The sequence below is a fragment of the Hyperolius riggenbachi genome, chromosome 10, assembly GCF_040937935.1.
Source record: "Hyperolius riggenbachi isolate aHypRig1 chromosome 10, aHypRig1.pri, whole genome shotgun sequence".
Lineage (NCBI taxonomy): Eukaryota > Metazoa > Chordata > Amphibia > Anura > Hyperoliidae > Hyperolius > Hyperolius riggenbachi.
Genome location: NC_090655.1, coordinates 129201193 through 129273281, shown reverse-complemented (window position 1 = coordinate 129273281; position 72089 = coordinate 129201193).

The window sequence follows — 72089 nt, the reverse complement described above, 5'->3', positions numbered from 1 at the left end:
TATACTAGCTATACAGGGGGCAAATATACTAGCTATACAGGGGGCAAATATACTAGCTATACTGGGGGAAACTATACTAGCTATACTGGGGGGCAACTATACTAGCTATACTGGGGGCAGCTATACTAGCTATACTGGGGGCAGCTATACTGGGGGCAGCTATACTAGCTATACTGGGGGCAGCTATACTAGCTATACTGGGGGCAACTAAACTAGCTATACTGGGGGCAGCTATACTGGGGGCAGCTATACTGGGGGCAGCTATACTAGCTATACTGGGGGCAGCTATATTAGCTATACTGGGGGCAGCTATACTAGCTATACTGGTGGCAGCTATACAATGGGCAAATATACTAGCTATACTGGGGGCAACTAAACTAGCTATACTGGGGGGCAACTATACTAGTTATACTGGGGGGCAACTATACTAGCTATACTGGGGGGCAGCTATACTAGCTATACTGGGGGCAGCTATACTGGGGGCAGCTATACTAGCTATACTGGGGGCAGCTATACTGGGGGCAACTAAACTAGCTATACTGGGGGCAGCTATACTAGCTATACTGGGGGCAGCTATACTAGCTATACTGGGGGCAGCTATACTGGGGGCAGCTATACTAGCTATACTGGGGGCAAATATACTAGCTACACTGGGGGCAAAGATACTAGCTATACAGGGGGCAAATATACTAGCTATACAGGGGGCAAATATACTAGCTATACAGGGGGCAACTAAACTAGCTATACTGGGGGCAACTAAACTAGCTATACTGGGGGGCAGCTATACTAGCTATACTGGGGGGCAGCTATACTAGCTATACGGGGGGGCAGCTATACTAGCTATACTGGGGGGCAGCTATACTAGCTAAACTAGGGGCAGCTATACTAGCTATACTGGGGGCAGCTATACTAGCTATACTGGGGGCAGCTATACTGGGGGCAGCTATACTAGCTATACTGGGGGCAGCTATACTAGCTATACTGGGGCAGCTATACTAGCTATACTGGGGGCAGCTATACTAGCTATACTGGGGGCAGCTATACTAGCTATACTGGGGGCAGCTATACTGAGGGCAACTAAACTAGCTATACTGGGGGCAACTATACTAGCTATACTGGGGGCAGCTATACTAGCTATACTGGGGGCAGCTATACTAGCTATACTGGGGGCAGCTATACTAGCTATACTGGGGCAAATGTACTAGCTACACTGGGGGCAAATATACTAGCTACACTGGGGGCAACTAAACTAGCTATACTGGGGGCAACTAAACTAGCTATACTGGGGGCAACTAAACTAGCTATACTGGGGGCAACTAAACTAGCTATACTGGGGGCAACTATACTAGCTCCACTGGGGGCAGCTATACTGGGGGAAACTGTACTAGCTCCACCGGGGGCCGCTATACTGGGGGAAACTGTACTAGCTCCACTGGGGGCAGCTATACTGGGGGAAACTGTACTAGCTAATACTTTAAAATACAGTTAGCTCCGCCCTCATCTGGTCATGACCACGCCCATTTTTTCTGCGAAGCACGCCGCAGGTTGTGGCCACGCCCATTTTTTTAGGGGGGTGTTGTCTTTTAATACCCAGCACCGGGTGCCAAATGCCCTAGGTACGCCACTGCTTTAGTCCAACGCCTCATCTTAGCCCTTCCGGATCCACCCTCTACCAACGCCTCGACCGGCAGGTAGCCGACTACCTGGCCTTAAGTGAGGATGTAAACACTATGAGCAGCGATGGACCCCTGGACTACTGGGTGCGCAGGCTTTACCTGTGGCCAGAGTTGTCCCAATTTGCCATCCAACTTCTGTCTTGCCCTGCCTCAAGCGTCCTGTCAGGACCTTCAGCGCAGCTGTAGGCATTGTCACTGAGAAGAGAAGTCGCCTAGGTCAAAAAAGTGTTCAGTACCTCACCTTTATCAAAATCCCAGAGGGCTACTACCCGCCCGAAGACTAAGTCGGTCCCCACACAGCATCTCTGCCTGCAGGCCGCTTGACTGCCTTCTCCACCACCACCAACAGGGTCCAGGACTCCAGGCGGATTCCTGAATTTTATGCTAGCAGCGGCCGCTAAAAAAAATAAAATAAATTTTTTCTGGTGTGTGTACATGCCTGCCTAATTTTTCTGGCTCTATTGCAGCAGCAACAACAAAACAAAAGGCATGTACATTTGTCAAGTCACCTTCGTGATCGTTACCTTGCCGCAGTGAAGGGGCTTGCGTATCACAATGAAGCAATGACCGCCGGGTATATGAGTGTCTTGGGGGGGGGGGGGGGAGGGGCACACCCTACACCCTACACCCTACACCCTACACTCTACACCCCAGATAATAAGGTCGTTGCTTCATTGTGGACTGACCAAATTCGATTATCTGGACAGTCACTGTTGTTCTGTCATTGAGCTACCTCAGCCCGGAGACCATATGGGCTTGAAAACTGCTATCGCCTGCACTCTCGCCATAGCGCGCACCAGTCCAGCACGGCCGTCACTACACAAACAGCTGTTTGCCGTGCGTTACACAGTGAGTTTAGCCTGTCAGTGTGAAGCAGTACACGAATTACACTACCTGATTGATGTATACACATGCAATATGTTTTAAAGCACTTTAGGCCTCCAATTTAGCATGCAATGTGATTTCTGCTCTTAAAACGCTGCTGTGCGTAAAATCCGGATTTCCCCCGAGACGTTTGGCATGTATCCCACTCCGCCATGCCCCCCTCCAGGTGTTAGACCCCTTGAAACATTTTTCCCATCACTTTTGAAGCCAGCATAAATGTTTGTAATTTTCAAAGTTCACCTCCCCATTGAAGTCTATTGCGGTTTACGAAGCTCACGCGAATCTGATCTTTTGCGGAAGTTCCCGTTCGAGGTTCGCAAACCTAAAATCGGAGGTTCGAGCCATCTCCACTGCTTGTCAGTCCAACCTCCACTGCTTGTCAGAAAAGAGAAGCAGCTGCTTCTGCACGTCCTCCTTTCAATTCATGCACAACAGCCAAGCATTGTGTTAAACAGCTGCTGCACACCCTCTGTACCACACTGCATAGAACTTTTCAACCATCAGCACTAATGTTTGTATTTAAAAACAAAATGCTCTCACTGATTGGCATTAAAATCACAGCAAAATTGCAGCGATCACGATCTTTTTAAAAATGAAATCGCAGAAAAATCGCGATCACTGCAATTTTGCCGCAATTTTAGCTTGTTTTTAATGCCAATCAGTGGGAGCATTGTTTTTAAATGCAAACGCAGTGCTGATGATCGAAAAGCACTCTGCAGTGTAGCACATTTAGGGCCTTTTTCCATTGCTACGCATGATCGCAAGTACAATCACGCTGCATTGCGATTGGGCAAGCAGTAGTAGGAGTGGAGTGTGATCACAACAAGAATTGTGCAAACCGGCCATTGTGTCTGGGTAAAAAATTATACACGTTCTAATCATCAGCAAAAAACTGCTGCGATCAACTTTTTGAAGCGGATCGCAGCTAGTGGAAAAGGGTCCTTCAAAAAGCGGATGGCAGTTGTTTTGCCAAACGCAAAAGCACCGCAATTTGCATGTAAATTGCAGTACTAATTTTCCACTTGTGCATGTCATTTTCACAGAATGTAATCACCGGCTTAAATGATTCTTGCTGCAATCGTGCTCTGTTCTCAATGGCAATGGCGCAAACTTGCCAAGTGGAGACTGATGCTTGCACGATCGCAACGCAGTGTGGTTGCACTTGCAATTGCTCTTAGTTGTGGAAAAAGGGTCTATAGTAATTGAACTGCTTGCCTTGCCTAGAGTGTGCATCCTGTATGGCCATCTTATGATTACGGTAAACACACAATAATTGTATCAATGAAATTGTTGCTCTAGATAGTAGAATTCTACTCCCAGTGGTTTGTCACTTCTTTAACGTCTATTTTCCCATGACTGTCGCACTGTTTCTAAAAAGAGGAAGGTTGTATTGTACTTTCACCCAAGGAAGTCTCACCAAACTATCAGGGAGAAGGCTGTCGGGGGGGGGGGGGGAGGGGGATGGGGGCACCTAACACTACTGTATATTGGTGGGTGTGTGTGTGGGGGGGTATAATTGTTGGAGCGGGGGCCCCAACCAAAACTTTTCTATGGGGCCCTATGATTTCTAGCTACGCCCCTGGTAACGCCCATGCATTATTTCAACGTGGGCTGCAATTTAGCACCAATGTGGGGTCCACTGTGATGAGATATTGGGCCTTTAATGTACATCATGAAGTAGCTGCACGTAATGCCACTACCCACAAGGCTGTGCATCCAAGGTTACATTTTAATTATGCTTAGGACTAGTCGGTGAGTGGGAGGGATTTCACCTTTTCAGCTGGATTTCCATTGGCTGCAGGACTTTTTCCCCTCCAAGAACTGAGTTTTCTCTAACAAACCTGCTATCACTTCACACTGGTAGTGAGTTCATTTCCACCTTACAGTTCCTCTTAAAGTGTATCAGAGACGGAAAAGAAAAAAGTTGTATACATACCTGCAGCCACTGCAGAGAGGGCACACTTTCTTGCGCAGACTGGCCGTGACTGACAGAACTCACGGAACCCAGTAGCGGAGGAGGAGAAAACTGAGTACTGTGGTGTGGGAGCGGTCTTTGGGCATGGGGCCGGAGGCAGCCCCAGGTATATATAAAACTTTTTTTTTTTATGTCTCTGGTTTCCTTTAAAGTTTCAGTCTGCACATTTTTATGCTGGAAGTTGTAGTTCCATAGAAAAGTTAAGATATTTACTAGTTTTAAAAGCCACAGCAATGGTGCATCGTCCCATTCTTACCAGAAGTTTACAAAAATACAGAATATGCAATCAACTTATCTGTAACTATTTCATAATGGTAGCTTTGGAATAGTGAAATATTTGCTAATTTTTTTCATAACTGCAGGGGAAATGAAAGATCACAGAAAGACTATGTAACGACCTCACAGCTCATGACTGCTGAAGACTGAGTGAAATTTAGGACTAGGTCTAAATCTTTATATTAACACAGAGAGCATTTTGGGTCTTTTGGTCTAACAGGAAGGGTGGAGGAGGGCATTGAGAAGAAGGAGGTGATAGGAAGTGTTTTTTTGTTTTCCTTTGTATGGCTCATTTATAGCAGATGTCTGATAATTTATAGTACACTGCGCAGACCGGCCAAATGTCACGGTTTCTCTGTGGCACTAACGATTTGTAGCCTCTATCACGGCATCATGGGGCACTGGTCCAATGTCCCGACCTCTTCACAGAGTCTTTGCAGAGAACACTAAAATACGTGCATCACATCACACTCGGCAGCTTTGCCTCACACTGAACTTCATCAGCAGCACAACAACATAAAACTCCAAGCTCAGCAGGAATGTCTTTCAAGTTGAGAGAGAGTGAGACAGGGACCCCACACCCTGGCTATCTGGTTACAGAGCATCTGAGTAGTGAGGTGTATATCTTATCTTTCAATATGCTTGTGAAGTGCTAGAAATCCTGTATGTATCAATCATATTGGTTGCATTCCTCTGTGCTATTGCTTTTATTAATAACCCATATTGTGACACAAGATACTTAAGGATAGCTGTGTGATTTTTTTGCATTTACAGTCCTGGGACTAGGGTTATGCACTGGTAGGCACTGTGTTAACATTTCTGATAAGTTTTTTGCCAGAAATAAAGACTTTAATATTTTGCACATTTCAATCTATATTTTCTTATTTAGTATATTCATAACTCTTCATGTAGAGCTGTGCACTCTAATTTATATCCTTTAATACACATGTGTGCTATGATTATTCTTTAAATAACTTCCCTACCATCACTCCATGCACCAGTCTCTGCACAGGATAGAAGGATAGATAGGGGAGGGGCGTGGTTTTGAAAAATTGGGGCGTGATTAAAAGCATGGCAGAGGCGTGTCTTAGTGTCCCTTTTTCCTGTCTTCAAAAGTTGGGAGGTCAGCACTACGTATAGTACGCTAGTGAGCCAATATTGCATCACAAAATACTGGATTGATGGTTTTGAAACTTACTGCAATGATTTATACTGTGAAACTGTGTTCTGTTTTCTATAGCACCGTGTACATGGGTAATCACTGCCCATCATTGTCACAGGGTGAGCTGAAAGAAGACTCACCCTGCTGCCGCACAAATTCCGGGTGGTGTTAATTACTATTCCCCCTCTGAGTCGTAGCAACTTGCAGGTAGAAGAAATTTAGGGTTCTGCGATTACTGCCACCCGCATTACACTGCTGCGAGGCCATAACATTATGTCTATGGCAGCGCCCAGGTCAGGTGCAGCACAGGAAGCGCATGCAATGAAATGACCTGCTTTGGTAACACCATTTATCTTGAATAATTTGGAGAACTTTGTTTATTTTTGATTTGCACTGTTCTGTTTGAATGTATGGAAGACACAACCATGTGTCAGTGGAATTAATCAGTAATTTTTAATGGGACTTATTATTTTAAAAAAGTATGATTTTAAAACACCACAATACTGTATATTGCTTTAAATGTTAATGCCAGGCAAATGTTTCTTGGTCCTTTTTCCTTTTACATTTTGGCATGCTTTACCAAACGGATGTGATCACACTGCCCTTGCAAGGTATTCTGAGTAAATATGCTACAATATTTGTCATTAGCTGTCAACCTGAAAGGCAGAGAAGACACAACTCTCACAGCCTTGGCTATATCCTACGGGAACCACAAACGTAACCACTGAAATCTATAAGGATAGGGTAATGTGCATTGCAGAGGCATCACTCAGCAGTACACCTTTATAACGACATTTCTGGGTTTACCCAGCATCATTGTCTCACACCTTTAAATAATATACAGTACATTGGGTAATTTATAACGAACATGGTACAGGAGCTGTCAACCGCCCTGCAGAGGTGAGAACTTCATTCGTTTACACACTATGTAGAATATCCAAGAGGCACACAGTGATGTATGAATAAATACAAGAAAATGTAGCAGGTAGAAAAAAATCCCTTTTTTCCTCTAGTTTCAGATATTTTGGAAAAATGACAAGCCTCTGAAGTTTTTATGTCTTTCTTTGGTCTTTATTTAATTAACTTTTCTTTTGAGGTGTTAGCAGTACTTTTCATTACTCTGCGGTTTCTCCCAACAGATAGCCACTTTTCATTACTCTGCAAATGAAAAAGTACAAAAATGTTAAAGAGAAAGTAATGGCAAAGTTGTTTTTATATTTTCCTTGCTTGCAGTGGACTTTAAAGTGCTCCTGAAGCGAAAACACAGTGACCCCATGGGGTACTTACCTCAGGGGTGCAAAGCCTTTGGATCCTAAAGAGGTTACCCTCATCCTCCTCAGGCCCCTGGAAAAGAGAATTTAGATGGCTTGTACCAGTGGCAGCCAGCAGTGGGTCCCTGTGCAAAATTGCAATTGTGGGCCCCTACTAGTGTTGGGCGAACAGTGTTCGCCACTGTTCGGGTTCTGCAGAACATCACCCTGTTCGGGTGATGTTCGAGTTCGGCCGAACACCTGATGGTGTTCGGCCCTTTTAGTTCGGGTTCGCCCGAACTACTCAATGCCCGCCGAACAGGGCCGAACAGGGCCCCTGTTCGGCCGAACAGGGCCCTGTTCGCCCGAATATGGCCCCCCTATGGGGTCGCAGGCATAAGGGGGGAGCATGCCCCGATCGCGGAGGGGGTCGGAAATTCCCCCCACCCCCTCTGCTAGCGCTCCCCCCCTCTGCCCGCTTCCCCATAAAAAAAGTTTTCTGAAAGTTAATAGTACCGGTGGCTGGCTGCAGTGGCTGGCAGGCAGTGGTGTGAGTGAGGAGGAGGAGTCCGACTAGGACGCGTTGAGGCCGGGCAGCGGGCGGTTCAGCGGTAGTACCCTTGTGGTACTTCACCTTTCTCTGACCTCACGTCCTCTACGTGATGACGCATACGAGGGCACCCAAAAATGGGTGTGGCTACAGGCAAAAATGGGCGTGGCAATGACCGGATGAGGGCGGAGCTAACTGTAATTTAAAGCGAACCCGGGGTGAGGGTTTATTTCCTTTTAAACAATACTAGTTGCCTGGTGGCCCTGCTGATCTATTCGGCTGCAGTAATAAACTGAATTACACCAGCAACAAGCATGCAGCTAATCTTCTCAGTTCTGACAATATTGTCAGAAACCCCTGATCTGCTGCATGCTTGTTCAGGGTCTATGGTTGAAAGAATAAGAGAGAGAGGACCAGCACGGCAGCCAGGCAACTGGTATTGCTTAAAAGGAGAGAAATATGGCAGCCTCAATATTATTCTCACCTCAGGTTCCCTTGAAAAGTGCAACGCAAAGACTGTGGGCCCAAGTTTTGGTGACCCTTTCCCCAGAAAATTCACATAATTGTGCAAGTTTTATCAAGAAAATACACATAACGTCGGCAGATATGCCCAGAAAATACGTGCAATCATGTCGGCAGATATGCCCAGAAAATACGTGCAATCATGTCGGCAGATATGCCCAGAAAATACGTGCAATCATGTCGGCAGATATGCCCAGAAAATATGTGCAATCATGTCGGCAGATATGCCCAGAAAATACGTGCAATCATGTCGGCAGATATGGCCAGAAAATATCTGCAATCATGTCGGCAGATTTGCCCTGAAAATACATGCAATCATGTGGCAGACCTGCCCAGAACATACACCTGATAATATAAATTAAAAAAAAGTGTACTCACCTACAGCAGCAGACCTCCTGTCCCAGCCTCCATCCGGCGCGCAGCTCCCATGGGTGGTTGGGTGGATAGGTAGCCTGGTGGGTGGGTGGGTGGGTAGGTAGCCTGGTTTTAGGTAGCCTGGTGGGTGGGTGGGTAGGTAGCCTGGTGGATGGGTAGGTAGGTAGCCTGGTGAGTGGGTAGGTAGCCGGGTGGGTGGCTGGGTAGCTGGGTGGGTAGGTAGCCTGGTGGGTGGGTGGGTAGGTAGCCTGGTGGGTGGGTAGCCGGGTAGGTAGGTAGCCTGGTGGGTGGGTAGGTAGGTAGCCAGGTAGCCTGGTGGGTGGGTAGCCTGGTGGGTAGGTAGCCAGGTGGGTAGGTAGCCTGGTGGGTGGGTTGGTAACTAGCCCGGTAGGTAGGTAGGTAGCCATTAGGTAGGTAGGTAGGCAGCCTGGTGGGTGGGTAGCCGGGTGGGTAGGTAGCCTGGTGGGTGGGTTGGTAACTAGCCCGGTAGGTAGGTAGCTTGGTGGGTGGGTAGGTAGGCAGCCTGGTGGGTGGGTAGCCGGGTGGGTAGGTAGGCTGGTGTGTGGGTGAGTAGGTAGCCGGGTGGGTGGCTGGGTAGCCAGGTGGGTGGCTGGGTAGCCGGGTGGGTAGGTAGCCTGGTGGGTAGGTAGGTAGCCAGGCGGGTAGGTAGGTGGGTGGGTAGGTAGCCAGGTTGTTAGGTAGCCTGGTGGGTGGGTGGGTTGGTAACTAGCCCGGTAGGTAGGTAGGTAGGTAGCTGGGTGGGTGGGTTGTTAGGTAGGTAGCCGGGTGGGTAGGTGGGTAGGTAGCCTGGTGGGTAGGTGGGTAGGAAGCCTGGTGGGTGGTTAGGTAGCCTGGTGGGTAGGTGGTTAGATAGCCGGGTGGGTAGGTAGCCGGGTGGGTAGGTAGGTAGCCGGGTGGGTGGGTAGCTATCTGGGTGGGGGGCCCGACTCCTATCCTCCCTCCCTCACCTCGGGGGCCCCCCTCCCGGTATGCGCGGCGGGAGAGTGGCAAATACAGGAAGTCTCCGGGGCTCCAGGCAGGCGCTAGAGGCTCAGCGGCCGCTTGGTCTCCGATGTCTCCAACTCTATATACTGCTCGCTACTAAACCAGGAAGTAGCAAGCAGTATATAGAGTTGGAGACATCGGAGACCAAGCGGCCGCTGAGCCTCTAGCGCCTGCCTGGAGCCTCGGAGACTTCCTGTATTTGCCACTCTCCGGCCGCGCATACCGGGAGGGGGGCCCTCCGAGGTGAGGGAGGGAGGATAGGAGTCGGGGCCCACCAGTGAAAACAAATAAATAAATTTAAAAAAATCAGCAATATTTAATGGGCCCCTGAAGCAACGGAACTTGTCCGCCACTGGCTTGTACAGGTGCACTAGCACTGTTCTGAAAAGCTTTCTTCAGAAAAAGCCAAGCCAGATCAGGTCCGTGCTACTGGGCAGGTGTGAGGCGGCTGCATCTGTGCAGTAGAATGGGCCTGATTGTGCTTGGCTATTTCCACTGGAGCCTGTGCTAACGTGCATGTGCAGGGAGCAGGGGCGTAGCAATAACCATAGCAGCTGCTATGGGGCCCTGGAGCATAGGGGGCACCAGGTGGTACTTAATGTATTCCCCATTAACTTTCTTGTGTTTCTCCACCCTCTGACTTTGTCTCAGTGCCTATGAACTATGTACAGCGTTTATTGCATGGGAATGTAAATTGCCCAATTAAAGGACAACTGAAGTGAGAAGAATATAGAGGCTGCCAAATTTATTTCATGTTAAACAATACCCGTTTCCTGGCAGCCCTGCTGATCTATTTAGCTGCAATAGTGTCTGAATCACACCGGAAACAAGCATGCAGCTCATCCTGTCGGATCTGACAATAATGTCAAACACCTCATCTGCTGCATGCTTGTTCAGGGTCTATGGCTAAAGTATTAGAAGCAGAGGATCAGCAGGGCTGCCAGGCAACTGGTATTGCTTAAAAGGAAATAAATATGGCAGCTTCCATATCCCTCTCGCTTCAGTTGTCCTTTAACTCATATCCATAGGGTAGGGGCAGGTGGCATTGTTTAACAGCGCTTACATCTGAAGCCCCCATGAAAGTAGGCTTCCCCCTCTTTTTTTTTTTTTTTTTTTTTTTATTTATTGATAAGGTATGAAAATATCTCTCAGGAGAAATCTCAGGAGAAAAGTAAATTGGGTATATGTCTTTGTCCTCTACCTGTCCCTGTGGCAAGTGGCATCAAGACTCTTTGGGTAGTTTTTACTATTATAATAGCCATATGAAAAACAAAAGTTTGCCTTCTTACTTTTTGGTCCTATGTAGCCCCTTACACACTCCTAGGAGTTCTGGTTCACCCTGAGCTTGCTGGGTAGTTAATAACCATATGAGACTCTAACCCATTCCCAATCTTTCTAAAAAAAAAAAAAAAAAGTTCTGGCTGGATTTAACATTGAAAGGATTTTGCTAATATTTGAATTGTTGTTTTAACCCCTTCCTGCATTATGAATTTTTTATAAATGTCCTATTTGTGCACCTTCAGTGCTAATAGGATGTTTATATACTGTAAGTCAAGCTATTCCACTGTTCCCCTCAGCCCATGGCATGAAGTGGTTAATGTAACTTTCACCTTACAATACATTGCCTATAATGTCTTGAGGCAGTAGAAAATTTAAAGAAGCCTAACCAAAAATGAAAATCATTTCTAAACCCAAAGAAATCAGCCCAATGCAATGGTGTAGCAATGGGGGTTGCAGAGATTGCGACCAGACCAGGGGGCTCGTGGCCCAGCAGGGCCCCATAGGGACCTCACTCAATTGCAGTATTAGCTCTTTATTTGTCCTGTGTTTGTAATAGTCACTTCTATAGATGCTTTGAATAATAGTAATCATTAACAAACTGTTTCTCTTCCCTTCCTTGCACCTCTGACATGTAAGTGTCTTTGGCAGGTGTTGGTACAGCGTATCAATTGTTATGTATAGAGTGCTTGGAGGGGGGGGGGGGGGGGGGTGGTAATGTAAACTTGCACTGGGGCCCAGAGGTCCTTAGCTACACCACTGGCCCAATGAACAGGCTGCATGACATGTCCAAAAGCAGATCATCAAAAGCATTGTAATGTCTTTAAAGTTTTTTTCTTTAAATGCTTTCATTTTCAAAAACTCAATTTTCAAAAGAAGAATTCACAGAACAAATTAATCAGTATAAGGTACCTAAGGGTTCAGTGAGTAACACAGAAGGGCACAGGAAACAGTATTAGTCCAGGCATATGACAAATTGGTTATGGAAAAGCACGTTTTATCAAGGTCTAATCTAAAGCAATGATTAATACACCATGACCATTGTAGTATCATACACTGTAGCTATCAGGAATTGTTGCAAAGCTCAATCCATAAAATTACCATATAACAACGATTTACACAGAAGAAAGGGAAGACTTGAAAACAAGCAAAAGCAAATCTATATTATTGCATCTATTATAATCGGGAGCAGGAAATAATGGCGCACAGCTCCTCCAGAACATTATGGTGCCGTCAATTTAATGTAAAACGCTAATTAGCATTCTGAGATAGTAACAGTGTTATAGCGCAGCAGTAAAGTACTGAACTTTGGTTATTTTTTTGTGCAGGTGCAGGTTCGAATCCAGTCAATGCTCTTATTTTTATTCTTTTCATTTATTGATGCATGCACTGCTATCTGAGAATTAATAAAAGATAAGTTTAAAAAATACTTTTTACGAAAGTCAAAGTTTTGTGTTTTTAATATCCTAGCTACATATATGCAAAGGAAGTGGGAACGCACAATAAAGATGAGAGTTTGCAGCCAGTAATTCCTTGTCTCCTTTTTTACCTTGCATAAGTTATTCAGCTGGGATATTAAAAACACAAAATCTTTACTTCATAAAAAAAGTATATTTAAACTAATCTTTTATCATTGCACAAATAGCAGCGGAATCTCTATCAATTAAATAAAACAAAACAAAAAAAAAGTAACGTTCACAAATTCGAACCTGCAAAAATGTCTTCAAGGACCACTGAGCTACAGCTCCTCCTTACAAATCTGGCTTAACAATACTAAGGCCTCTTTCACACCAAGACGTTGCGTTTTAGGGGACATTAAGGTCGCATAACGTGCCCCTAACGCAACGCATGGTGGTGTTGAAGTTGGACGTCAGATTGAGCTGCGTTATGAGGCTCTTGGTGCTATCCTGGGAAGTCCGGATCTTTTCAATGATTCGGATGATTCAAATCGGATCATTGAAAAGATCCGGATCTTTGAACTGAATCTTTGAATCATTGTACTAGGGAAGCAGGAAGCAGGGGTGCAGCAGAGTGAGAGGTGCAGGAGAATGAGGGTTCTAATGGGGAAGGGAGAGATGCAGCAGGAAGATTGTGCTTGTGCACAGAAGCTGCAGTTCCTGTTTCTTCCAGACATCCACTGTGAACCGAATCCTTCATTGTGATGATTCGGATGATTCGACTCACAAAAAAAGATCCGGATCAAAGATCGGAATCGTTCATGATCTGGACAACACTACAGTGCAGTGAATATTAATTAACCATGTGGCTAGGAACAATAGCGGACTCTCCCCTTACTGAGAATGTGCAAACAGTCTAACGCGGCTAAAACCGCCTATAACGCACAGCATGCTGCACTTTCTTTGAACGTGCAGCGTTACACTGTAATGCAACGTGGGCACTGTGAACAGCCCATTCATTTTTCATTACTGTGAGTTGTGCTGCCTTACAGCCTGCTCTAACCTGCGCCTGTAACGTCCCACTCTGAAAGCAGCCTTATACATCCTTCTATACCACTATGTCACAAAGCACCATCTACTGGTTTGAAATTTGACTGCAAATACCACAGGGCAGCCTGAGTTATTAAAACGGAAAATTACGTTTTAAAGTCTAAAATGCTAAATAGTGTTTTAAGGGCGTTCCGAATCGTGCGCCAATTTTTCCAGGCGCCGCTTTTGACTGTATGCATTATAATCATACCTCTCCCCATAAGCTAGTAGATATTTGGGAAAGAAATGAGAGAGGGAGAAGAAAGAGATCAGAAAAAGAGGAGAAAATGAAAGGACTATCGGATGGAGAGAAGAACACTGATCATTGACTCACAGGGGGTAACGTTTGTAAACATCAGAATCTTTGAACTCATACCAACTTGCCCAGATAAATAGGAACAGGTCCACTTCATCATTGGAAAGGAGAATGATTTCAAAGCGACACACTTTCAAGAAAAATAAACCAAAACAATAATTCGTAATTTCTTCAGATTACTGTTAAAAATGGTCACATCCTAATATGTTTTATACACCCTGATTATTTTGTAGTACTTTATTTTTTCTTTGCATTATGCTTTCTGATTTGTGTTGTGGTTTTTGATCTACTCACTATAAAGTGGATAAAGAAAAGGATTTGCTCCTGTACCTTTGGTCATCCTGTCAAGAATAGACAAAAGCCAGTCTAAGCCAGTTCAATACTTTAAACTATAAACATGGATCATCTAAGAGTCTCTGACTTCTTGGTGCCAGTATTACTGTATAATACTGCATAGAGAATTCTCTCTGAATAAAAAAAACCTCAAGAGACATCCCACAGGCATGAAACTAGCACTCAAATATGAGAGATTTAACAAGCATGGATATATTTGCTAGCACAGCGCCCAGATCCCGGTCACAGTGTCTGCTTCTGTTGCAGTGTCATAGAGTATCTTGGCTGGTCTCCAAAGCCAAGCTGTTTTTCAGTATCTTCTGTAGAAATCCCTGGTAAAATGAATGTCTGCTGTTCTGTAGTCATTTCCAGGGATCTTAGGAAAGACACTTGAAGTAAAAGACCCTGGATGAGAGCTATACGTGCTGCACCACATGCAGTACTAACAGACTGACAAAAAAATCACAGCATCCCCTGATATTTTGTTGCACTATGAAGAAATTTGAAATGAAGCTAAACTTTTCCAGTAAAGTTCACCAGTGGAAGGAAGAGTGACAAAAGTAAAACCTAAGAAAAAGTTTGGTATGGCCCCAAAGCTTCTGACAAACTTCTACTCCGCCACAATCGAATTTGTCCTATGCTCGTCCATCCTGGTGTGGTACTCCAGCTCCTCCGCCAGCGACAGGCTCAAACTGCAGAGGGTCATTAGATCAGCGGAGAAGATCATCGGGAGATCCCTTCCCACTCTAGACCTCCTCTACAGACCTAGGCTGAACTCCAGAGCTTTAAACCTTCTGAACTCTCTCCATGGAAATGCCCATCCCCACCCCAAATATCATGCCCGCACTGAGGCACTCTGCACATAGACGATGCTCCAGCTTAAGTGTATTTTTTTGGTTATTTTGCTGGGTTTTTGTGTGGTACTTATGCCACATTGTCTCCCTCTGTATAAATGCTATATAATGTTCTGTTCCTACTGCATGTCCTGTCCTGTAACTGTAACTATTTCATGTATCAGTACCCCTGTACTTGCCAAACCCAATTCCGGGCACGACCCAGTCATGCTTGGCGAAAATAAAGATTCTGATTCTGGGGAAGAAGAAGAGAAGGGGCGCTCTGAGATTCTTGCCAAAATAACATGGAACACCCATGTTAGGGAGGTCTCACCTGGTTTCAATGTGGCTGTCAATGAGTGCCCAGCCAGATAGCGCCTATGTCCCTCTTATTGCGGCCGGGGACCGAGCTCTCCGAACTCTCAGTGCAGATCTCGTAGATGCAGCCGGCAGCAGGCAGGATGTCATTAGCGTCTTACATTGCCATCATGGATACCAAGACGCCCGCTCGTCACAAGCAGAACTGATGCACGAGTGGTGCCTGGACGTCACAACCATGTCGGGGGGGGGGGGGGGTCAAAAAGGGAGAGGCTGCTGCGGTAGACAGCGGTAATGGAGGCACAATGGGAATTAAAAATTTATCAAAAAAGGAGACCTGTCTTATTTACACATTTTTATTTGCAATGTAAAAATAGTAGCAGAATTCTATGATTGACCTACCTATGATGACCCAGACTACAGAGAGGGTAAGGGGAATGGGGCAATCATTTCTGGCTAAGGGTTGCATACACATTGATAGCTCGATTTTATCGGAGGTAGCTACAAGAGGATTTTAGCAAATCCCAGATCTGCAACCCAGGTTAAATTCCCCCCCCCCACACACACACACCTTCTAAGTGAGTATTTTCTCTCCAGCTGGGAGATACAGAACCACAAACACTCAAGTTGATGGAACCAGCATCTGAAGTCTTCATTTACAAATGAACCTTATATATACTGATGATGGGGAAAAAACAGATCGAACTGGAGTGGAATTGTGAGTTATTTTTGACAATAGGACAGACAGAAAAGACAATAGGGTATGGTTACTGTAAACACTAGTAGAGGTAGAATTGGTTACATGTGTTAGTTTTCAATACAACAGGTTCTTAACGACCGTGCATGAAAAGGTCTTCAGATCTCTGTTAAATTGGCTTTTATGGTTATACACCAAGTGGTTATGCAAATACAGGTTTGTATCCTGTCTCTCAGGAATGCCTTGAATCAATTTATTTTTTCTTGTAAATTGTTAATTTTAATTTATCTGTAAAGCACCATCTGCAGGAATGTGCTGCTGACTAGTCATTGTAAGCAGGGCTGGATTTCTGGCAAGGCCACATAGGCCATGGCCTAGGGCACCAGAAATTTAGGGGCAGCTCAGTGAGGGGCAGTAAAGCTGTTCTATGCAGCCATCCCTATCTTTAAAGACAGCTTTAACCTTTGAACTCTCTGTCCTGTACTTGTGTCATCCATGCAACACCTGTAAGCTCTATCCTGCAGGTACACATCAGCCTAACTCTCATGGTGACACAATGGATCCATCATTAACGAGATGGCAAACATAACAGTTCTTAAGGAAAACATAATTTATAATCTATATGCAAATTACTAAAATAGTTATTGTCTGTGACATCCAATGATGGACAGTAAGGAGAATTCTCATTGGGGCACGCAAAGATAACCATACAGACGGTATAGTTGGCCTTGGGCGGTAAAAAGTACAAATCCGGCCCTGATTGTAAGACATTTTGATGTGCTGTATATCTTTTAATATCAGGGTAATTCAAGCAGCACATTAATAAAACCTTTCACACATGCACAAATAAGGTTGCCTGCAGGGTAAGGACTTGATCCCTCATTTACCAATTTGAGGTCAAGTGCCACACGGACGTGTCCTTGACCAATAGGCTAGTACTGTGTTCTGTTGCTATGTAGAGAGGAGGAGTGATGACAGATGACATGGCAAATTTTGGTGATAGAATTGAGGAGATCAGTGGGTGCATCCTAAACCAGGCTGCATCTGAATGACTACCTGCTTAGGTGTACAGAGCCTTTTATAGGCAGATTACACCCTTGCATTCAAAACAGACAGCTTTACACTAATGGAGGATGTTACTTTCCAAAGCAAGTTGCACGCAATATTTTCCATACTAGACCCTTCCACCACAGTGAGGTCATTCTACTGTAGGGATGGTCGGAAATGCCAATTTCCAATTCAGCAGAAATTCCGATTTCCGCCATAGGATTTCCGATCGGTTTCCGATTTCCGAGTTCAGATTTCCGAGTAGTTTTTTTTGGGGTCATTTTTTGCTTTCTCTGACTGGCCAAATACTTCCAAATTGACTCTGCATTCTCTAAATGGTCCAACGTTTCCAAGTTCTGTGATTGGGCTAAAATTACAGAGTTCGGAATTCCAATTTCCGAGTAGTGTCTTTTTGTCATTTTTTGCATTCTCTGATTGGCCAAATACTTCTGAGTTGTTTCTGCATTCTCTGATAGGTCCATTGATTTCCAGTTCTGTAATTGGGCTAAAATTACCAAAGTGCAGTAATGCAGTATTTCTGCAGTAGTGCAGTATTTCTGCAGAAATCCGATATCCGAGTTCCAATTTCCGATTTCCGATCGGAAATATAACTTAGATTTTTGTAGACAGGAGAGATGGCAGTGCATCCTAAACCAGGCCACATCTGAATGACTACCAGCTTAGGTGTGTAGAGCCTATTATAGGCAGACTGCCTATAGATGCATTGAGGCAGCAGTAAACATGCTAGATTCTTAGTAGAGGTGGCATGTTGATGCTGTCTCTTCCAAACTTAGACTGGGTGTGTATGTGCCTTAAAGCGGTATAAAACCCTGGCATAATATTCAATAAATGTAACGATCGGTGGGCGCAGAGAGTATCTGATTACCGGTGATCTGCAGTATCACCGAAAATACAGATATATACCAGATTATAAGTGAACTGCAGTCTCACCGATAATCCGATATACAACTAACCTCTGATCACCCGAGTAGAGTGTAGTGTTTGGTGTAACTGTAACACTAAGAGGACAAGGCCTCAATGCAGTAAGGAGTACTGCACAGATTCCTTGCGCAGACCTGAGCTCTCCAAGACGGGAGGAGTCAGACTGACAGTAGGAAGGGATATCTGAAAGTGACCCTCAGGAGGAAGGATCGCTAACAGAGCGAGGAACCGCCTCTAACGGTAAGGTCGGTTCTCGAGGTCGGACAAGCCAGGTCGTACACACACGGACAGATAAAGTACAGGATCAGGAGGCAAAGGCAGAGTCAAAGTACAGGCAGGGTTCAGCAACGGGGTATCAGAAATATCGGGGTACAAAATCAGGAGGCAGAAGCAGAGTCAAGGAACGAGCCGGGGTTCGGCAACAGAGTATCAGAAATATTGAGGTACTAGATCAGAGTTCAGGAGGATAGTCAAGGCAGGCAGGAAGTCATAACAGATAATCACAATCAAACTAGTACTTTAGCTATCAACATAATCTATCTTAGTGTAGGATTACAGCTCCAGCTGGTCCCGGCACACTAACGGATCTGACTACGGATCTGGGTGCTCCCACATATGTGATCGCACGCCAGACAAAGAGCAAGTGAACAACCAGCAGTATATATACTCTAGGACCTTTCCAGGACCTCCCTAATTGCTGGTCCAATGAGAGCAGTGGAATTTGTCAGCTGACCCAGCTGGTCAGCCGACACCCTTCTAACTGCTATTTAAACTCTGCCTCTGTGCTCGCGCGCGTGTAAGTCTGAATCTTGGTGGACTATCAGTCCCAGCCACACCAGTACTGTTTTGCAATGTATTTAATGCGGGGGTCGCCTCTGATGTGGATTCCGCCGTTACCAATGCGGATTCCGCCGCACTGCCCATGCGGCATGCGGCGTTTTTTCCGCGTTGTGACGCCATGCTGGACGCGGAAACAGCCGCCTCACCTCGAGAGACGGCGGCTTTTCCGCGTTTCCTTACAGTACCCCCCCCCCCCCGAGGAGTGGACTCCGGACAACTCCCACCAGGTTTCTCGGGGTGTAAGGCATGAAACTCCCTTTTTAATTCGTCTGCATGCATGCGCGTCCCCGGTACCCATTGCCTCTCCTCAATGCCGTACCCTTTCCAGTGCACGAGGTATTGTACCGAGTTTTGTACAGAGCGTGAATCTAGAATCTTCTCCACCTCATATTCGTGTTGGGCATCTACCAAGACAGGAGGAGGAGGAGTGGGACCCACCTGGACTGCTGGCTTAAGAAGGGACACGTGGAAAGACCTCACCCCCCGCATGCTAGAGGGAAGATCAACGGTGTAAGTAACATCATTGACTTTCCTGACAACCGGGAATGGACCCACAAACCTGGGACCAAGCTTATTCGAAGGTTGTCTTAGGGTCAAGTGACGTGTGGACACCCAGACCAAGTCTCCTGGTCGGAACTTCCACTCCAGCGACCGTCTTTTGTCAGCTTGACCCTTCTGACTCAAAAAGGCCTTCTCCAGGTTACTTCTAACCGTCCCCCAAAGGTCCTTCAATGACTTTTGCCAGGCCTCCAGGGCTGGGAAAGGAGTGGAGGCTATAGGTAATGGGGAAAATTTGGGTGATCTCCCCGTCACCACCTGAAAAGGAGAGAATCCGGAGGACGAGTTTTTTAAATTATTCTGGGCAAATTCTGCGAAGGGCAGAAATCTGACCCAATCGTCCTGCGCCTCTGCCACATAACACCTTAAAAATTGCTCTAAAGACTGATTTATTCTCTCAGTCTGGCCGTTGGTCTGTGGGTGATAGCCCGATGAAAAAGACAGCTTTATGCCCATGAGGTGGCAAAAAGCTTTCCAAAACCGTGAGACAAATTGGACTCCCCTGTCTGAAACTATGTCTTCGGGAATGCCATGTAAACGGAAGACATGAGTGATAAACAACTCGGCCAATTCCTGAGCCGAGGGGAGTCCTTTCAAAGGCACAAAGTGGGCCATCTTACTAAAGCGGTCGACTATCACCCAAATGACCGCCATACCTTCAGACCTGGGAAGCTCGCCCACAAAATCCATGGACAGGTGGGTCCACGGCTCATTCGGGGTGGGCAAAGGCTGCAACGTACCGACAGGTGCCAGCCGGGAGGGTTTACTCTTGGCACATATCAAACACTCTTTTACGTATTCCTTACAATCCGCTGCCAAGGAAGGCCACCAGGCGCATCTGGCTATCAGATCCTGTGTTCTGGATGCCCCAGGATGCCCTGCGTTCTTATGTGCATGAAACATCTCAAGAACCTGCAGGCGAAAAGGCAGAGGAACGAACAGGACCCCTGCGGGCTTCCCTTCCGGAATGTCTTGCTGAAAGGGAGCCAATGTCTCCCTCCAATCCTCCCAAGTTTCAGTGGCTGCCAGTATTAATTTCTGGGGAATAATGGTCTCTGGAATGGAGGGCTGTGCTGTCTCTGACTCAAAACATCTGGCTAGAGCATCCGCCTTAACATTCTTGCTCCCTGGGGTGTACGTAATAATGAAACTAAACCTGGAGAAGAACAACGACCATCGAGCCTGGCGAGGGCTCAACCTCTTAGCCTCCTCGATGTACTCTAGGTTTTTGTGATCGGTGTAAACCGTGATGGTATGCTCAGCTCCCTCTAACCAGTGTCGCCATTCCTCGAAAGCCAATTTGATGGCCAAGAGCTCGCTGTTGCCAATATCGTAATTCCTCTCTGCAGGGGAGAACCTGCGAGAGAAATACGCACACGGGTGCATTTTACCCTGCAAGCCTGACCGCTGTGACAGCACAGCCCCCACCCCAACCTCCGAGGCATCCACCTCCACAATGAACGGGAAAGAGGCATCCACATGTCTGAGGATGGGTGCTGAACAGAATAGGCCCTTCAGGGTGGCAAAAGCATGTAAAGCCTCAGGAGACCAGTGAGTGGTATCTGCCCCCTTCTTAGTGAGGCAGGTAAGGGGAGCAATGACAGTGGAGTACCCCTTTATAAACCGTCTATAGTAGTTGGCGAAGCCAAGAAAGCGCTGAAGGGATTTCAACCCAACCGGCTGTGGCCACTCCAGAACAGCGGAGACCTTGGCAGGATCCATAGACAGGCCTGTGGTGGAAATTATGTACCCCAAGAACGCAACAGATGTTACTTCGAAGATGCACTTCTCAAGCTTTGCGTATAACGAGTTCTGCCTTAACTGATTTAACACAAACCTCACATGGTTTCTATGTTCAGTGAGGTTGTTGGAGAAGATAAGAATATCATCAAGATAAACTAGTACAAATTTCCCCAACACCTCCCGGAATACCTCGTTAATGAGTTCCTGAAAAACGGCCGGAGCATTACATAACCCGAAGGGCATCACCAGGTACTCATAATGCCCGTCTGGTGTATTAAAGGCCGTCTTCCACTCATCGCCCCTTCTTATACGTATCAAATTGTACGCGCCCCGCAAATCTAGCTTAGAAAAAATCTTAGCGTCAGTAACCTGAGTGAACAAATCATCTATCAGTGGCAACGGATAGCGATTCTTTATAGTAATCTTGTTGAGACCGCGATAATCGATGCAGGGTCGCAGGCCTCCGTCTTTCTTTTTGACAAAAAAGAACCCTGCTCCAGCAGGTGACCGGGACGGGCGAATGAAACCCTTGGCCAAATTTTCACGGATGTACTCCTGCATGGCCAATTTTTCGGGCCCTGATAGATTGTACAAGTGACCCCGGGGGGGAACACAACCTGAACGGAGATCAATGGGACAATCGAAAGGACGATGTGGGGGCAATTTATCAGCTGCCTTGGGACAGAACACATCGGAAAATTCAGAATACTGATCTGGTACCCCTTCCACCTGAAATCTGGTTTGCCCCAAGGTCAACTTCCCCAAACACCGCTGAAAACGAGGTGACCAAGTGGTTAACTGACCCGTGGCCCAGTCTATTTGAGGTGAATGAAGTTGCAACCACGGCATGCCTAGGATAATAGTTGAGGTAGACATGTGCAGTACAAAAAACGATAATTGTTCCCCATGCAGTACCCCTATGGTGACTTTCACCTCCGGGGTCTGCGACAGAGCACGATTCCGTTGTAGAGGGGAATCGTCTACTGCCGTGACCTGAATGGGGGGTGTCACAGGAGTGAGCGGAATACCCAACTCCTGAGCAAACTTAAAGTTCATAAAATTGGCCGCTGAGCCTGAGTCAATGAAAGCCTCAGTGGCCACAGATTTCTTCTCCCATGTAACTGTACAAGGGAGAAGCAATTTCTTTTCTTTAAGGGGTGCAAGTGGCGTGCCTAGGGTGTCACCCCCCACTACTCCTAGGCAAATTTGTTTCCCGACTTGTTCGGGCAGTTGATCCATCATTCTCCGCCTTTGCTCCACCTGGGTCAATTTCGAACAACCAATCTGCATTGGTTCGGGTGGAGGCAAGGCCGGAGGAGATGAGACAGATGGAGATGGCGTTACTAAGGGTGCAGCGGAGGGTGCCACATATGATGTTACCCTGGCACGGTGACTGCCCCGAATCTGCCTCTGATGGCGTAATCGACGGTCGACTCTAATGGCCGATGTGATGGCCTCATCGACTGTCCTGGGCTCGGGCAAGGTTAGCATTAAATCGGAGACCTCCTCCGACAACCCAGACAAGAAGTAATCCATGAGGGCAAAATTATCAAATCTGGCCGTGACTGACCATCTGCGAAATTCTGCCGCGTAATCCTCGACTGAACCCCTGTCTTGCCGCAAAAGTTTGAGCTTCCGCTCAGAGGTTGCCGCAAGGTCAGGGTCGTCGTAAATTACGGCCATGGCCTTAAAGAATTCCTCTTCCGAGGTCAGAGCAGTATCGGTAGGAGGCAGGTTGTATGCCCATGACTGGGAGTCACCAGTCAGCAAAGTTTTAATAAAGGTGACCCGTTGGGTCTCAGTCCCCGAGGATCGGGGTCTCAACTCGAAGTACGATAACACTCTACTCTGAAAATTCCGGAAGTCAGACGTGTGGCCGGAAAATTTATCTGGTACGGGCATACGTATGTCAGCACTAGGAGGGGATCGCACTGAATCAACTGACGTCTGGAGGGTTCGCACAGAGCCTGATAGGACATCAATCATAGTCTTGTGGCTACCCAGCACTTGGTTGATGTTTTCCACCGAAGTGGCAAGTGCGCCCAGACGGTCAGTGTGTGCGTCCATTTGCATATTTTGGGTCTGGCGTTCTGTAACGATCGGTGGGCGCAGAGAGTATCTGATTACCGGTGATCTGCAGTATCACCGAAAATACAGATATATACCAGATTATAAGTGAACTGCAGTCTCACCGATAATCCGATATACAACTAACCTCTGATCACCCGAGTAGAGTGTAGTGTTTGGTGTAACTGTAACACTAAGAGGACAAGGCCTCAATGCAGTAAGGAGTACTGCACAGATTCCTTGCGCAGACCTGAGCTCTCCAAGACGGGAGGAGTCAGACTGACAGTAGGAAGGGATATCTGAAAGTGACCCTCAGGAGGAAGGATCGCTAACAGAGCGAGGAACCGCCTCTAACGGTAAGGTCGGTTCTCGAGGTCGGACAAGCCAGGTCGTACACACACGGACAGATAAAGTACAGGATCAGGAGGCAAAGGCAGAGTCAAAGTACAGGCAGGGTTCAGCAACGGGGTATCAGAAATATCGGGGTACAAAATCAGGAGGCAGAAGCAGAGTCAAGGAACGAGCCGGGGTTCGGCAACAGAGTATCAGAAATATCGAGGTACAAGATCAGAGTTCAGGAGGATAGTCAAGGCAGGCAGGAAGTCATAACAGATAATCACAATCAAACTAGTACTTTAGCTATCAACATAATCTATCTTAGTGTAGGATTACAGCTCCAGCTGGTCCCGGCACACTAACGGATCTGACTACGGATCTGGGTGCTCCCACATATGTGATCGCACGCCAGACAAAGAGCAAGTGAACAACCAGCAGTATATATACTCTAGGACCTTTCCAGGACCTCCCTAATTGCTGGTCCAATGAGAGCAGTGGAATTTGTCAGCTGACCCAGCTGGTCAGCCGACACCCTTCTAACTGCTATTTAAACTCTGCCTCTGTGCTCGCGCGCGTGTAAGTCTGAATCTTGGTGGACTATCAGTCCCAGCCACACCAGTACTGTTTTGCAATGTATTTAATGCGGGGGTCGCCTCTGATGTGGATTCCGCCGTTACCAATGCGGATTCCGCCGCACTGCCCATGCGGCATGCAGCGTTTTTTCCGCGTTGTGACGCCATGCTGGACGCGGAAACAGCCGCCTCACCTCGAGAGACGGCGGCTTTTCCGCGTTTCCTTACAATAAAAACATGTTTTCCTACATTTTACATGCCATACAGTTATCATATTTGCTTTTGTGCATAAGTATTATTATTCAATTAGAAATTACAAGTTCCCAAAGTACATTTTTTTTGCCCTGAGAGCTGCCTTTGCATTTTATTCATAACTGATTTATTCATCTTGAATTTTGAGCAGAAATGCTTTCTGAGTGTTTGTCTGTGTTCAGGAGAGTCTGCACAGTCAGAGAATATTTCACAATCCTCACTTGATACAATTAAGTAAACACAAGATAACATTATCTCCAGTTCGGATCCATCCAGCTTTCACTGCGGGGAACTGGTAAGTCCTGTGTTTAACTAATTGAATGCTGTTCTAGTAAAAAAAAAATGGTGGTAGTATATAATATGCTGTAAATAATACTTTAGAACAAAGAAGACATGCTGGGTTTCATTCCGCTTTAACTTGTACAAGACAAGACATAGAACATTTATATTGCGCTTTTCTCCTGGTGGATTCAAAGCATCGGAGCTGCAGCCACTAGGACACACTCTATAGGCAGTAGCAGCATTACAGAGTCTTGCCCAAGGACTCTACTGAACAGGTGCTGGATTACTGAATTGAGCCCTGGTCTCCTGTGTCAGAGTCAGAGCCCTTAACCAGTACACTATCCAGCCATTTGCCCTTTGTTTTAGATGATCTTATAGAGACAGCACTAAAGTCTATGAAAAAGCCTATGAAAAAGCAAACATATATATAACCTTCCACAGATATACATACAATAAAGTTGCACTCACGTAAAGGAAACTTTTTTTAATAGGACATAAATGTGATGTTATCCCGACCCAGGGTTTCAGCATACATAGGGATAGTACTGAGTAACTTTCTTGATACACCATACAATTTTACAGGGCGATTGTTTTCATTCACCTGCGAGGGATTTATTTATAGCCTCCATATGTTGTTGCACTGAAATTTGGTGGGGGGGGGGGGATGGGGGGGGCACTGTTTGCTTTTGTGGTTCTAGTGTGTGGGGGATTAGGTCATCTCATGGTTGTTCCTGGCAGCATAGTAAAATCCCACCTTTGTTACAATTAAAAACAAATGCTAGGACATGCCTCATGGACACCTTAGTCCATTTGTAATTTAATGCTATTAAAAATCATGTTTTAATTTCAGTTTGCAGACAGCTGTGCATGTTTCCAAAAATGCCTGGATACTCAACTGCCAATATATTGGCAGTTAAACTCATTTGGTTTTCAGTTATGTGGTATAACAACAGAGGGGCCAAGTAGAGTAAAATTAGTTAAAATTGTTAAAAAGGGGGAAGTGGGTGGACTCACCTCCCTTCTGAAAAAATGGCCAGACAACGGGCAGGTTACTTCAAGTTTAAAGTAACATTTATTATGAGCTCCAAAAGTGCAATGCGTTTCATGGGTAACAGTCCCGCTTCTTCAGGCAAACAATTTTTGGAGGGAGCAAAGTCGGGTCAAGAGCCAGATATAGCGCCTCTGAAATAACCTGCCCGTTGTCTGGCCATTTTTTCAGAAGGGAGGTGAGTCCACCCACTTCCCCCTTTTTAACAATTTTAACTAATTTTACTCTACTTGGCGCCTCTGTTGTTATACCACATAACTGTTTAGTCCACCCTTGGTGGAGGGGTGTATTCCCATTTCCTTCTATCTACAGAGAGCGACTTCTTAACCCTGAGTGGGGTCAGGTTACAATTCTCCCCGCCTGCTTATCCAGTGGTTGCCTTGGAGGCGACCCGTCCTTGTGAGTATAACCATTGTGTGTGTTTGCATCAGACATCACCTCATTAACATACTACACCATATTGGGCTCTCGGTTCTCCCCCTTTCTTTCATTTGGTTTTCAATACCACTTGTAAGATGATGATACACAAATGTACATCTCAGCCTCCAACATTACCGCCCCATGTTCCTGACTGCTTGTCTGCTATATCCTCTGTCATGACCTCTCGCTTCTTAAAACGTAATGAGGTTGATTCACTAAGCTGTGCTGCTACATCTTAATGACAGCAGAGAGTGTTATAATTACCTGCGCACGCAATGCAGCCATACCGTGTGCACAGGGCCGGTTCTCTCATGATGCAAGGTGAAACATTTGCATCAGGCGCAGAGAATACAGGGGCAGCATATTTGTATTGTGTTTAAGCTAACAGCATGCAGTCAGAGTAGGAAGAGAATCTAGAGGGCGAGGTGAAGAGATCATCATTGGGGAAAAGCAGCTCGTTGTGCGGTGTGAGGAGTCTGACAGTGAGTGAGTTTCAGACAAGTTTGACTCAGGCAGCAAAAAGTCTAGAAGTGGCCCTGCATGTGCAGTTAAGGTTTGACAGTCAGGTTATTGGGCCAATCAAAGTGCAGGAATATCGTACTTTGAAGCTACTGGACCCGCCGGGCTCTAGGCGGGTTCAGTGGAGCATTCGTTAAGTATAACGAAGCGCTCTTTAAACTATTTGAGTCAAGCGTAATTTAACTGCACAAGCTATGCCTGCATAGCGTGGGCAGCAAATTATAACACTCACTGATGTCATTAAGTTTAGTGAATCAACCTCCATATGAGTAAAACAGAAGTAATCATCTTTCCACTGTCTCTACCTCTCTTCCTGATCCAACAATTAATGTTCATAACACCCTATAACTTCATTGCTTACGAGTAATTTTTGACTCCTCACTTTCATTTATTCCTTACATTCTCTTCCTAACTAGCTCCTCCTGTCATCTCCAACTCAAAAACATATCTCGCATCCGACCTTTTTTCACTCAGGACAGCTGGGCAGTGAGTATTAGAGATGGCCCGAACCTCCGATTTAGAGATGGCCCAAACCGCAATGGACTTCAATGGGGAGGCGAACTTTGAAAACTAGAAACATTTATGCTGGCCACAAAAGTGATGGAAAAGATGTTTCAAGGGGTCTAACATCTGAGTTTTTGCATGAAGCAGTGGGATACATGCCAAAAGTCCCGGGGAAAAATCTGGATTTGACACACAGCAACGTTTTAAGGGCAGAAATCACATTTTATTGCTAAATTGGAGGCCTACATTGCTTTAAAACATCTTGCATGTGTATACATCAATCGGGGAGTGTAATTAGTGTACTGCTTCACACTGACAGACCAAACGCACTGTGTAACGCATGGCAAACAGCTGTTTGTGTAGTGACGGCCGTGCTGGACTACTGCGCACCATGGCGAGATTGCTCTTCCGCACTCAGTGATGTCAGGTAATGTCTGACTGCCTTATCAACTTTCAATGGTTCTTTTTCTACCAAGCTTACAAGTTAAAGCTTACACCTATTTTTTTAAATTTCTGCTAGCTGTTCAGTACCTGTAACGAGAATCTGTTATGGAGGGCAAGTCTGCCATTCATTCAACTGTGTGAAACTATCGATGGTACTTTCTCAGTACCATGGTGACCACGGGTAATGGCCGGAGAATCGGGGTTTGATTCCAGTCCGGAGTGGGAGCCTGATAAATGGCTACCACCACACATCCAAGTAAGGACCCATTTGCTGTATAAGTAATGTACCTGCCCTGACCTTGCTTTGCAGACCAGGCATCTGTGGTAAGATGGACCCTTGACCCAGCGCAAGACGAACCAAATCGAAAGCATTTGCCAAGAATGTGTTATGGAGGGCAATTCTGCCATTTATTCAACTGTGTGAAACTTTTGATGGTACTTTCTTAGTACCATGGTGACCACGGGTAATGGCCGGGAAATCCTGGTTCGATTCCGGTCCGGAGTGGGAGCCTGAGAAACGGCTACCACCACCACACATCCAAGGAAGGCAGCAGGCACGCTGTGGGCAAAGGAGCAGGAACGGCTACCACCACACATCCAAGGAAGGCAGCAGGCACGCTGTGGGCAAAGGAGCAGGAATGGCTACCACACATCCAAGGAAGGCAGCAGGCATGGCATTTAAGTTCCGAGGTAGTGACAAAAAAATAATACAGAAGGACTTTCGAGGCCCTGCTGTATATGAGACGAATCAACTTTAAATCCTTTAACGACAATCTGTTATGGAGGGCAAGTCTGCCAACCATTCAAGTGAAAGGTATGCACTGACTGCCAGGTATAAAACAATGTGCAGTCACAGATGCAGTGAAAGGGATGCAGTGACTGCAAACAGCTGTTTGTGTAGTGACGGCCGTGCAGCACTGGTGCACACCATGGCGAGAGTGCAGGTGATGGCGGCTTTCCAGCCCATATTGTCGGGCTGAGGTAGCTCAATGACAGAACAACAGTGACTGTCCAGCTGATCGAATTTGGTCTGTACACAATGAAGCAATGACCTTATTATCTTGTGTGCGCCCCCCCCACCGAGACACTCATATAGCCGGCGGTCATTGCTTCATTGTGATATACAAGCCCCTTCACCGCGGCAAGGTAACGATCATGAAGGGGAATCGGCACATGTACATACCTTTTTTTTGTTGTTGTTGCAGCTGCAGTGCAGCCAAAAAAATTAGGCAGGCATGTACACACACCAGAAAAATTATTATAGCAGCTGCTGCTAGCAGCGGTCTTAAAAATTCAGGAATCTGCCTGGTGTCCTGGACACTGTTGGTGGTGGCAGAGAAGGCAGTCAAGCGGCCTGCTGCAGGCAGAGATGCTGTGTGGGGAGCGACTTAGTCTTGGGGCAGGCAGCCAGTCACAAGGCGTGCAGGCAGAGATGCTGTGTGTGTGGACTGACTTAGTCTTCGGGCGGGCAGTGGCCCTCCAGGATCCATGCCTCATTTATTTTGATAAAGGTGAGGTACTGAACACTTTTGTGACTTAGGCGACTTCTCTTTTCAGTGACAATGCCTCCAGCTGCGCTAAAAGTCCTTTCTGACAGGACACTTGAGGCAGGGCAAGACAGAAGTTGGATGGCAAATTGTGACAGCTCTGGCCACAGGTCAAGCCTGCGCACCCAGTAGTCTAAGGGTTCATCGCTGCTCAGTGTCTACATCCACACTTAAGGCCAGGTAGTCATCTAACTGCCGGTCTACGCGTTGGTGGAGGGTGGATCCGGAAGGGCTAAGGCGATGGCGTTGGACTAAAGAATGTCCGACATCGCCATGAGATCGCTGGAGCATCCTGTCCTTGCCTGCGTGGACATGGGAGGAGGATTACTGGCAGTGGTACCTTTATTCCGTTGTGCTGTGACATCACCCTTAAAAGCACTGCAAAGCATAGTTGCCAGCTTGTTCTGCATGTGCAGCATCCTTTCTGCCTTCAGGTGAGTTGGTAACATCTCCACCACTTTGTGTCTAGTAGCGTGGCCACTAAGTACAGCTCGTTCCTCTTGAGTTTTTTTTTAATACGGGGGTCCCTCAACAGGCTGGACAGCATGAAAGACACCATCTGCACAAATTTGGATCCAGACGTACTATCCATCTCCTCTTGTTCTTCCTCAGTGATGTCAGGTAAGTTCTCCTCCTCCCCCAGCCATGAACAATACCACGGGAATGTTGAGCAGCACAAGCCCCCTGTGATGGCTGCTGAGGTTGTTCTTCTGCCGCCTCCTCCTCCTCCAAAAAAAACCCCACCTTCCTCCTCATCTGAGTCTGACTCCTCTTCCCCATATGACTCTTCCTCCTCCCCCCCCCCTCTGTGCTGCCGCAGGCGTTGATGAAACATCTGGTTCTGATGAGAATTGATCCCACAACTCTTCCTCCAGTTCCTGTTCATGCTCGTCCACAGCTTGATCCACCACTCTACGCACGGCACACTCCAGGAAGAAAGCATACGGGATCAAGTCGCTGATGGCGCCTTCACTGAGACTCACTAGGTTTGTCACCTCCTCAAATGGCCGCATGAGCCTGCAGGCATTTCGCATGAGTGTCCAGTTCTTTAGCAAGAACATCCCTATCTCCCCAGAGTATGTCCTTCTACTGTAGTTGTGGAGATGCTGGGTGACGGCTTTCTCCTGTTGTAGCAGGCGGTCGAACGTCAGCAGGGTCGAATTCCAGTGAGTCGGGCTATTGCAAATCAAGTGTCTCACCGGCAAGTTGTTTCTCTGCTGAATATCCGCAAAACGTGTCATGGCTGTGTAAGACCATCTGAAATGCCCACATAACTTCCTGGCCTGCTTCAGGACGTCCTGTAAGCCTGGGTACTTAGACACAAATCTCTGAATGATGAGATTCAGCACATGTGCCATGCAGGGAACATGTGTCAACTTTCCCAAATTCAAAGCCAAAATAAGATTGCTGCCGTTGTCACACACCACGTTGCTGATCTCCAGTTGGTGCGGGGTCAGCCACTGATCCACCTGTTTGTTAAGTGTAGCCAGGAGAGCTGCTCCAGTGTGACTCTCCGCTTTGAGGCAAGACATGTCCAAGATGGCGTGACACAGTCTTACCTGGCATGCAGCATAGGCCCTGGGGAGCTGGGGCTGTGTAGCTGGAGAGGAGATTGCAGCACCAGTAGAGTTGAACTGCCACTCAGCCAAGGAAGAGGAGGATAACGACAGTGAAGAGGATGTAGCAGGAGAAGAGGAGGTGGCAGGAGGCCTGCCTGCAAGCCATGGAGGTGTCACAAGTTCCGCTGCACAGCCACGTACTCCCTGCTTGCCAGCGGTCACCAGGTTGACCCAATGGGCTGTGTAAGTAATGTAGTGGCCCTGACCATGCTTGGCAGACCAGGCATCCGTGGTCAGATGGACCCTTGACCCAACACTGTGTGCCAGAGATGACACCACTTGCCTCTCAACTTCATGGTACAGTTTGGGTATCGCTTTTTTAGAGAAATAATTGCGGCCTGGTATATTTCACTGCGGTGTCCCAATGGCCACAAATTTTCGGAAGGCCTCAGAGTCCACCAGCTGGTATGGTAACAGCTGGCGAGCTAACAGTTCCGCCAAGCCAGCTGTCAGACGCCAGGCAAGGGGGTGACTGGCAGAAATTTGCTTCTTCCACTCAAAGATTTCCTTTAAGGACACCTGGCTGCTGTGGGCAGAGGAGCAGGAACCGCTTAAAGGGAACCTAAACTGAGAGGGATATGGATGTTACCTTTTAAATAATACCAGTTGCCTGACTCTCCTGTTGATCAATTTGCTGCAGTAGTATCTGGATCTCACACCTGAAACAGGCATGCAACTAATCCAGTCTGACTTCAGTCAGAGCTCCTGATCTGCATGCTTGTTGAGGGACTGTGGCTAAAAGTATTAGAAACATGGTTAGTAGGAGAGTCAGGCAACTGGTATTATTTTAAAAGGAAAAATCCATATCCTTCTCAGTTTAGGTTCCCTTTAAGGTGAGAGGCGGAGTGGAGGAGGGTGGCTGTGAAGGTGCAAGGGATAAAGCTGCTGCAGATGTTGCACCTGAAGGAGGAAAAGAAGAAGGATGGCTTTTCTTTTGTGTGCTGCTTTTCCTCTGGTGCTTTTCCCATTGCAGTTTGTGCCTTATCTCCATGTGCGTTCATAAGGCAGTTGTCGCTACACGGCTGTTGGCCTTTCCACGGCTCAATTTTTGAAGGCAGAGAGAACAGATGGCATTGCTCTGATCTAAGGCAGACACACTAAAAAATTTCCTAACCGCTGAGCCCCCCTGGGGTGATGGCACTATAGTGGCATCAGCAGCTGACGTTGAAGAGCATGTTGGCTGGCTGTCCATAGGTGGCGATACATGGCGCCGGACACTGCCACCAGCTGTTTCTGATGATGAGCTCCACCTGCTTCTTTCAGGAACTCGTCTCCTCCTACTCCTCTCTGACTCCCCCTTTGAACTGTCCCCTGTTTATCTCCTCTATTGGGAACCCACGTGGCATCCGTATCAGCATAATCATCATAATCATCCTCCCCAGCTTCGTTAGCCTCAGACAACTCATAAACTGCACCAACAGCAGGTACTTCATCATCCTCCTCCTCAACGTTACGTTATAGTGTCGCCTAACTCAGACATATGAGGTGGTGTAACTTGCTTAGCGCCTTCATCTTGTTGTAACAATAATGGCTGTGAATCAGTGATTTCCCCACCAAATAACTCCTGCAAAGTGTCAAGTGTAGCGGATGTGGTGCTTGTAGTAGCGCTGGTGGCTGCGGAAGATGAGGTGTTCTGTGTTAAATAGTCAACCACGTCCTGACAATCTTGGGAGTTGATGGGACGTGACTTCTCCTGAGAGCACTGTACTTTGGTCCAGGGCCGCACGAAATCACATCAGCATGACCTCAAACAAACCTGCCAGGTGTCCTTCCTCTGGGTCTGCCACTACCTTTTTTGTCCATATCGGGGGGAATGAAGTGAAAGGTATGCACTGACTTGACTAATACAATGTGCAGTCACACAGGCGCAGTTAACAGGTATGCGCGGAGTGGTATATCACACTGCGTGCACTCACGTAGGTAGGTGGGTGCATTGAACAGGTAGGTATATGCAGTGATGGGTATTACAAATGTGAGGCTGGGACACACATGTACCATGAACAGGTACAGTGACTGGTGGTATTAAATATCACACTGGGTGCACTCACGTAGATAGGTGGGTGCACTGAACAACAGGTAGGTATATGCAGTGCTGCTGGGTATTACAAATGTGCACCTGTCAGACACACACACACAGGCACCGTGAACAGGTGCAATGACTGGTGGTATAACAATGCATGCGCTCACGTAGGTAGGTAGGTAGGTAGGTGGTTGCACTGAACCGTGAACAGGTGCAGTGATTGGGATGGGATTACAAATGTGCAGCTGCCTGTCGCACACACAGGTAGTCACTGAATGTGCTGGGCCTGGCAGTGGCACAGTAGAAATTACCACCAAGGGGCCAAAGGCCAGCTGCGACTGACTGACAGGGCTGTATATAATGCAAGTGGGCCACACAAAAAAAAAAAATAGATCACAAGAACAAGATTAGCTCTCAAAAGAGCTGTTGAGGGGTGCTTTTTTAGCATTAACCACTTGAGGACCTAGGGCTTTCTACCCCTTAAGGACCGGCCACTTTTTTTCCATTCAGACCACTGCAGCTTTCACGGTTTATTGCTCGCTCATACAACCTACCACCTAAATGAATTTTGGCTCCTTTTCTTGTCACTAATAAAGCTTTCTTTTGGTGCTATTTAATTGCTCCTGCGATTTTTACTTTTTATTATATTCAGCAAAAAAGACATGAATTTTGGCAAAAAAATGATTTTTTTAACTTTCTGTGCTGACAGTTTTCAAATAAAGTAAAATTTCTGTATACATGCAGCGCGAAAAATGTGGACAAACATGTTTTTGATAAAAAAAAACCCATTCAGCGTATATTTATTGGTTTGGGTAAAAGTTATAGCGTTTACAAACTATGGTGCAAAAAGTGAATTTTCCCATTTTCAAGCATCTCTGACTTTTCTGACCCCCTGTCATGTTTCATGAGGGGCTAGAATTCCAGGATAGTATAAATACCCCCCAAATGACCCCATTTTGGAAAGAAGACATCCCAAAGTATTCACTGAGAGGCATAGTGAGTTCATAGAAGATATTAATTTTTGTCACAAGTAAGCGGAAAATGACACTTTGTGACACGAAAAAAAAAAAAAAAGTTTCCATTTCTTCTAACTTGCACCAAAAAAAAATGAAATCTGCCACGGACTCACCATGCCCCTCTCTGAATACCTTGAAGGGTCTACTTTCCAAAATGGGGTCATTTGTGGGGTGTGTTTACTGTCCTGACATTTTGGGGGGTGCTAAATTGTAAGCACCCCTGTAAAGCCTAAAGGTGCTCATTGGACTTTGGACCCCTTAGCGCAGTTAGGCTGCAAAAAAGTGCCACACATGTGGTATTGCCGTACTCAGGAGAAGTAGTATAATGTGTTTTGGGGTGTATTTTTACACATACCCATGCTGGGTGGGAGAAATATCTCTGTAAATGACAATTTGTTAATTTTTTTTACACACAATTGTCCATTTACAGAGTTATTTCTCCCACCCAGCATGGGTATGTGTAAAAATACACCCCAAAACACATTGTACTACTTCTCCTGAGTACGGCGATACCACATGTGTGGCACTTTTTTGCACCCTAACTGCGCTAAAGGGCCCAAAGTCCAATGAGTACCTTTAGGATTTCACAGGTCATTTTGCGGAATTTGATTTCCAGACTACTCCTCACGGTTTAGGGCCCCTAAAATGCCAGGGCAGTATAGGAACCCCACAAATGACCCCATTTTAGAAAGAAGACACCCCAATGTATTCCGTTAGTAGCATAGCGAGTTCATAGAAGATTTTATTTTTTGTCAAAAGTTAGCGGAAAATTGATTTTTATTGTTTTTTTCACAAAGTGTCATTTTCCACTAACTTTTGACAAAAAATAAAATCTTCTATGAACTCACCATACTCCTAACGGAATACCTTGGGGTGTCTTCTTTCTAAAATGGGGTCATTTGTGGGGTTCCTATACTGCCCTGGCATTTTAGGGGCCCTAAACCGTGAGGAGTAGTCTGGAAATCAAATTCCGCAAAATTACCTGTGAAAGCCTAAAGGTGCTCATTGGACTTTGGGCCCTTTAGCGCAGTTAGGGTGCAAAAAAGTGCCACACATGTGGTATCACCGTACTCGGGAGAAGTAGTACAATGTGTTTTGGGGTGAATTTTTACACATACCCTTGCTGGGTGGGAGAAATATCTCTGTAAATGGACAATTGTGTGTAAAAAAATCAAAAGATTGTCATTTGCAGAGGTATTTCTCCCACCCAGCATGGGTATGTGTAAAAATACACCCCAAAACACATTGTACTACTTCTCCCGAGTACGGCAATACCACATGTGTGGCACTTTTTTGCACCCTAACTGCGCTAAAGGGCCCAAAGTCCAATGAGCACCTTTAGGCTTTCACAGGTCATTTTGCGGAATTTGATTTCCAGACTACTCCTCACGGTTTAGGGCCCCTAAAATGCCAGGGCAGTATAGGAACCCCACAAATGACCCCATTTTAGAAAGAAGACACCCCAAGGTATTCCGTTAGGAGTATGGTGAGTTCATAGAAGATTTTATTTTTTGTCACAAGTTAGCGGAAAATGACACTTTGTGAAAAAAACAATACAAATCAATTTTCCGCTAACTTTTGACAAAAAATAAAATCTTCTATGAACTCACCATACTCCTAACGGAATACCTTGGGGTGTCTTCTTTCTAAAATGGGGTCATTTGTGGGGTTCCTATACTGCCCTGGCATTTTAGGGGCCCTAAACCGTGAGGAGGAGTCTGGAAATCAAATTCCGCAAAATGACCTGTGAAAGCCTAAAGGTGCTCATTGGACTTTGGGCCCTTTAGCGCAGTTAGGGTGCAAAAAAGTGCCACACATGTGGTATCACCGTACTCGGGAGAAGTAGTACAATGTGTTTTGGGGTGAATTTTTACACATACCCATGCTGGGTGGGAGAAATATCTCTGTAAATGGACAATTGTGTGTAAAAAAATCAAAAGATTGTCATTTGCAGAGGTATTTCTCCCACCCAGCATGGGTATGTGTAAAAATACACCCCAAAACACATTGTACTACTTCTCCCGAGTACGGCAATACCACATGTGTGGCACTTTTTTGCACCCTAACTGCGCTAAAGGGCCCAAAGTCCAATGAGCACCTTTAGGCTTTCACAGGTCATTTTGCGGAATTTGATTTCCAGACTACTCCTCACGGTTTAGGGCCCCTAAAATGCCAGGGCAGTATAGGAACCCCACAAATGACCCCATTTTAGAAAGAAGACACCCCAAGGTATTCCGTTAGGAGTATGGTGAGTTCATAGAAGATTTTATTTTTTGTCAAAAGTTAGCGGAAAATGACACTTTGTGAAAAAAACAATACAAATCAATTTTCCGCTAACTTTTGACAAAAAATAAAATCTTCTATGAACTCACCATACTCCTAACAGAATACCTTGGGGTGTCTTCTTTCTAAAATGGGGTCATTTGTGGGGTTCCTATACTGCCCTGGCATTTTAGGGGCCCTAAACCGTGAGGAGGAGTCTGGAAATCAAATTCCGCAAAATGACCTGTGAAATCCTAAAGGTACTCATTGGACTTTGGGCCCTTTAGCGCAGTTAGGGTGCAAAAAAGTGCCACACATGTGGTATCGCCGTACTCGGGAGAAGTAGTACAATGTGTTTTGGGGTGTATTTTTACACATACCCATGCTGGGTGGGAGAAATAACTCTGTAAATGAACAATTGTGTGTAAAAAAATCAAAAGATTGTCATTTACAGAGGTATTTCTCCCACCCAGCATGGGTATATGTAAAAATACACCCCAAAACACATTGTACTACTTCTCCCGAGTACGGCGATACCACATGTGTGGCACCTTTTTGCACCCTAACTGCGCTAAGGGGTCCAGAGTCCAATGAGTACCTTTAGGCTTTACAGGGGTGCTCAAAATTTACCACCCCGCCCACTTGCCAGGACAGTTAACAAACCCCACAAATGACTCCATTTTGGAAAGAATACACAACAAGGTATTCCATGAGGGGAATGGTGAGGTCATTGAAAATTTTATTTTTTGTCACAAGTTAACGGAAAATGACACTTTGTTAAAAAAAAAAAAAAAAAAAATTCTGCTAACTTGTGACAAAAACTAAAATCTTTTATGAACTCACCGTGCACCTCACATAATACTTTAGGGTGTCCTCTTTCCAAAATGGGGTCATTTGTGGAGTCTGTCCTGGCATTTTAGGGTCTCTGCAATCATTACATGTATGGCCAGTATTAGGAGTTTCTGCTATACTCCTTATATTGGGTATACAAGTAATGCACTCTGGGCTGAAAGGAAAAATGAACGGCAAACATACCTTGCTCCACATCAATGGCAGTGATAACCTCAGGAGAGAGACACCCCGTGCCACCCTGCACTCAGGGTGAGCCACCAACTTATGTGACTGGGCCTCAGAACTTTAGTATACAGCATTATGCCTGTAGGATACAGCAATATGCCTGCCAATAGAGATGACTCTGTGTGGCATTAAAGCATCATCATAGGCCCAAATCACATATAAACCGGGGGTGTCCACACTCAAGGGAAATTCAAACATGCCGTCTTATATCGCCAACCCAGGACAGATCAGCAATATCAAGCATGGAAACCGATCCTTCTTCCCATTTTTATGCTTACCCGTTTGGTCTTCAAGCTTACCTCTCCTCTCCCTGCGACAATGTGCGAAAGACCACTGAGTGTGTGCCTACTCCTGTGTCTGGAGTTCCCTAGGTTCTAATAGTGTACCTGCTCGTGGTACCTCTCAAAACACGGCCCTACGCATAGACCAGGCTGGTCAGGACAGCGGGGACAATAATAAACGGTGTCACTCCTTGTTCCAGCCCTGCTGCAGACACGGCAACGTTTTCTTCGGATGCGTTGACCTGGGGCACACGGAAGCTGATAGGCGTAATGCCTTCCGTGCAGTCGGCTAGTTGCATCTGGGGGGGGGGGGGCCTGGCACCTCCTGGATACAGGATGTCCATAATGATCTCTTCCTGAAATTGGAGGAAAGATCCAGTTCTCCCAGCCTTACTGTAGAGAACAAAGCTGTTGTAAACTGCCAATTGAATCAGATAAAAAGACACTTTCTTATACCAGCGTCTTGTTTTCCGGGTAACTAAATAGGGCGCTAACCTCTGGTCATTGAAGTCCACCCCTCCCATGTTGACATTATATTCGTGGACGACAAGGGGCTTTTCAATGACCGCAGTTGCCCGTTGAATTTGGACTGTCGTGTCTGTGTGAATGGTGGACAGAAAGTAAACGTCCCTCTTGTCCCTCCATTTCACCGCGAGCAGGTCTTCAGTACGCAAGGCGACCCTCTGCCCCCGTAAAAGTCTGGTGGTAACGAGCCGTTGGGGGAAGCCCTGGCGACTAGGCCGCGCAGTGCCACAGCATCGGATTCCTTCTAACTTCAAGTGCTGAAAGAGGGCCACACTTGTGTAATAATTGTCCACAAAAAGATGGTACCCCTTCTGGAACAAGGGTGACACCAAGTCCCACACAACCTTTCCACTGCTCCCCAGGTAGTCAGGGCATCCGACCGGCTCCAATTTTGAGTCTTTTCCCTCATAGACCCTAAAACGACATGTATAGCCTGTGGCCCTTTCACAGAGCTTATACAGTTTCACCCCATACCGGGCGCGCTTGCTTGGGATGTACTGTTTGATGCCAAGGCGCCCGGTAAAGCGTAAGAGGGACTCGTCTACGCAGATGTTCTGTTCAGGGATATAAGCATCTGCAAATGTTGATGACAGGTGGTCTATGAGGGGCCGAATTTTGTGGAGCCGGTCATAAGCAGGGTGGCCCTTTTCATGACAGGTTTTGTCGTCGTTGAAGTGCAGGAAGCGCAGGATGGACTCAAATCGTGTCCTGGACATGGCAGCAGGGTACAAGGGAACATGATTTACTGGGTTCGTAGACCAATACGACCGCAGTACATTCTGTTTCATTAGTCCCAAGTGAAGGATAAGGGCCAAAAAGATTTTAATGTCGGAAACTTGGACTGGTTTCCACCCGAAAGGCTGGGCATACATGCTCTCCGGGTGCTCGGTGATGAATTGTGTGGCTTTACGGTTGGTCTCAACCACAATTAAGTCCAGGAGAACCTGGGTGATGAACAGCTGCAAAAAGTCTAGGGCCGTTCCTAGATGAGCTGTCGCCACCTGGACTCCAGACTGGGCGGTGAAAGGGGGCACTACGGGTGCGGCGGAATCAGGGGATTGCCAATCTGGTTGTGCCAGCACCTCTGGGAGTCTATGGGTACTGGCCCGTCTTCTTCTTGGTGGCTGCGACGGGGGTACTACTGCACTTGCCACCGTACCAGTTTCAACTTCCATGCTGACGCTCACCACTTCGTCAGGGTCTACGGAAGCACTGGCACTAAGTCCAGGAGATGCTGCGCTGCTGGTGCCTGCCTCACCAAGAAAACTATCAACAGCGCTAGCACCACCCTGCTGCCCTTGAGGCGGATCCTGCGCCACCTGCGGTCTAACGACTTGGGGTCTGGTACGCCTGGCTCTAGCCGGGACCATAGCCTCGTCATCAGTATCGGTCAGGGAACCACTGCTTTCTACAGGTTCAAAATCGGACCCGGAAGATTCGACGGATGATTCTTCCCAAAAGAACTCATCCGACTGGTCCATGTACCTGTATACCTCGTCATCGGAAAGCCCCCTTCTTGCCATTTTGGATTGCTAAATTTATGGGGTTTTCCTCCGAGACTACCCAGAAAAAAAGAGCACCTACCTAGCAAAAAGGGAGTATTTGAGAGGTATTGGGGTTGGTGGGAAGTGGGGTCTCAGAGGCAATCAAACAATCACGGGACAATCAAATCCAATTACAGCACAATCGACTCCAATCACAGCACAAGCAGATCTGATGCACTCGGAAGGTGATGGGGGGAGGGTGGGATTGGGTGTGGCGGGAAGTGGGGTCTCAGGCAATCAAACAATCACGGGGCAATCGAAGCCGATCACGGGACAATCAAATACAATTACAGCACAATCGACTCCAATCACAGCACAAGCAGATCTGATGCACTCGGAAGGTGATGGGGGGAGGGTGGGATTGGGTGTGGCGGGAAGTGGGGTCTCAGGCAATCAAACAATCACGGGGCAATCGAAGTCGATCACGGGACAATCAAATCCAATTACAGCACAATCGACTCCAATCACAGCACAAGCAGATCTGATGCACTCGGAAGGTGATGGGGGGAGGGTGGGATTGGGTGTGGCGGGAAGTGGGGTCTCAGGCAATCAAACAATCACGGGGCAATCGAAGTCGATCACGGGACAATCAAATCCAATTACAGCACAATCGACTCCAATCACAGCACAAGCAGATCTGATGCACTCGGAAGGTGATGGGGGGAGGGTGGGATTGGGTGTGGCGGGAAGTGGGGTCTCAGGCAATCAAACAATCACGGGGCAATCGAAGTCGATCACGGGACAATCAAATCCAATTACAGCACAATCGACTCCAATCACAGCACAAGCAGATCTGATGCACTCGGAAGGTGATGGGGGGAGGGTGGGATTGGGTGTGGCGGGAAGTGGGGTCTCAGGCAATCGAACAATCACGGGGCAATCGAAGTCGATCACGGGACAATCAAATACAATTACAGCACAATCGACTCCAATCACAGCACAAGCAAATCTGATGCACTCGGAAGGTGGTGGTTGGAGGTGGGGGGGGGGTGGGGGGTGGGGTTGGGTGTGGTGGGGGGGAGGGTGGGGTTGGGTGTGGCGGGAAGTGGGGTCTCAGGCAATCAAACAATCACGGGGCAATCGAAGCCGATCACGGGACAATCAAATACAATTACACCACAATTGAATACAAGCGCAGCACAATCGAATACAAGCGCAGCACAGTCAAATACAATGCACTTGGACGGTGATTAGGGGGGGGGTCTGAGGGCGATTTGAGGGGGTGGGGGGTTGATCAGGAGCCTGCACGGGGCAGACTGAGTCCTGATCTGATGAGAGGCAGACACAGGGGGTTACTGATCAAAGATCAGTTAGTGATTGCTGGGGAGGACAGATGTAAACAAACAGCAGGGGATGTAATCAGAAGGGGGGTACGAGGGCAATCGAGGGCCTGGGCAGGTGATCGGTTACCCCCGCGGGGCAGTTAGGGTCTGCTCTGATGGGTGGGGGTGCTGAGGGCTGATGGACAGGTGATAGACAGGTGATCAGAGGGGGATCAGAGGGGGATCAGAGGGTAATGTAGCTGTATACAGATGTATACAGTATACAGGGGGGTAGTCTGGGATGGGGTGTGGGGGTGATCTAAAGGTAGGGGGGGGGGGATCAGGGGTGACTAGGAGGCAGTTAGGGACCTAAACTAAGGGGCAGCGTCGCTAGTTAGTGGCAGGTGGGGGGGTGGGGGTTTTACAGGGGTGCAAGGGTGATGGGCAGGGGTCTGCTGGGGTGATCAGGGGGGTAGGAAGGCTGGGGTGGGTGATCAGGGAGGCTGAGGGCAAAAAACACAGTGTAGCTATGTCACTTACAAGTGGTTCCTCCTCGCTGGTGGTCTCTGCAACAATGAGACCACGAGGCGAGGAGGAAGCACGTATAAGGCACTTTGTTTACCTAACAAAGTGCCTTATACTCAGGGATTGGCTGATCATGCGGATTCCTCCGCTCGCCGGCTCTGCTAAGTGGCCGGCGAGCGGAGACAAAATGCCCGTGCTTCGATCCCGGGCGGAGGATCGCGTCACGGATGACGCGATCGCTCCGCCCATGCCCTTAAATGGACTGCCGCCTCTGTGGGTGAGGCCGTCCTGCAGGGCTCCACTTCCCCGCCGCCCCTGTGTAGTGGGCGGTCGGGAAGTGGTTAAGAATCAGCAAGGAGCAAGCTAATAAGCCTACAAGAGCCTAACTGAGAGTCTGCAGCAGCTCTCCCTTCTCTAATTACTGCAGGCACACAAGTGAGTAAAATGCCTGATGAAGCCTGCTTTTTATAATGGGGGGAGGGGCTCCAGGAGGACGTGTAGCCTGAGTGGCTACAATGTGCCTGCTGACTGTGATGTAGAGGGTCAAAGTTGACCCTAATGATGTACTATAGAGGGCGGGTTGAGCTCGCATAAAGTTCGCAGTTCACCGTGAACCACCGAAGTTTGCGCGAATAAGTTTGCGGTCGACCTGTTCAGGCCATCACTAGTGAGTATGTCACTGGGATTGTGTTGGGCGGAGCTTGAGGCAGAAAGTGGCTAGCTGGATCTGAGAGGAGACGGCCTGCTTGTTTTTATATACAAAGCTTTTACACTATTGGAGAATTTTTAGTCCATAGAGTCTGCCTAACTGAAGCATTGATGTGGTTGCCAGTGAGGAGGCTACATAACCTATAGGCGCATAGAGCTGTCTGTGAGAGTGGGCAGCAGTGGAAAAGGGTGAGCAGTGGTGGATTACAGTTTGTGAAGTTACTTTTAACTAGAGATGGGACGACGAATCCGGCGAATCCACGAATCCCTCGAATATTGGGAAATATTCGATATTCGTGGATTCGAATCCCGACGCCATTTTCCACTTTACGAATCCGCCGAATCCCGACGCTGCATCGCCGCGCATCCGCCGCTCGCACTCGTCCTCCTCCGACCCGCGCCTCCTCCGACCGCCCCGCGCCTCCTCCGCCCGGCCGCCCGCATACTTTGTATCAACTCACCCGTCCAGTGGAGCGCAGACAGAGCGGCAGACCTCTCGCTGACTTCCTGGTTCCCTCTAGTGACGGCTTTTACAATGACGTCATCAGTAAAAGCCGGTCCGGCCACTAGAGGGAACCGAGAAGTAAGGACGAGGTCTGCCGCTCTGTCTGCGCTCCACTGGACATGTGAGTTGACTTGACACTTATGCAGGGGTGAGCGAGGAGGCACGGGGGACGGAGGAGGCCATGGGGGTGAGCGGAGGAGGCACGGGGGGGGGGAGGGAGCGACACCTACCTACCTACCTACCTACCTACCTACCACTTTACCTACCTACCTGCCACTATACCTACCTAAAGGCCCCCTATACGTACCTACCTACCTACCGGGCACTATACCTACCTACCTACAGGCCCCTATACCTACCTAAAGGCCCCCTATACTACCTACCTACCACTATACCTACCTACCTACAGGCCCCTATACCTACCTAAAGGCCCCCTATATGTACCTACCTACCTAAAGGCCCCTATACCTACCTAAAGGCCTCTATACCTACCTACCTAAAGGCCCCCTATACGTACCTACCTACCTAAAGGCCCCTATACCTACCTACCTAAAGGCCCCTATACCTACCTACCTACCTAAAGGCCCCTATACTTACCTACCTACCTACCTAAAGGCCCCTATACCTACCTACAGGCCTCTATACCTACCTACCTAAAGGCCCCTATACCTACCTACCTACATACCTACCTATACTTAAGGCCTTATACCCTGCTACCTATACTGAAGGTCCCTTTAACTACCTACCTACCTACAGGACACTATACCTACCTACCTACCGGCCACTATACCTACCTACCTACCTACAGGCCACTATACCTACCTAAAGGCCCCCTATACGTACCTACCTACCTACCTAAAGGCCCCTATACCTACCTACCTACCTAAAGGCCCCTATACTTACCTACCTACCTACCTACCTAAAGGCCCCTATACCTACCTACAGGCCTCTATACCTACCTACCTACTTAAAGGCCCCCTATACGTGCCTACCTACCTAAAGGCCCCTATACCTACCTACCTAAAGGCCCCTATACCTACCTACATACCTACCTATACTTAAGGCCCTATACCCTGCTACATATACTGAAGGTCCTTTTAACTACCTACCTACCTACAGGACACTATACCTACCTACCGGCCACTATACTTACCTACCTACCTACAGGCCACTATACCTACCTAAAGGCCCCCTATACGTACCTACCTACCTACCTAAAGGCCCCTATACCTACCTACCTAAAGGCCCCTATACCTACCTACCTACATACCTCCCTTTACTTAAGGCCCTATACCCTGCTACCTATACTGAAGGTCCCTTTACCTACCTAAAGGCCCCTATACCCACCTACATACCTACCTATACTTAAGGCCTCTATATACCCTGTTACCTATACTGAAGGCCCTATACCCTGCTACCTATACTGAAGGTCCCTTTACCTACCTAAAGGCCCCTATACCTACCTACATACCTACCTATACTTAAGGCCTCTATATACCCTGCTACCTATACTGAAGGCCCATATACCCTGCTACCTATACTGAAGGCCCATATACCCTGCTACCTATACTGAAGGCCCCTATACCCTGCTACCTATACTGAAGGCCTATATACCCTGCTACCTATACTGAAGGCCCATATACCCTGCTACCTATACTGAAGGCCCATATACCCTGCTACCTATACTGAAGGCCCATATACCCTGCTACCTATACTGAAGGCCCATATACCCTGCTACCTATACTGAAGGCCCATATACCCTGCTACCTATACTGAAGGCCCATATACCCTGCTACCTATACTGAAGGCACATATACCTTGCTACCTATACTGAAGGCCTATATACCCTGCTACCTATACTGAAGGCCTATATACCCTGCTACCTATACTGAAGGCACATATACCCTGCTATCTATACTGAAGGCACATATACCCTGCTATCTATACTGAAGGCCCCTATACCCTGCTACCTATACTGAAGGCCCATATACCCTGCTACCTATACTGAAGGCCCATATACCCTGCTACCTATACTGAAGGCACATATACCCTGCTACCTATACTGAAGGCCTATATACCCTGCTACCTATACTGAAGGCCTATATACCCTGCTACCTATACTGAAGGCCCATATACCTTTCTACCTATACTGAAGGCCCATATACCTTGCTACCTATACTGAAAGCTACCAATATTGAAGGCACCCATACCTAGCTAGCTATACTGAAGGCACCTTTACCTCGCTACCTATACTGCGGGCAACTATACCACGGATCGCACAATTCGTATGTGCAGGATTCGTTAGATTCGGGATTCGAAAGGTTCGAGATATTCGAGAACCTTTTTAGATTCGGATCCGGATTCGGATTCGAAGAAATTGTGGATTCGTCCCATCCCTACTTTTAACATATGTGTATGGGATGTCTGCGCTATGATAGTCTCCCCATCTCTCTTTTGAGGATTGATGTTGTGCACAGTGGAATGTGTGCAGAGGAAAACGTAGAATTATTTATTAAGCGTTTGATGCTGTCCGATGGCCTAGGCAGCCTAGGAAGAAGGTGAGCATGCCACATTAGATCATATAACACCTGGTGACGGGGGTGACCCTATGAGTGTGTTCTCCCCCACAGAGGAACCCATCCCAGGGTGGTCGCCCCCCATGTAACATCTGTTACGGACTATGCTATGATTTTTTTTTTCCTTTTCTGGTGTGTCTTTCCTGGGAGTTCCTTGTGTCTGTCGGCGGAGCGGATTCAGCTTCAGGGTGTCTTAGAGACTGACCAGGTTTAAAGGAACTGTACTGTGGTAGAGCCCTCATAACTTAAACATTTGTACGTCACTGGGATTCCCTATGATTCCCATTGGTCCGCGCATGTGTACAGTGACGTACAGCACTCCATCGTTCACACATACGGCTTGATTCACTAAACCGTGATATTACGGCCGTGCAAAAATTTGCGATTGTGCGCAAAAACGCTGGTGTGGCCGTGATATGAGTTATCGCGGTTTAGTGAATCAAGCCCATAGTGTGGTGCTGATAGACATTGCAGTAACACGCTATTGCCCTTGCATCAGCTTGGATAATTCTGGTGCATGGTAACGGACCACAATAAGTGTGAAAGTCTCCATAGACTTTCATTGCTTTTGCTGGGCCTTGCGGTAAAATAGGTTAATGCAACGCAGGTTTACCCTGCTAGTGCAAAAGGGGCCAAATAGCTCCTTCATTTCTTATCCTATTGACAAGAAATATCAACCAGATATGTGTTTGTGTGAATGCAAATACTTTAGTAGCAATAAAACACTTTGATAATGCGTGGGAGAGGTACAACCTCATGTGATTAAAGAAAACAAATTGATTGTGACCATTAAGATAGAATGCCAAGTGAAGCCTGCAGAAAATTTATTTTACCAAGATTCCAAATGTTGCTCACAGAAATAGCTTTTAATCTCCTTCTTTGAAGGCATTTCCAAACTGTAACGATCGAAGATGTTACCTCTGTGGTGGAAAGCAGTGCAGCTGCTTTCACACCTGATGTCACCTCTGCGGCCATGCCATCCCGGGTGTCGCTTCCCGACTCAGGTGGGACAGGGGTCTCTGTTGCACAGCAGCTTAGGTCCACACGCCTGCGCATGGAGCAAAAGGACCTTTATGGGCGTAGAAGACAGAAAAGCTGACATTGTGGTCAGCTGACTTCTACCTGTCAATCTACCTTGCAGGTTGGTTCAGCCCCTTGGGCGGGGCTGCTTGAATCTGCCTTCAGTATTTAAACCTGGAGTTGTTACTCTGTCCTTGTCTGCTGTCGTGAATACTAGTGTGTTAGCGCTCAGACCTTAGATTAGTTCCGGTGTGTTTTGATCTGGGAGGAAACCAGGGATTTTATACAAGACTAGGACTTTTGTTATTTTGTATATTGTAGTGAGGTTCCTGTTGATGAGAGGAGGAGAAAAGTGTGATATAACTGTTATTTGTCTTGTCTTTGTTAGAATTTAAGTATTATATGCTTGAATTCGTTGGCCTCAGTTACTTTAACAGAGTTTAGTTAAGACTTGATTTGCAGAGTCTACCTTTAAAGAGGATTTCTAGAATCACTGCAGAACAGTGATTTTGCTATACAAGGTCAGAGGGTTCATCTGTCCACGGATGTGCAGACAGACAGGAAGTCTTTTTGGTAAACACTGAGTGTTTTCATATTTCCTAAAGGTAAACAAAAGCTACGTACATTAAACAACTGTTCTTCTCAGAAGCAGAGACAGGTCACGGGAACATGGAATTTTCCAGGGCATGCACAGTAAAGACTGTGCTTGTCATGATATCACGGGTTCTTATCAGCCAATAGCAGCTGATAAGTTATTGATCCGTCTCTGCTCGGATGATGTCCCATTTAACTCTTTAGAACTCAGTATAAGAGCCAACATGGGCTCCCGAGGGGGCTACTTCTGACTGAGGGCTTTATTCACTCCTTTTCCTACTTTCATTCTACATGATCTGTATGCTGTATAAATGCCTAGCATAGATGCATAGATGTAACTAAGAGAGGCCTGATCTAGCTATTAGAGATAGATCAAGTATGCAAGGAACGCATAAGATTCTACAGACGGTTTGCTTTGCCGAGGTTAGATATTGCTACTGAACATATCTGTATATTTGTTTTACAAATAAACTCTTGAACTTTGACGACGTCTACGAAGTCCTATCTCCTATGCTGTATCCTGTGATGAGAGTCAAGTTGTCACACTCCTGTGATATGGTGCCAAACGAAGGTGTAGTGTTGTTGCCAATAGCAACCAACGTATAGATTCTTACAGTCTTGTCTAATGTGGCTCTACGGGGTAGGACTTGAAACACACAGAGTAAAAGACCACCCAGCAAGCTCATGTAGAATATGAACTTCAAGGAGTGTGTAAGGGGCTAAAAAGGACCAAAAAGCCTTCTTGCTAAAATGTTATACAAAACAGACATTTGTCTTCTTAAAACAGAAGGTATTTGTGATTATTCAGGTTTAAGCGTGCTTCTGCGGTGTCCCACAGTGCATCACTGCTGAATATGCAAAATTGCAAATCATGCTTTTATGTCCCTGAAAGCTAACACACACTTCCAGAACCGCTAGAATGTAATGATGTGTTAGCTTGTTGTACAGAACCACAATAATCCAACAATCATACAGTACATATACATCTGATACATCATTGCATTCCAAAAGTTCTGGATGTGTGTTTAACCTTCAGGGATATAAAAGAATGATTTACATATTCAGCAGTGATGCACTGTGGGACACCAGAGAAACACACTCCAACCAAAATAATCACAAATACCTTCTGTTTTAAATAGGCAAACTTATGTTTTGCATAGCATTTTAGTGAAAGGGCTTTTTGGTTCTTTTTAGCCCTTTACATACTCCTAAGAGTTTGGGTTCACCATCACCTTGCTGGATGGTCTGTTATTCTATAAAGTAGCAAAAAAAAAAGAATGCGAACCACCCTACGGGATTGGTCAAGTTATAACATTTCTTGGCTTGGGAAAATAATGGCTGTAAAAATGGTAATATTACCAAGAATGTTATACTATTTCAGAGAGCTACCCCTTAATCCAGGTCGTTGTTTAATTAATAGATTTCAAAAAAATATTAAATAAGTTCATTTGGGACAACAAACCTGCTAGGTTTAGAAATATTATTCTTTATAGATCTATTTCCAGCGGTGGGGTTGGTATGCCTAACCTGTGGTACTATTTGCTAGCAACACGCTTTGCTCAAATGTTACCATGGTATGACCCGCACGCTACTATTCCTTGGGTACAATTTGAAATGGGTTCAGTTCTTCCCTTTAACTTAACCTCAGTTCCAACTCTAGAATTACACTCTGCTAGACCAATAAAGTTTCTGAATCTTATAGTATTGGATAACTTTTCTTTATGGCATACACACAAAAAACGTATGAAGCTTTGCTCAGATAAGCCTCCTAGACTCTCCTTCCTTGGACATCCAGATTTTCCACCTGCGTATCAGGACTCCTCTCAATTTCAATGGTGGGTTGCTAATTTGCGCACCACCTCTAACCGATATTGAATAGCAGATAAATGTATCCCATTTTCTTTATTGAGATTCAACTATAACATTCCCTATTCAGAGCACTTTAGATTTATACAAATTAAAAGCTTTTTTCAGAAATATACCGGTCCTTATGGTAGATTTCACTGCACATTTTATGAGAACCTTTATTTATCTTCAATTTCCTGTAAGGGGGTTATTTCCCAAATTTATCAGCATTGTATTAACTCCCTACAAACACAAAAGACTAAAGCAATGTTAGATTGGGAAGAAGAACTGCACGTTAATTTAGATTAGGCTGACGGGCTTAGGATAATGGTATCGGTGACCAAAACACCCATGAATCAGAGACACTGCATTGAAGCTTTTCACAAGATGGTATAATATTCCCTTAAAAATACATAAACTATTTCCAAGTGCATCTCCTAGATGTTATAGAGGGTGTCAAGATGATGGATCATTTTTTCATATTTTCTGGAATTGTCCTGTGGTACAAAATATCTGGAAGGGTTTTCAAGAGGACCTGAGCAACCTCATATCTTTAGATATAAACCTGGAGGCAAAACATGTGATCTTATTAATACCAAATGAATGTATTCCTAAAAAATGGAGAATATATTTTGTATTTATATGTTCTATCTTATGGGTTATTGTGCGTAACTGGAAGCAATCAGTGTTACTTCTGGAACAAATTCGGCACCGAGTGGAATCGGTCAGAACTATGGACTATCTTTATCATACTCTTCATGATACTATGTATACATTTCATGCGGATTGGGACTGTTGGTCTAATGCTACTATTCTGGGTATTCAGGAACCATCCTAATACTGCCTAGCGGACTCTATGGATCTACTTCATTTTGTCGGCTATCTGGGTCTCATATACGTGTCTTATGCACGGGATGCTCTTATAGAATTTATATGATGTTATGTTCATTAGCAATGTTATGATGTTTAAGGGTTTCTTTTTTCCTTTAATTTTTTTAGTTTATAATGCAGAGCTATGATAAATCAAACACTATGTCATATCTGTTTGAATATGCTTAATATCACTAAATGTATGTAACATTATAATTTTCTCTGCAATAAAACTAAGTGAAAGAAAAACAATGCAAACCCTTCGTAATTATATGGATTTTTCTACAATTGTGAACTGATCTTCATCTAAGTCACAACAATAGACAATCACGGTCTGCTTAAACTAATTATTACAATAAATCCCTATAAATCCCCTTCCAAAAATGTACTCTTCCATTGGAACCATTTTCCTTGTAATATAATGATTTGAGAATAGGGGACTCATTACATTCATCATCCTGTGTGTTTACTATTAGTCATAACACTAGCTCATTTTACATCCTTTGTGTGATTTCACCCTACATTTACTATGCAGACATTCAGCCACCAGGTGGTCAGCAGATCCACCTCTATGACAAGATTACAGAGTTGGTGACCCTGTTGTCCCAAGGGTAGTATAACTTTCCTTTTGCATCACAGGAAATAGTATATTTATTCTTCTCTCTTCTTCTACTAAATATAACTAGGCAGAGTCCCTTAACCTCACTTCTGTGCTAGGCTGGCGGCTGCAGTGCAGAGCAAGCTGGCATATCTGCTGTGCTGGCCTGGCTGGATGGCTAGCTTCTGTGCTCAGTTGACTGGCTTTGGTGCTGTGCTGGCTGATCTGGCTGCTGTGCTAGCCTGGCTGCTGTGCTCAGCTGGCTAGCTTGGCTTCTGTTCTGGCTGGCTGGCATGGCTGCTGTAGTGACAAGCTTGGCTGCTGTGCTGGCTGGCATGGCTGCTGTTCTGGCTTGCATGGTGGGTGGGTCTGACAAGAAGCAGGGGAGCAGGCATGTATGGTGAGCATCAGTGTGCCTGCGCTGGCCACGATGCATGCATACTACAGTACGGAACCGTGGCTGGGAGCGCTCTGCGCATATGTGTGATGTCGCAATGACATAATGTACATGTGCAGAGCGCACCCTGCCGAAGTTACGTACTGTAGTATGTGTGCATAGCAGCCAGTGCAGGTGCACTGATGCCTGACCAAGCCGAAAGGAAGACAGGGCCGGAGGGCAATTACAGGTACCGAAGAGGGGCCGAATGGAGAATGGGGGGAGCGGTGAGCATCAGGAAAGCTCACCATACATGCCTGCCCCCCATGTTTCTCATCTTTATTTGGGCTCTGGTATCCTTTTAATAAAGTGGTAATAGGAGAAAGAAGTCCATTGCATTTGTCTGATGTAATGGTTTATAGAACAATAAGATCATTCAATTCTTTTAAAGATGCAAATCAATTCTGAGAAAATTGTCAGGATTTAACGTAGAAAATCGTTATTTAGGTTTAAAGAAGACATGTGAACACCAAGTTCAAACTCATAAATAATCTTCCTGACTGGATCAACTCTAGCATCTTCCTCTGTCTAGCAGTCGTAGCCTTGGATGGCCTTCAAACGTCAGAACCAAACAAAAGGCAGTCCCACTGCTCACACTGCTTTCACCAGAAAGTCAACCAGTCCACCCGGATTGCGTCAAACCTCAGAAAGCATTGAAACCCTTTTTAAATTCAAGTATAGGATTCACCATAACTAATAATTATGGTAAGGTACATTTTAGCCACTTTTACTGTGAAGAACCTCTTCTACCTAGGTGGTAAAATTTCCTTTTCTCGGTGCATAAACGTGTCCTCTTATTCAGACCTAGGGATCAAAAGCGAATTGGTAGGCTTTAATATTGCCCTTGGATGTATTTACACATGTTAATTATATCACCTCGCAGCCATCTTTTTTCCAAGCTTAAAGGGAACTTAGCAGTAAATTTTAAAAACTTGTCAAACAAACCTCCCCCTAAGTGATGTTTGTAATCTGTGTGGGCTTTTGGGGGTGCCAAAAACATTTACTTAAAAGGGGGTACTGCGTAGCTCCTCACCTATATGGAGGCATCCATCTTTTCTCGCTTGGTGCCGCAGAACCGCAGGTTGAAAACAATGTACGGCGTCCCATGCCAGGAACACACAATGTATGCCGGCAGGTGTAATTATTATTGTGATCACATTTCCTAGCCAGAAGATGTAACCACATCAATGCCGGCATTGATCACACATCCCTGGTAAGCATTGCAGCCACCGGGGATGCTCTGTAGCATTGCATGAATTTCAACCTGCGGCACCAATTGAGAGACGATGGAGGTTTCCATATAGATGGGGGCTATGGAGAACCCCCCCAATTGGTTAGTAACAGGCTGCTGCACACCAAAAAGCCTATTCAGTTTATAAACCTCCCTTGGGGGAAAGTTTGTTTAATATGATTCCTGCATATAGGAGCACCAATGTGCTCTGTATACTTTAATAAGCCCAGCTTGTCTAACCTAATCTTGGTAAGTCAGGCCTTTCACCCCCTTGATACATGTAATTTATCCTGTTCTAAAACATCAATGTCCTTACTAAACTGTAATGCTCAAAACTGTATTCCATACTCCAAATGTGGCCACACAAATGATTTATACAGAGGGAGTAGTATAGTATACTAGTTTCACATGCTTTTATTTCCCATTTCATGCAAACCAGAATTATATTCACATTACCTGCTGCTCAGCATAGAATATGGTTGCTGAACTTGTTATCATCCAGTATTCCTAAAACCTTCTCCAAGTCTGAAGTCCCAGCTGTATGTCATTTATCTTATATGGTGCCCTGCCACTGCCGCATCCAGGATGCTTGACCTTATATTTGTCAACATGATAATGAATCTGCTATACGCCTGTCTATATAGCTAGCAGAAATCAGTTTAAGATGATCAAGAACTTATAGTAGTCTCTCCAGCTACCTATGCTGGGGAGGGGGGGGGGGGGGGTCTCTGGCTACCTATACTGAGGGGAAACTCTCTGGCAACCTATACTGAGGAGGGCTCTCTGGCTGCCTATACTGGAGGGGGGTTCTCTGGCAACATGCACTGGAGGAGGGACACTTTTTGGCTACCTATACTAAGGGGCTTTCTGTCTACTTATAATACGGGACATATCTGGTTACATGTACTGGGGTACCCTTTGGCTGGCTACCAACTACGGGGGGGGAGATATCTAATACTGGGGGGTGCACTTCTAGCTGCCACATCACAACAGTGTGCCACAATCTGCAAAGAAAGGGAGGAGGGATTTTTTTAAATTTTTCCCTGAGAGCTATTAAGCCTAGAAACTGCCTTGTGAAAGAGAGAGCGCCAAGACCTGCTGCCCGATAAGCTGCTGGTGGAAAGAGACCCACTGCCTGAGAAGCTACTGACAGAGAAAGGCCTGGTACCCACTAGGAATCGCTGCAGTGCTTCAAAATCACAGCAGTGCTGTGCATAGCGATTCCTAGTGCGATTGCACTCGCAATTTCCTGACGCTTAGAATCACTGTATAGTAAACTGTACAGCACTTCGGATTAGCAATTCCCATTTTAAAAAAAATAAACGAATAGAGCTTTATTATACTTATCAGGTGTCCGACTTCCGTCCCTAGCCTCGTCCCCTAAAGGAAGAGGACATAGGTGCTTCTCTATGATCAATAAGAGAAGCGCCTGTGACCTCCTCCTTTAGGGGCGGGGCTACAGACAGAAGCAGGACTGAGTGAGTATTATAATGTTTCCCATCTGAATTTTTATTTTTTTTCACCTTTTGTAAATAACATCCAGTAACCTTTAGAAGGTTGTCTGCCATTCGTTTTATGTGGAGAGCATGTCTATAAACCTAATTGTTGCCAGAAAGTTCAGTATCAGCCAGGGCCGGATTTACCATAAGGCACTGTAGGCACATGCCTACAGGCGCCTGATGATGGAAAGGCGGCTTACTCCCATCCCCGAGCGGCTCCTTCCCTAGGCAGAATCCTGATGAGAGTGTAAATGAGAGGTTACTGCTTTTGACATTTCACTAACAAGATCTCCCTTCAGTCGGAGGAACCTCTACCTACCTTATACTTGGGGGTACCTCTAGCTACTTAATATTGAGGGTACTTCTGGCTACCTAATACTAAGGAACGCCTGTAGCTACCTATGACGGGCAAGGGAAGTAAGGGAGAAGTGACAGCTGGTCCTGCAGTGCAGTTTGGGGGTTTGCAGGTTCATGGAGGGTGAAGTCTAGGGTGCCAGGACATGTGTGCCTATAGGTTTCTGTGATGTAAATCCGGGACTGGTATCAGCACATTCATTCCTGGATGAGTTCAGAGTTATAAACTTTCATCTACTAAAAGTTCACAGAGAAGCACTCAATGCCGGTATACAACTCCGTAGGGCACAGCAGTATCACAAGCTGTTAAGAAGAGCAGTGGTCTGCCACCTAGGGAATAGATAAAAAATGTGCTCCCCCCTTTCAGTAAACGACTCACCTGATCCTGAGACCTCCACGGTCAGTCTGCGTGTGTGTTGTGTATGGCCACCCCAGCCACTGAGGCAAGGTCCTTCCACTGGTCCTGCTTCCGTCCCTTGGGTAGTTTACCAGAACACCTGATAGAAAAAAACAACGCTCCAGATAGCATAAAAATACCCTCAGGGCTTTCATTTAAATGACAATAAAAATTGTGCACAGGCACTTTAAAACATAGAAATCAATGGATAGAGAGGTGATCAGTGCTGCCGGACCAGCCTCGCAATGTTAGCAAAATGCTGGCTGTCCCTGCCACCTTACCCACTCAGGGCTCCCACTCAATTGGGAACACTGCATTTTGAAACTGGTGTGCAGACCTGACCTTATCTGCTTCTATTGAATAGACTTGTGCAAATGCAGATCTCATTAGAGTTAGCGCTGTTAGGGCCTTTTTCCACTAGCCTGCGATTTGCGATTTGCTTCTGATCGCAAATCGCAAGGTACATTAAACTAATGGAAACTGCAGCAGCAATTTCCATTAGTGCGATCCGATTGCGATGCGATTTTGGTCAAAGCGCAATCGTCGTCCTGCCGCGTTTTGTATGCGATTGAGCTGGACTATAATGAGTATAGTAGCTCAATCGCAATTGCAATCGCATGGTGGAAATTGAAACGCGATTGCGATCGCGATTGGAATCGCGATCGCAATCGCGATCGCATTTCATAGTGGAAAAGGGCCCTTAATCATTCCTTTCGCATTGCATAAACTTTCATCTGTAGTTAGCAAAAGGCAACTTCAGTAAATAGGTGTTCAAAGCACAACCTGACTAGAACAATTTTAATAATATCAGTTGCCATTGACGCAATGCATGGTGGGATGGTTTCTATAACAACCACTGTTTCAACTGAAACTTCAGTAGTGAAATCAAAGCTTTATTGATGCTTAATATAGATCAAGAAATATGATAGAGGAGTTCAGTATGGAAAGCTCTCCCCATCCCCCCATGTTTGCAGCAAATAACCACCAGTGAAAAGATAGCTAGATCATGAGAAGTTAGATTTAGGTAGAACACCACCTTATGTATGTAGGATAAAATGAATGTGTTAAATTCACTGCTTACTACTAAAGTGCCATTAATGCCGGGATAAACTTTCACCCATACAGCAGATGTGGTTTTGTAAGCAACTTACAATAAACATACAGTAAAGATTCACAAAATGTTTAAACAGATCAAGCTGCACACTTCTCATTATATATACAGTGTAAACAATAAATTAGGAAGCAGGAAAAAAGGGCGCCTGCTGAGGGTGGACAAAAAGGGCGCCGCCATAGACTTTAATGCAATTATCATTAATACGGGGGAAAAAAAACATGAAAAAAGGGCGCCATGAAAATTTTTGTTAATAAGATTATAACATTATAGTTTTTGAGGTAGTTATCGTTTTAGAAGTTTATAACGGTATAGTTTATGTCATATTACCGTATTTTTCTGACCATAAGACACACTTTTTCTTCCCCAAACATGGGGGAAAAGTGTCTGCGTCTTATGGTCCAAATGCTACCCAGCACCAGGTGTCCCTCCACTGGGAATCCCCACAGTAATGTGCCCCCCGCATCCCACCCCCTTTGTCCTCCTCTATTCTGTCCCTGTGACTGTCCCATCCCTTTGACCTCATCTATCTTGTCCCCCTCATCCCCACGGCTGTCCCGCCCTCTCTGACTCTGTGTCCTGTGGGGAGTGTGCAAGTGGCTTACCGCTTCAGCCTAGTGATGATGAGCGGTGAGCCTCCAGGTAAAAGCTGCAGAAGAGTCCGTGCACACTGACATTTCCATGCCTTCACTTCTGCTGACTATCAAAAGATTGGGGATTACCGCTGCAGGCTAGAGATGATCAATGGTAAGCCTCTCGGGAAAAGCCGGGTGGCTGTCCGTGCACGCTGCCTAATGTTTTTCTACCTTCACTTCCGCCTTGGTGATGTAAGCAGAAGTGAAGGTAGAAAAACATTAGGCAGCGTGCATGGACACTCACGCGGCTTTTCCCTGGAGGCTTACCGCTGATCATCTATAGCCTGCAGTGGTAAGCCCCGGTCTTTTGATAGTCAGTAGAAGTGAAGGCATGGAAATGTTGTAAGTGTGCACGGACTCTCCCTGGCTTTTCCCTGGAGGCTCACCGCTCATCATCACTAGGCTGCAGCAGTAAGCCACTTGCACACTCCCCGCAGGACACAGGGTCAGAGGGGGTGGGACACCCGTGGGGACTAGGGGGAAAAATAGATGAGAACAGAGGGATGGGACAGTCACAGGGACACAGGGGATAAGATTGAGGAGGACAGGGGGAAACTGGCACATAATAGAGGATAGGGGGACGGACAGCAACAGCACACAGGGGGACAATATAGAGGAGGACAGGACAGCAGCGGGGACATAGTGGACAACATAGAAGAGGACTGAGGGACGGGACACAAGGGAAAAGATAGATGAGGACAGGGGGAAATGGGCACAGAATAGAGGAGGTCGGGACACAGGCGGACAAGATAGAGGAGGACAGGGGAACAGGACACAGGGGGACAAGATAGCGGGGGACAGGACAGCTGCAGAACACAGGGGGACATGATAGAGGAGGACAGGGGGATGGGGCAGCAGCGGGGACACAGGGGGATAAACAAGAACATAAGGGGGTCAGAGGATGACACAAGGGAGACACTAAAGGTACAAACGGGGCACAGGAACACAAGAGGTATAAGGGGGAACATAATAATTGGGGAGGGGAGAAGATCCACAAGACGCCCCTGTACCATGGATGCACGATGTTTAGTATTTTTTTCCCCTGGTTTTTGTTCTCTAAACCTAGGTGCGTCTTATGGTGCGGAGCGTCTTATGGTCCGAAAAATATGGTATTTCGTTAATAAGTACAGATTTTTATGTTTTCAAAGGTATTACCATTAATATATCTAAAAGGGTGTTTCTGAAGAGGGAGTGGTTAGTGTTAGGCAACACCAAGGGGAGTGGTTAGGGTTAGGTACCACCTGGGCGGCGGCTAGTTTTAGGCAACACTAGGCAGGGATGTTAGGGTTAGACAGCACCAGGGGGGTGGTTAGGGTTAGGCACCACTGGGGGGTTATGGTTAGGCACCACTGGGGGGTGGTTAGGGTTAGGCACCACTGGGGGGGTGGTTAGTGTTAGGCACCACTAGAGGAGTGGTTAGTTTTAGGCACCACCAGGAGAGGGTTCTGTGTGAGGGTGGGGTTAAGCAGTATTGACGAAAAACGTTACAACATTAAACGTTAATATTTATTTGTTATTATTTCTCGTTAATTTTTGCAACAGTAATTATCGTTAATAAAGCTTGTCAACGATGATTCTCGTAAGCAAATTTCGTCAAAACCTGGCTCCAAATTCGTTAATAACCTGGGCCCTTTTTTCACGGTGCCCTTTTTTCATGCACGCATAAATTATCATGATTGCAATACAAAAAGTCCTATAAAAATGTGAAAAAGAAAAAGGAACCAAAAATATCATGTGACAAAAATGTTAGTTCCTGGAAAACTGAAACTCTTATCTTCCCATGTGGTTTACAGTCCTGAAAATATTTAGCATGCTGAGAGCAGCAAATTAAAGAGCGCCTGAGGTGGGCTCATAAAATGGAAAAAAATGCTACCTCATCCGGGGGGCTGAGCGGATCAGGTAGCCGCCAAAACCGCTGCTCCTGTGGGCCGCACTGGCCCACTTTCACTTTGTAACCTCTGGGCCACGACGCTGAAAGGAGAGATTAAATTGATTCTCTCAGTGTGCAGGGATGCGAGGGAGCTGCAGGGGGCGCATCCAAGGAGAGAGAGCTGCCCAATGGCAGCTCTGGAAGCCCTGCAAGAACGCCCCTAGCAGGTGTTATGATCAGGGAATCTTTCTCCTCTGCTTACCCTTCGAGATAGCGACAAATATTGTTGCTAATTTCGGGGGGCTATAGCACGGTGGTGGTGGTGGTGGTGATGGTGGTGGTGGTGGGGGGGGGGGGGGTCAGAGAGCGGTGGTGTGGGACACAGAGGCAAGTCGATGCAGGATCAGGCAAATTTTGTATGCACGTTTATGCAGCTTGAAAATGCACCAATCAAATTTTACCTCAGCAGGATTTGATTGGTTCATGCTCAAGCTGCATACATTTGCATACAAAACTTTTATAATGCTGCATCAAATTACATTGTATCTCATCGACTACTTGTAACACCAGTCATTCGGTGTATTGGCGTGGTGTCCTTGTGGATATCAGTATATTGGAAGGACTACAAGAAGACTTAGACACTGTATAGATGAGCATGTAAATAATATTAAAAGAGGCATTCATGGACATAATGTATTTAAACATTTTGCCGCCTGTCATGTAAAGGATCCTGTTAATATGAGATTCTGTGGCATCTAAAGGTTAATTCCTGGGTGGCGTGGATGTCACATAACACAAGAGATTTGGATTGGATTTTGGATACTTGCTAGATCTACAAGTTAATTGCTAAATGAAAAAAAAATATTTGAACTGCTTCATAACGAATGGCTTAAAGGGAACCTAAACTGAGAAGGATATAGTTTTTTCCTTTTAAAATACCATTTACCTGACTATCCTGCTGATCCTTTGTCTCTAATTCTTTCAGCCACAGCCCCTGAACAAGCATGCAGATCAGGTGATCTGACTGCGAAGTCAGACTGGATTAGCTGCATGCTTGTTTCAGGTCTGTAATTCAGCCACTACTACAGCCAAAGAGATCAGCAGGACTGACAAGCAACTGATATTGTTTAAAAGGAAACATCCATATCCCTCTGTTTATATTCCCTCTAAGGCCTCTTTTCCATGGACTGTTGAGCTGTGTGCTCAGCAGCAAGCAGTTACCAGGCAGCAGTGAGAAGTTGTGAGAGTTTGAGATGCATTTCACTGCCCATCAACAGTCCATGGAAATAAGGCCTCACAGAAAAACTGCTGGGCACTGGTTATGTTACATCAGGTGGCTGTAGTTGGTAATTAAGTGAGGGTGGTGCAGAGAGGTGGGAAGAGGTACTACAGTTGATACTACGGGTGCAGGGGGTGCAGAGAGAAGAGAAGGGTTATTGCGGCTGTTAGGTAAGGTGGGAATGGGGAGGGGTGTAGAGCAAGGAGTGGAGGAAGTGTATGTGTGGGAAAGATTGATCAGGTGAGGGGCTTGTGTACAAAGGTATGTGGGAAGCTGAAATGTAGTGCCATCAATGAGTGGAGTGTCAAGGAAGGATTGTGCCATTTTATGTGGTGATACGTGATGATGAAATAAATGGATTTAGATGGTTAATGAGCATGGAACTGAGATGGCTAATATGAGCTGCTGTGCAAGACTGCTGTGCATTAAAGGTATGTGTTTACCTCTGGGGTGGGATATATTTATGTATATATGTATATATATAATATATATATATATATATATATATATATATATCAGTTTATAAAAGGGGAAATGTAGGATTTTACAATATGTGGAGGATGCATAATGTTGCATTGAAGTAAGATGATCTGTGTTTGTTTAAATTGCTGTAGGGAGGACGTTCTGATGGATATGTTTGTTAATGTGTGTACGGAACTGAGATAGTTAATGCGAACAACACTAATTGCTGTGCAATAAAGGTATGTGCTCATTTCAGGATGGGATATGTGTAGGCGTATATATGTTCAGCAGTATGTGGGGATTGATATATGCAAGGAAAAAATGCACGGTTTTACAATATGATGCGGTGCATAATGTTGCCTTGAAGTAAGATGGTCCTTGACTTTTGAACTGTACTTACAAACCTAACATGGAGGGTGGGGGGGAGACGGCTTTCATTTAATTTGCATTGCAGGGGAGGAGAAGATTCGTAAGATTTCAGGACATGAATTTCACATCGTAACTGGCCCTCCTGTACATTACAGGATATGAAATTTATGTCCTGCAGTTAAAACGTTGCCGAGTGCTCCCGCACATGCGTACTTCTGTCGTTTCAGCGGGTGCACATGCTTGTGAATTAATTCAACAGCACTCCCAACTAGTGATGAAATATGGCATGTAGGGTATGATTTTAACCAGGAAAAGACAAGTAACATATTTGTATATGTTTTAGAACTGTTGTCAAGTGAAATTTAATTGTAAAATATGAAAAATCTGTATTCCCTGCATTTTCACCTATTTCTTCCCTATAGAATGCCTATTAAAGTAAATAATTTTTTAAAACAAATATTACCCAAAAAAAGCCTAAATTGTCCTGAAAAAGCTGCATGTGTATCACGTTGATGAAACAAATAATAAAAAAAAAGTAATTGATGTATCAATAGTGACAGCTGAAATGCGAAAATTGTCAGTAATCTTAAAGGGGAAAAACCTGGGAATGCGAAGTGGTTAATGACCGAAAGGTTAATACAATCTCGCAAAGATCAACACACTTAATTTGAATAATGCAAATCCTCTTACTTTTTGTTGCAAATGATATCCAAAATGAAACACATGTTTAGACAGGTTTCAGTACCTTGCAGTAGATAGGAGTCATAGACCCCTAAGGCCTCCTTCATGGTGGGACAGTACGTTTGATGCGACATTAAGGTCGCATAACGTGCCCCTAATGCAATGCATTTAAAGACTATAACTTGGACCAGTGGCGTACCTAGGCCATTTGACACCCGGTGCTGGGTATTATAAGACACCCCCCCAAAAAAAAGGACAGAGTGCAGCAAACTACGTGTGCCACGGCAGGTAATGCCAGTTATAGGTGCCCCTAGTATAGGTAATATAGTTGCCCCAGTATATGTATTAAAATTGCCCCAAGTATAGTTAGCTAGCAAAGTTGTCATCAGTATTGGTAGCTATTATAGTTGCCCCCACCCCAGTATAGTTGTCTGTAGTATAGTTGCCCCAGTATAGGTAGCTATTATAGTTGCCCCCAGTATAGCTTCCCCCAGTGTAGCTAGCATAGTTGCCCCCAGTGTAGCTAGCATAGTTGCCCCCAGTGTAGTTATCATAGTTGCCCCCAGTGTAGCCAGCATAGTTGCCCCCAGTGTAGCCAGCATAGTTGCCCCATTTGTAGCCAGCATAGTTGCCCCCAGTGTAGCCAGCATAGTTGCCCCCTTTGTAGCCAGCATGGTTGCCCCCTTTGTAGCCAGCATAGTTGCCCCCAGTGTAGCTAGCATAGTTGCCCCCTTTGTAGCCAGCATAGTTGCCCCCAGTGTAGCCAGCATAGTTGCCCCCTTTTAGCCAGCATAGTTGCCCCCAGTGTAGCCAGCATAGCTGCCCCCTTTGTAGCCAGCATAGCTGCCCCCTTTGTAGCCAGCATAGTTGCCCACTTTGTAGCCAGCATAGTTGCCCCCTTTGTAGCCAGCATAGTTGCCCCCAGTGTAGCCAGCATAGTTGCCCCCAGTGTAGCCAGCATAGTTGCCCCCAGTGTAGCCAGCATAGTTGCCCCCAGTGTAGCCAGCATAGTTGCCCCCAGTGTTGCCAGCATAGTTGCCCCCTTTGTAGCCAGCATAGATGCCCCCTTTGTAGCCAGCATAGATGCCCCCTTTGTATCCTGCATAGATGCCCCCATTTGTAGCCAGCATAGTTGCTCCCAGTGGACTCCAGGAGGGGAAGAAACGCTAGAAGGAGAGGCTTGAGGGCAGCGGCGGGGAGGGGGGCCAGAACACCCCCTCCCTCACCTGGGTCCCCTCTTTCTGCTCTCTCCCCCTCCAGAATAGCGGCAGCAAGGAGGCGCGGTGAGCGGACGGAGGATTACTCACCTCACTTCCGCGTTCCAAGCGCTGGAACGCAGCGTCCCCTCGTCACAGGTCTCCGCCTTCAATGCCGCCCACTGTGCTTCCTTCAATCAGAAAGCACAGTGGGCGGCATTGAAGGCGGAGACCTGTGACGAGGGGACGCTGCCTGCGCTTGGAACACCGAAGTAAGGTAAGTAATCCTCCGTCCGTCCACCGCGCCTCCTTGCTGCCGCTGTTCTGGAGGGGGAGAGAGCAGAAGGAGGGGGCCCAGGTGAGGGAGGGGGGTGTTCTGGCCCCCCTCCCCGCCACTGCCCTCAAGCCTCTCCTTCTAGCGTTTCTTCCCCCTTCTTCCTGCTCTGCCGCTGTAGGGGCCAGGGGGGCTTGGCGACACCCCCTTGCCTGTCCATCACCCGGTGCGCCACGCCCCCCTGCGCCCAATGATAGGAACGCCACTGACTTGGACATTATAGTACATTCTTTAGCCCTGCGTTTGGTGCGCCGTTTTCGTCGCACAGTGATGGAACAAAAACGGCGCATGCGTTACATTGAAAAAAAAATTACTGAGCATGTGCAACACACACAACGCAGCAGATTTATTGCTAAACGCACAGCATGCAGCACTTTCTAAATATAGCTACACGTTACACACAACAACAACAACAGCAAATAACATTTGTAAAGCGCTTTTCTCCCGTGGGACTCAAAGCGCATAAGCATGGCTCCGACCATCATGGTACAGAGGAAGAATTTTATAAATCTGGAAATGCCAGGCTAAACAGGTGGCTTTTCAGTCTGGATTTGAATAGCTCCAGGGATGGTGCTGTCTTTACTGGGTGTGGTAGGGAGTTCCAAAGAGTAGGGGCAGCATGACAGAAGGCTCTATCTCCAGATTTTTTGAGGTGCACTCTGGGAGTGACCAAGTTTATAGAACTTGCTGATCTGAGGTTGTGAGAGGTGTGGTGCAGCTTCAGCAAGTCCTTCATGTATCCAGGGCCCAGATTGTGCAGGGATTTGAATGTCAGCAGTCCAATCTTGAAGAGTATTCTCCATTCTACTGGTTGCCAGTGCAGTGAGCGAAGGATTGGTGTAATGTGACAGTGGCGAGGCTGGTTTGTTAGCAATCTTGCAGCAGCATTCTGCACTAATTGCAGGCGACGCAGGTCCTTTTTCGGGAGGCCAGCATAAAGGGCATTGCAGTAGTCCAGCCGTGATGTGATGAAGGCGTGGACTAGGGTTGGAAGATCCTCTGGGGGAATCAGATGTTTAATCTTTGCAATGTTCTTCAGATGAAAGAAGGAAGATTTAACTACAGATGAAATTTGGTTTCTGAAACTCAATTCCCCATCGATTAGTACGCCAAGGCTGCGCACAACGCAACGTGTACACTGTGAATGTTGCACAGACTTGATATCGCTGTGCGTTAATCCACGTTAAAACATTTTCTAGCGTGCAACTTTAACGTCACTCTGTGAAAGAGGCCTAAAGTCCATCAAATGTACCATCATGACCGAGACAAAAAGTAACCACATACCCTTTGTCACTAGATTCTCATTTGAGGAATATTTTTCAGAAGAGGTGGCATCTCTTGGGGGATGTACTTATCAGTCTACCTGAGTTCAGGGATCCTCCTCCATTCTCCTTCAAGAGGGCACCATCGATTCAAGATAGATTGGTTAGATATGAGATATTGGAGGTACAAAGAGGACTAGATTGACTGAGGGTGGTTTTGGAATGTTCGCGTGTATGTCATGTGCCCAGTGCACAAATGTTATGAAAGGGGATTCTGTCTCTCACCCTCTGAATGGCAAACAATTTCATATTAAATGTAGATTTGATTGTAGCTTTCATTTTGTAGTATAAATCATTGTGGACTTTTGTATGTTGGAGAGACCACTCTGAGTGTCAGGGACAGAATCTCCTCTCACAAATCTACAATTAGGACTCATAAAACTGATCTGGCGGTCCTGGCACACCTTGAGGAGACATTGTATAGACGTTGATTCCACCTGGTGCTCTGGTGGTTGGATTGACTGCACCTGACTTACGAGAAGGGGTGTGTGGCCATGTACCCCCACCTTGGCATTGAACGAAAGGTTGAGCATATTGGAGTGAATACGTGGGTAGGTTGGCCAATGGGAGAGGGTGGGTAATGCTGGGAATACACGGTTCGTTCTTGAGGTAATTAGATGGTTCAATAGATAATTTCCGACATGTACGATCTCCCTTTCGATCCTTTCACCACTCGATTTCTGATAGAAGTGAATGGAAAAAGATAAGCAAAACGAGCGGAAGATAAGAGAATCGACTGCAGAATCGAGCGGCAAAAACAATCGAGAGGAGAATCGAGCACCAGAAACGAACCGTGTATTCCCAGCATTAGGCAGTGTTGCAGCTTAAAAGATGTTGACTGGCAGTACATGGCGAGCTCTTCAGTTTGATAAGAAACCCTCCAAAGCAATTGGTGGAGGATTGAAAAACATTAGAGAGGTGGATGTGAACAGTGGAGACATGGGGCCTGATTCACAAAGCGGTGCTAACAGTTAGCACCCTGGTGAAAAGCCCTTTATCACGCCTAAACTCAGTTTAGGCATGATAAGTTTAGGTGTGATAAGTTTAGGTGTGATAAGTTTAGGTGTGATAAGTTTAGGCGTGATAAATTTAGGTGTGATAAGTTTAGGCATGACAAGTTTAAGCACCATCTGTGTTAGCACCGCAGTGCACAGCTGATCAAAAGTTTTGCGCTAGCAAAGTCTGGTGCACTTCGCATAGAGTTTAATGGCGCTGCTTTGCGTGCGGGACTTTGCACACTATCTACACTTATCTAAACTTAGCATGCCTAAACTTATCACACCTAAACTTATCACACCTAAACTTATCACGCCTAAACTGGCTTTTCACCAGCGTGGTGCAATGGTTTTCACGCCTAAAGTCTCTAACTGGGTAAGCACCGCTTTGTGAATCGAGCCCATTGAGCGATGTTAGGTGTCTTATAATTTGGACAGACAGCAGAGAAAAGGGTATTCTGCCATCCTTATGTGTGGAGAAGTGTAATTTTCTATGTGGTGGTAAAAACAGCTGTAACATGCAGTGCTGCTCAGCAAGATTTCGGATATCCAAGTTACCCAGATAATCCAAACTTTTTCCACTATCCAAACTCTGAATAGCAATTCGGATATTTATTTAAAATCCGAAAAGACTATCCTAGCAAACTCGGATTTCCCATCTGAAATCCGAAATCCGGATGGATAGTTAGCTCATATATCCGAGAAGAACCTAAAACCACCTTCAATGGCAAAAATTCCTTTCGAAGGCAAAGAGAGAGAGAGAGAGATAAGTGTCCACATCATCAATAAGTGTTTCCCTTTAAAAACACCCCTGGCGGTATGATTATTTCTAAAAATTATTATTTTCCAAAAGCGGTGCAATTTTTTTCTCAAGCTTTTAGACCCTAAAAATCATACTGCTGGATAGATGTGCATCAGTCCTACATATTCCACACCTCCAATGGATTCAATTCGGTATTACCACTCTGAGCTGTGGCTTTCTAGCCCGAGGCTGACTCGGGGTGACCGCTAAGGAGGTTAAAAAACATGATGCTACATGCCTCATTTACCCTAAAAAACGCTTTACAAGCAATCTAAAGCCCACTTCCGGTTTTCTACCCGGATATCCGAATCCGGGCGGATATCTGGGATACTGGGTTCGGATATCCGATTCGGATTCCAAAATTTCATACTCGGAAATCAGATTCGGATCGGATATCTGGGTATCCGGATCCAAATTCAATCCAGATTTTGAAAAGGGGTATCCGAGCAGCACTGGTAACATGTTTGTGGGCAGCAATACAAAAGTGTAAGCGGCTGTGATACCGGTGTCTGCTGGTTGACGGTTTTTGTCAACGGACTCCGTTGGTCAATTTTCTTGATGCACTGCACAGTGGTGTTATGTAAACTCTTGAAACAGTGTTACACTGTCTTTCTTTTGTTTTCTGGCTTGTTTTGAGGTAGGGAGTGGACCTGGATCCAAAGCACACACATGGGTGCAAGGTCTAATATTGGTCTTTGATAAAGAAGATTCATTGGTAGAAATCATTTTAATAGGCCCCACATGATATCTATAGCATTGTAATATATTTTCAAACCTGTTAAATGCTGCCATTAAATTTCATAGATGCATCATGCATGTGAAAATAATGAAAAAGTGTTAATTAGAATTATAGCATGTAAAATGTATTTTGTTTATCAATTTATTTTAAATGTAAATTATGTAACAGTCTGGATGTTTCTAGGCTATGTTCTATTTTTAGGTATTTTTCAATGAATGGGATCTATGCTGAATCAATGGAATTAACTTTTTTTTTTTTCAGTGGATATCATCTACGTACAATTTGCATGTTGGCTTTAAATCATATCCTCACCCCATTAGTACAAATTAATAAAAAATAAACATTGAAAGCGACAGCATGTATAATCTTGTTGGTGGTGACTGGTGCAGTGGTGTAGCTGAGGAGTTTGGGGCCCCATTGCGAGTGTTACATGAGGCCCCAAGCACTCTATTGATACAGTATAAAGTTCCAAAACTTACCAAGGACAATTTCAGTGACAGGTGTAATCAAAGTAAGGAAACAATAAAGGACTATTGCTATTCAATGCATGCATAGAGGTGTTTATTCCCAGCATAGCACCAATTAAAAGCTAATAAGGTGGAAGAAGGACCCCTAATGGGCCCCTTTGGTCCAGGACTCAGGAGCCCTGGTGCGGTCGCAACCTCTGCATCCCCTATTGCTACACCACTGCTTTGGTGCCTAATGAATACACCACTGGTTATTGAGTTAAGACAGAATTCCTCTGATACCTAACTTGTGGGTCAGCTGAATCCCCTGATCTAATGCTAAACCAATATATAACTTAACAATATCATCACTATCTATCCTTTTTCTAACCCAAGCCTCTCACCTCTCCTGTGCCTAACACTAACCTTATTTCCTTACTAACTGCTATGTCCCAAATAGCCCCATCATTAACCTAGTACTTAACCACCTTAGCGGTATGGACGAGCTCAGCTCGTCCATTACCGCCAGAGGGTGCCGCTCAGGCCCTGCTGGGCCGATTTACATGAAATAAAGAGCAGCACACGCAGCCGGCACTTTGCCAGCCGCGTGTGCTGCCCGATCGCCGCCGCTCTGCGGCGATCCGCCGCGAGCAGCGGCGAAAGAGGGTCCCCCCAGCCGCCTGAGCCCTGCGCAGCCGGAACAAATAGTTCCGGCCAGCGCTAAGGGCTGGATCGGAGGCGGCAGACGTCAGGACGTCGGCTGACGTCCATGACGTCACTCCGCTCGTCGCTATGGCGACGATCTAAGCAAAACAAGGAAGGCCGCTCATTGCGGCCTTCCTTGTTTATTCTGGGCGCCGGAGGCGATCAGAAGAACGCCTCCGGAGCGCCATCTAGTGGGCTTTCATGCAGCCAACTTTCAGTTGGCTGCATGAAATATTTTTTTTTTTATTTAAAAAAAACCCTCATGCAGCTGCCCTGGCGATCTTAATAGAACGCCAGGGTGGTTAAAGGACACCTGAGGTGAAAATAAACTAATTCAATAAACAATTGTATCTATCCTCTTTCTCATAAAAATCACTTTTTAAGATATTCCATAGTTTTATACTTAAATTTACTTTTTAAGTTTGTTTTATTGTTTTTGCTCAATGACACGTTCATTGAAGTATGCCAGAGCTAAAATCTACAAACTATTGACCCTTTTTATCTATTTTCTGCTCTCGGAAGCCATTTTCTGCTAGGAAAGTGGTTTATAGTTATTACTTATCATTGAGGATCACAATGTAGCCTGACCCAGTCCTGACAGGACAAACAGGAAATGACACTTACTTACCTGATGTTTAACTCTTTCAGGCAGAGCAAGAAAAAAAGGAACACAGAATAGTTATTTGTGTGTTAGGCACTGTACATACACATGTCTATCTCATCATGTCACATGTCACCTCAAGTATCCTTTAAGTTCTCCCCATCTAAATTAATCACTAACTTGAACCTAGTACTTAAAGAGAACCCGAGCTGGGTTTGAACAATGTGATCTGCATAGTGAGGCTGAATCTGCCTATACAGCCCAGCCTCTGTTGGTATTCCAAACCCGCCTAAGGTCCCCCTGCACTCTGCAATCCCTGATAAACCACAGCCGTGCTGTCGACACACAGCATGTCGCAGCGGCTGTGTTTTTTTCTATAGTGTCAGTCTGCTGCTCTCCCCACCTCTTGCAGAACTCCGGACCCCGCCTGCCTCCCTTCCCTCCTCGCTGATTAGAGGGAAGGGAGGGGTGCAGGGACCATAGCTCTGCAGGAGGCGGGGGAGCAGCCGAGACTGACACTACAGATGTAAACACAGCCACACAGCGAGGCTGTGATCTATGTCTGAATTCAGAGTGCAGGGGGACATTAGAGGGGTTTGGAATACCAACAGAGGCTGGGCTGTATAGGCAGATCCAGCCTCTGTATTCAGATCACATTCTTCAAACCCAGCTCGGGTTCCCTTTATGGACAAGACACAGAACATTTATACCACATTTTCTCACTGGCCGACTCAAAGCGCCAGAGCTGAAGCCACTAAGCCACACTCTATAGGCAGTAGCAGCGTTAGGTCTCCTACTGAATAGGTGCTGGCTTACTGAACAGGAAGAACCGAGATTCAGACCCAGGTCACCTGTGTCAGAGGCAGAGCCCTTAACCAGCACACTTTCAAGCGAGGTGAGGAAATAAAACTATATTTACTTAATACAGGCGCAGTACGCTCCCCATGGGGAACACATGCGCAGGAGACACCGACCCATCGGGGTCAGCCATCTTCAGAGGCTGCCAGCAGGAGACAGGACAAGACCAGAGCTTGAACATGACCCCATGAGCTGTTTTATGAGGGACATTATTGGCTGTGTTTTGCAATAATTTTACGATTGCATACAAATCGCAAAATGCAAGGACATGACCAAAATATTCAAAATTGACGGAACCTCTTTACGAAGCAGGTGGTTTTGGCACTCGGGGCCGAGTGCCGAAACTAGGTGCCCCATAGCAGTAATGTTATACTGTGCAGGGCGCGTAAGGGTTCTGACCCAGAATTACATCTCCTACCGAGTTGTGACGCATTGACTCTGAGAGGGAATAGTATTTTATGCCACTAGGGATTTGAGTGGCAGCAGGGTGAGCTGTTATTTGGCTCACAATGCGCCCAGTAGAGATGGCTCGAACCTCCGATTTTCGGTTTGCGGACCTCGAACGCGAACTTCCACAAAGTTCACGAACATGCGAACTTCCGCGAACCGCAATAGACTTCAATGGGGAAGCGATCTTTGAAAACTAGAAACATTTTTGCTGGCCACAAAAGTGATGGAAAAGAAGTTTCAAGGGGTCTAACACCTGGAGGGGGGCATGGCGAAATGGGATACACGCCAAAACTCCCTGGGAAAAAAAATCAGGATTTGACGCACAGCAACGTTTTAAGGGCAGAAATCACATTTTATTCCTAAATTGGAGGCCTAAAGTGCTTTAAAACAGTTACATAGTTATTATGGTTGAAAAAAGACATACGTCCATCGAGTTTAACCAGTACAAAGTACAATTCCAGCTTGCTCCCTCACATATCCCTGTTGATCCAGAGGAAGGCGAAAAACCCTTACAAGGCATGGCCCAATTAGCCCCAAAAGGAAAAAATTCCTTCCCGACTCCAGATGGCAATCAGATAAAAATCCCTGGATCAACATCATTAGGCATTACCTAGTAATTGTAGCCATGGATGTCTTTCAACGCAAGGAAAGCATCCAAGCCCCCTTTAAATGCAGGTATAGAGTTTGCCATAACGACTTCCTGTGGCAATGCATTCCACATCTTAATCACTCTTACTGTAAAGAACCCTTTCCTAAATAAATGGCTAAAACGTTTTTCCTCCATGCGCAGACCATGTCCTCTAGTCCTTTGAGAAGGCCTAGGGACAAAAAGCTCATCCGCCAAGCTATTATATTGCCCTCTGATGTATTTATACATGTTAATTAGATCTCCTCTAAGGCGTCTTTTCTCTAGACTAAATAAACCCAGTTTATCTAACCTTTCTTGGTAAGCGAGACCTTCCATCCCACGGCCACGTATCAATTTTGTTGCTCGTCTCTGCACCTGCTCTAAAACTGCAATATCTTTTTTGTAATGTGGTGCCCAGAACTGAATTCCATATTCCAGATGTGGCCTTACTAGAGAGTTAAACAGAGGCAATATTATGCTAGCATCTCGAGCTTTTATTTCCCTTTTAATGCATCCCAAAATTTTGTTAGCTTTAGCTGCAGCGGCTTGGCATTGAGTACGATTATTTAAATTGTTGTCGATGAGTACTCCTAAGTCCTTCTCCAAGTTTGATGTCCCCAACTGTATTCCATTTATTTTGTATGGTGCTAGACCATTGGTACGACCAAAATGCATGACTCTACATTTTTCAACATTGAATTTCATCTGCCATTTATGTGCCCATATAGCCATCCTATCCAGATCCTGTTGCAATATGACACTATCTTCCTGAGAGTTGATGATTCTGCACAATTTTGTATCATCTGCAAAAATAGCAACATTGCTCACTACTGCATCTACTAGGTCATTAATAAATAAATTGAAGAGCACTGGACTCAGTACAGACCCCTGTGGGACCCCACTGCTAACAGTCTCCCATTTTGAGTACGATCCATTGACCACAACTCTTTGTTTTCTGTCCATTAGCCAGTTCCCTATCCATGAACACAGACTTAAACCCAGTCCTTGCATCCTCATCTTTTGCACCAGACTTTTGTGGGGAACAGTGTCGAAGACCTTTGCAAAGTCTAAGTATATCACATCTACAGCATTCCCAATATCCATATTAGCATTCACGACCTCATAAAAGCTGAGCATGTTAGTCAAACAGGACCTGTCTTTAGTAAACCCATGTTGATGCTGAGAAATAAGATTATTTTCTACTATGAAGTCATGTATAGTATCTCTTAGTAACCCCTCAAATAGTTTGCATACAACTGATGTTAAGCTTACAGGTCTATAATTTCCTGTTTTTTTGCCCTTCTTAAATAATGGGAAAACGTGGGCTGTACGCCAATCCACTGGGACTCTGCCAGTTGAAAGAGAGTCATAAAAGATAAGATAAAGGGGTTTATCTATAACTGAACTTAATTCCCTTAGGATCCAAGGATGCATGGCATCCGGGTCAGGTGCCTTGTCTATTTTGAATTTATTTAGTCTTGCCTTCACTTCTTCCTGCGTTAAGTATTTAATATTACAGTTAGAAGATTGAGACTCTTCCGCCTCTGTAATTTGCAACAGTGCTGTTTCCTTTGTGAAGACAGAAGCAAAGAAAGCATTTAATAACTCTGCCTTACCTTGGTCATCCACTATTGAGTTCCCACCCTCATCCTTTAGGAGTCCTATACAGTCAACCTTTCTTGTTTTTAGAGTTGATGTACTTGTAAAACTTTTTTGGGTTAGATTTGATATTCCTGGCGATTTTGATTTTCAGCTTCGATCTTTGCCAGCCTAATTTCTTTTTTACAATTTTTATTGCACTCCTTATAAATTGCTTAGTGCAGCCTCGGTCCCCTCCTGTTTTAGGATCTTGCATGTGTATACATCAATCAGGAAGTGTAATTAGTGTACTGCTTCACACTGACAGACCAAGCTCACTGTGTAACGCACCACAAACAGCTGTTTGTGTAGTGACAGCTGTGCTGGACTGGTGCGCACCATGGTGTGCACCAGTCCAGCACAGCTGTCACTGCACAAACAGCTGTTTGGGCGTACCTAGAAATCAGCTGTTTGGGCATACCTAGAAATCCCCGGGCCCCCCTGCAAAAATAATCCGCCCCCTCCCCCTAGGGCCTGCTCAGGGACTTTTGGGGGGCAGGAGGGGTCACAGCATAAGAGGATAGTGTGGCAGATCGGTGGGGAGGGGGGAAATCCCCCCCTCACCTTGGGCTCTCCTCCCAGCGCTGCCCCTCCTGCAATCATTGGTGGTGTTCGTGGCAGCAGCGGTGGTGGCGGCAGGATGACTCATTACCTCCTTCTCGCTGGAGGACTTCCGTTCTCTAAGTGCAACTTCCTGTTTACACAGGAAGTTGAATGAAGCACTTAGAGAACGTAAGCCGTTGTGCTGTGACATCACCCTTAAACGCGCTCTAAAGCATAGTTGCCCGCTTGTTCTGCATGTGCAGCATCCTTTCTGCCTTCAGGGGAGTTGGTAACATGTCCCCCACTTTGTACCTATACCGAGGGTCTAGTAGCGTAGCCACCCAGTACAGCTCCTTCCCCTTGAGTTTTTTAAAACGGGGGTCCCTCAACAGGCTGGACAGCATGAAAGATGCCATTTGCACAAAGTTGGATCCAGATGTACTATCCAACTCCTCTTGCTCTATGATGTCAGGTAAGTTCTCCTCCTCCCCCCAGCCACGAACAATACCACGGGAGCGTTGAGCAGCACAATCCCCCTGCGACGTCTGCTGCAGTTGTTCTTCTGCTGCCTCCTCCTCCTTAAAAAAACACCTTCCTCATCAT